General features: G+C 43.6%; 1 protein-coding gene across 1 annotated transcript; it reads right to left on the bottom strand.

Annotated features, from left to right (window-relative positions):
- Nucleotides 1-31446: 31446 nt before the first annotated feature.
- PAPOLG (poly(A) polymerase gamma) lies at nucleotides 31447-65684 on the bottom strand. Its single transcript, XM_015425490.1, has 22 exons — nucleotides 65668-65684; nucleotides 62536-62694; nucleotides 62301-62367; nucleotides 61555-61636; nucleotides 59935-60044; nucleotides 58528-58581; nucleotides 56312-56423; nucleotides 53768-53857; nucleotides 51956-52094; nucleotides 50501-50573; nucleotides 49376-49496; nucleotides 47173-47257; nucleotides 46443-46496; nucleotides 40328-40447; nucleotides 39667-39776; nucleotides 38108-38229; nucleotides 37841-38019; nucleotides 36837-36946; nucleotides 36579-36751; nucleotides 34303-34356; nucleotides 32679-32791; nucleotides 31447-31498 (listed from the first exon to the last, which is right to left on the bottom strand). The coding sequence occupies exons 1-21, from the start codon at nucleotides 65682-65684 to the stop codon at nucleotides 32693-32695; spliced, it is 2130 nt and encodes a 709-aa protein (XP_015280976.1). The 3' UTR covers nucleotides 31447-31498; nucleotides 32679-32692.
- Between the last annotated feature and the right edge of the window lie 6405 nt (nucleotides 65685-72089).

Here is a 72089-nt window from a genome sequence, read left to right as displayed (position 1 = left end):
TCCATTAGGTTCCGCTGACACTTGGTGACTCAAGAGCCTAAATGTTATAGTGGACCCAGCATTAATGCTGGAAAAGCAAGCTGATATAGCTGCAAAAAATGCTTTCTTACAACTCGCCTGGAAGAAGGATGCCTTACCTTGACATAGCCAATCTGGCCACCCAGATCCATGCTACGGTAACATCAGTACTAGAGTACTGTAATGCACTCTACATAGGTCTTCCCTCAAAAACAACTCAGAGACTCTAGCTGGTGCAAAACACTGCAGCTCAGTTATTATCAGGAGCTAGATGGTGCATGCATATTATTCCCATTCTTCATCAGCTGCCCATCAGATACCAGGTTCAGTTAAAGGTATTTGGTATCACAAAACCCTTATAGTCTCAGTCCTTCATATCTGGAGGACTGCCTCTCCCTCTATGCTTCACCACAACAGCTTTGCTAATCTGAACTGGACCTTCTGCAGGTGCCACCCTGCAAATGGGCAAAATTTCAACTGCTCATACATGTATATTCTCTGTTGTTGTCCCCAACTTATGGAATTGCCTGCCTGATGAGATCCAGAAAGCTCCCATTCTTTTTGCTTTCCACAAACTGGACCACCCTGCTGCCCCAGCAGTGTATGTGTGTGCCTTGGATCCTCCACATATACCCCCACATTGTAGGTTCTCTTCTCTCACTTCCTAAAATGCTGCCTGTTTTTGCTCTTCTACTTGCTGCTTCTGTGGACCTCTTCAAGGTCAGTAATTATCACCCTTCCCTAAAAATCTCTCCTCTTCCTCCCTGTTTTCTTAGTTCTTCTCTGTGTTTCTGTGCAAGTATGTGTTATAGTTTTATTTTCCTTTTAATAAAAACCTTTCTGGTTGAACATCTGCCTGGTTTATTTGAGAGTTCTCTGAAGGGGAAAATCCTGGTATATATAGGTGAACAATCCTGGTTACCCATCTCTCACACTGTCTCCTTTGCTAATTCCCCCAACTAATTAGGAGACTGCCTCTTTGGGTAACAGCTGTACTGTAATTAAATGGTTAAGAAAAATGCTTTGGTAAAGGGACAGGGATTGTGAATTATAGTACTGTGTATAGTACATACTGTATGTTGCTGTAAGTATGATCCTGCTGTGTAATTTTTGTATTGTTTAATGTGTCATGTTAATGCTTATGCTTTGTTTCAGAATTCTGTTTGTTTTCAGATTTCTGCAATCCAAATCCTACTGCATTGTTTATTGGACATCCCATCCTGTTGGTTGTTTTGACTTACACTGTGTAATCAGCCTTGAGACTCAGTGAGAAAGGCAGACTACAAATAACGTAAACAATATAAATAAACTAGCAAGAAGGCCCATTGCAGAAACAAATGCAACGGCCTCTAGACAGAGGGTTTGGGAGAGCGTCCCTGCCTGCAGCCGTGGCACACAGTCTTCCTGCAAGTAGTTATATGAAAGGTGTGTGTGTGGGGGAGACGGGCTGGCGACAGGGGTGCAGCGCTGAAAGAGAGAGCCCACGCCAGCCGGCCCTCCCGGAGGCCTCTCTGCAGCTTCAGAAGCCAGCTGGGGGGGGGGTGAAGACGGGCTGGCGAGGGGTGCTGCGCCACTGAAGAAGAGGCCCAATGCCACCCAGCCCTCCCAGAGGCCTCCCAGTGAGTTCAGGAGGCAGCCCATTGTGGGACGAAACACAACGGGCTGTAGACAGATGCCGATGCCCCGCCTCCTCCTCGTCCCCCGACCTCCTGGTGAAGGAGAGCAGTGAGTGAGGGAGTCTTGTTGGAGCCTGTGGTGTGAGCAAGCGGCCGCAGCGCCGCCATGATCCATTCTCGGGCCTGCAGGGAGAGGAAGCTGCCGCCACCACCTCCTGGCCGTGGCGGCTCCCTTGCTCCCACCTAGCCTCCGAGAAGGTGCTTAAGCGGCGGAGAGTGAGGCACAATGAGGGTGAGCTGCTGTGCATGGGTTCTGTGGGTGGGACCACAGGAACGCCATCAGCCATGCAGCCAGTGGAGAGAGGCCCCTGGTGAGTGACACATCAGGGAGTGAACTGATTCGAGAGTGTGCCGAGAGTCCACGACCAAAACAGAATTATATATAAGGAGAGATAGCTATTAAGGAGCAGCATAAACTTGTTCTTTTACCTTTTTTTGTATTTGTTATATGCATGTGTGTGTGCACACATGGAAGTCATGGCAACCTCTGGTGACTGACCCCTATTGGGAGCCTGCAGGATATTCAGAGAGGTGGCTGAATAAAGCCTGCCCCTGCCTCCCAAATGCTGGTATTCCAAGGAGGTCTCCCATCCAAGTACTTGCCAGAGTCGACCCTGCTTACACTGAAACACACTCTTTTTGTGTGTATTTGAGGTGCACAACCATGATGAACACTCCCGTTTCTCAGTTGGCATTGCCATACCCGATGGTGATAGAGAACAACTTCCCACAAACCCAAGGGCTTCCAGCCTCCTCGGGTACCGAAGGGCTTCAGTTGAACTCAAAATATTTATTTAAATAATTATTATTATTATTAGGGAGCCAGGGAGTTTTTCTCCATGATGGGTACCCAAAGCAGCTTATAATAATTCAAAAATAGAATAGAATATAAACAACCAAAATAACCAGTTAAATCTTGGGCCAGCTTATCCAAGCCCACACATGATACCCCACCCAGCCTGACCCAGGAGCCACCTCCAAATCTCCAGAACTGGCAACCCTAGCTGTGAGCCACAGTCTAAGACATAAGAGCCCTTACACCCCTGGCCACACCCAAGTGTTATACTTGGAAGAGGAAAGAAATACAAGGCTAGTTAAGAGGTCATGCAGCTGGCAGGGATGTCCATCCCATTCTTTGCCTCCCTGTTCAGACTCTCAGTCCTGTTGATGGCAGGGGGACTCACTGAACATAAGATCAAAGCCATGCTGTGAAGTGAGAAACCATCCACTGTCATGAAGGACAGATGAAGGTCTCTAGCAGACATGCAAACAGCAGTATTTGCAAAGGGTACATCTGTATATTGATTGTAGGGCTTTGCTTAATGACTACATGCAGGTCTGGTAATACTCTCTGGTCTAGCCCTTGTGCTTGTTTTGCTCTACTGCAAAGGCACCACAGTTTATTCATGCATATGCCCATTCATGCACATGCCCATACACAGAAACTAAAATAACATATTGAACTGTGGGAGTTCTGTTGTGCCCTTGGGAACAAACACTTTCTAATATACAATGACCTGCTGAGATTTCAATTTTTTTAAATTTTTTTTAAAAATATATTTATTGGGTTTTTATGCTTAGAAGACAAACGCACATATAAAACAATAACAAACATAAATCCTCACATCCATTAATTTCTCAGCACATCACATTGTCCAAATAATTTGATTATAGATAAATATATTGTCACTTCTCCCTATTCTAATGCAAAGATTTTTAATATATCTTACAGGTTCCTCATCAATTGTTCTAATTCAACATCTCTAGTTTTCTGCAATTACTCCATTTGACAAAATAACTTATTAATACATCATCCCCTAATTTTTCTGTTCTATTCCAAGAAAGATAAGAAGTGTTTGTTGGAACGCAATGTTCCCTCTAAGCTGTGGAGGAAGCCCATCAAAGCTGCTTGTAGCTCAACACCATGAGCTAGAAAGCATCCAGAAAGGCCATGGATCAGTGGTAGAATATATACTTTCCAGGCAGGCAGGCCCATGTTCAGTCCGTGATATGTTCCCCATTAAAGAATTCCAGGGCTAGGATACCCTGGACAGCAGCTACCACTGAGAGCAGACAATAAGCCAGATGGATCCAGGTGAGCAGCCATGTTGGTCTGAGGCAGTAGTACAAAATTAGAGTCCAGTGGCCCCTTTAAGACCAACAAAGGTTTATTCAAGCCAGATGGTGTGTGAGCCCTTTGCCCTTTCCTCTTTCATCATTCATGTTAGAATAGTTGGAGCCTAGCAAAAGAAGGCACTGGCAGCCTCCAGGATGTTCACTTCATGTGGGGATTCTAGGAGAGAATTACAGTATTTCTGCAGTATCTTACTCAAAATATGCAAGGAGCATACAAGCCTCTATCTTTTCCCTTTAGGGGCAATAAGCAAACGGGGAAAGAACTTGTTTCAAGGAGGTTGAACACTTCCTCCCTCTCATTGCTCACTTCAGCCACTTTCACAGGTGTATTTTAATTTTTAAAAAATCAGGGACAAACTATAGCCACTTAAGCATCACTGTAGAGTTTGACCTTCAGAACTAAGACTGAGTAGACTTAGGGTAATATTTGTTTTATTCAAGACAGAATTGCTTGCCAGAAAAGGAACAACTGTCACCTGATTAAAGACATTTTAATCGATCATACCAGGTTTAGCTGGTCAATTGATTAGGGTTCCCAAGTACTACCTATGATCCAGCGGGGGACACATGCTTCCCTGCCGGGAGGTTCTTGCTTGGAACACAGGCGCTGCACTATTCCGTCGCCCAGATGTGACGTAGGCACGTAGCCGGGCGACGCTCTAGAAATGGGGCTGGAAACTCGATGGTACTGTGTTTTCCCCGCGATACATCCCCCACTGAATTAAGGTAAGTACTTGGGAGCCCTGCAATTGATTAATTAACGGCCAGAGCTTGTCATGTATCAAACCAAACTATAATTCTGAATATATTTTAAAAAGATGAATGATGGTCACAGGTGTAACTGAAAGCATCATCACAGAAGAGGAATTCTTTCTTGGCTGTGTGAGGGAGGCCTTTCCAAGGCTGGGCCTACCATAAGCAGTCTTTGTAAGGTTTGTTAATTTGAACACCCTTCCCCCTCACCCACAAAAAACCCAAGCACTGTAGAAAGTATGAAAAAATAAAATCCTGGCCTAAAAATCACTATATCTAATTCTCAGCATGGTCCCATACTTAAATCAGGAGACTGGAGCCATGTATAGATTTTTCAGGTCTTCCTACAAATCTGGAAAAAGCCCAGGTTTGCAGAAAACTCTGAAATTAAATAAGTGGGAGATTAACTTCCCACAAATAATAGAAGCAGTACCTCTAATTTCTAACTTTAAGAAATTAATGTCCTCTCAGTGGCCATTGTGGGTGTTGCTAGGATCCTAGAACAGTTCTGCCAGCATTCAAGGCTTGGTTTCTGTCAGTAAAAGGGAAGGGAAGAGGGCGGGGTCCTTTCCATGGCTGTTTTGGCCTTTGAGGGTAGATGTATCAGGGCCAAGCCTGGCAGCAATAACTGGACAATACCATGTAGCTTACATGACTTACCCAGGACTGGCTGCTCATTACTGTTCAACAGCAGCCACAGTATGAAAGTCAGTGTGGTGTAATGTTAGAGATTCAGAGTAGGATGTGGGAGACCAGGTCTGAATCCAAACTCTACCATGGAAACTAACTGGGTGATCTTGGGCCAGTCACAGTCTCAGCCTAACCTACCTCAGAGGGTTGTTGTGAGGATCAAATAGAAGACAGGAGAATGATGTAAGCTGGTTTGGGTGCCCACTGTGGAGGAAGGTGGGTTATAAATGAAGTAAACACATACATTTAGCAGAAAATAAATGGCAGATAAAAGGTAGGCTGGGTGTGAAAGAGAAAAGGAAGCAAGGATAGATGAGGATATGGGGCCTGCTAGGAGGAGGAAAAGAGAAAATAGTGTGGGGAGGGAGATACAGGGGAAAGTAATTCCCCACTACACAATTGGGCCCAGCCCAGAATGGTAGCTGGCACTGTACAAATGCACCCAAGTTTTCCTGGGAAGAGGCTGCCTGGGGGAGGGAAAAAGGGAAAGATGAAGATAGAGGGGCTGACACAGGTGGGTTGGCGGAGAGGAAGGAAGAAAAGGGGAGAGGCTTTGGGGGATTTCAGGGAAGGAACAGAAGACAATGAGATGTCCCCCCCAAAGTCCTTGCATGTCCCCCACTTGTACAAGTCTAATAGTACAATATTGGATGATACTGGTGTACAGTGGTTTGGGCAATTAAGACATTTCCCATACATATTTCTACCATTACCAAACAGTAATTCTAAAATTTTTAATGGAGGGGGGACACTTGAAGACAAGGCCAGCATTGTCACTTGCTAGGCTGCCTTGGGATATAGACTCTTCTCTCAAAACCCCCATAAAACGGTAGATGCCTGTGTGGTGTGGCCTTTTGTTTATGCATGGTCTCCCCACCCCTATTATCTTTTTGCAGTCAAAAGGGGCTTCTAGGACAGGGAGAAATGCAGGGGGAGTCCTTCTGCTCACACTTTGTTAATCCAAAACTTCGGATTTCTGTATTGCACACAGAATGACAGCCACAGTAATAGAAATGGCTCCCCCCCAGCTTCACTGGTGAATTGTATCTGCAGAGAGTCAGAAATGTGACCATAGCTTGACATTTTCACACTTCTGTCTCTGACGTTTCCGTGACTGCAAATTCGTTCACAGCCCACAGTCTGCTCAAAGATCAGTTGTGATGTGGGAGGATCCTTCCTCATTTCATACGCTTGATCTGAAGAGGCAGAACAAAGAAGAAAAAGATGACGACGATGATGGGGCAAGGAGGAGGCAGAAAGGCAGGATGGACATTATCCTTTGCTCCCAAGGACAAGGTACACTGATCCTAAACCTGGCTCAAGTGAAATGTAGAACCTGGCTTTTGAGCCAGGGCTATAGCCTGGACATTTTGAGAGCCAGCCTACTTCTCAGTGATCATGAAGAAAGCTGGAACACACACTGCCAGCCATCTCTTTGGGCCTTCATTACCTGCTCACTGGAAATGCCCGGGCTCAGGTATGGATGTAACAAAACAGTACAGTTCAAGCAAGAACAGACCCAGTGCTGGTGACCGTATGCTTTACTGGTGTGAAAGTGTCACTGTAGGAGTCAAAAGGCAATCTCTCTCTATCAAATGTGAAAAATGAATTAGAGCAAGTAGTCAAACATAAACAGTTTGAGGAGCCCAACAGAAAGGCTGAGCAGAATGCTGACCAAGTAGCTCTATGTGTAAATAATAAAAGCAAAGCAACTTATTTATTTAGGCTTATATTCCTCCCTCCCCGCAAACGGGCTCAGAGCAGATGACAATAGGAGTTAAAATATTTCACAAACTGACAACAGAGGAGAACAAGTGGGACATGACATAGAAAAGTATTTAACTGAACAAGGAGTTGAACACCAAGAATACTTGACCAAAATAGAGACTGCAATGGAACCTTCCATATGGGAAGGCATAAAGAGATCAGGCAGAAAGATGGAGAAATGCTACAGAGGAAGGACTTAAATCTCCAGTCAAGAGTCAGAAATGGACATTCACAGAAGCACCTCCAGGAAGGAGGGTAGAATACAAATGGATTTTCTAAATGTAAATTCCGACACTGTTTTGCAAAACTGAGATTCTATGACAAAAAATTAATCTTGTGGACTTGCATAATAGACCTTGAGAAGGGGTGTTAGAATATTCAAGGTCTATGGTGCACCAGAAGAACATCCTGTAGGGGACAGCTGAAAGACTGCTAGTTAACTTAGCTAGATTAGGGACTTCCCATGATTTCAAAGTATGTCCTTCCTGTCTCTTGTCTCTTTGGAGACTTCTTGCTCCAACTGATCCCTCCCCCTTAGTTCCTGTCTCTCACAGCAGTTAGTCAGTTAGTTAAGCCTCTCTCCCTCTCCATTGTTCTGTCAGAGTTTATTTCTTCATTAATAAACAGAGCTATTTTCTTTAAACAGTTGGTGCTCCATTGCTCTGCATGTTTAAACTCTGCCAACAGCAAGAACATCACAGAACATGTTCTAGCCTAGCCTTCTTCCAGATGTACTACCAAGATATGAGGATTTTTTATAAGCATGTAAACCCTCCCCTCGTGCATTTTGAAAAGATAGGGAGGCAGGAGGGCTTAATCTAGAGCATACTACCATGTGCTATTTTTCAGTGCATGGTACTTAGCATTTTTCAACCCATTTTTTAATATTCAAATTCCTTCACCGTGATAATCACAGGCCTATATAAATTATTCAGATTCATCCTACTTTGCCAGTTCATCAACAGTTGGGAGTAGTCTTTTCACACCCATTTTACAACCAGGGGCAGTCTTAGCAATTCTGGGGGCCTGGGCAAATGTCCAGAATGGGGCCCCAGAAACCCTATGACCGTTCACCATTCCCCCCACCCCCCGGAGCCAAACAAGGGTCTGCGCTACCGAGCCAGCTGTCTGAGCCCTAGATGACATGGGGGTGGACAGCTGCTGCCATCAAGCTGGTTGCCCAATCCCTGGATGAGGCTGGGCTCCTCCTCCCCCTCTATTTGGGGAGTGGAGCCATAGGCGGTTGCCACCAGTGCAGGGCCCAGGACAACTGCCCCAGTCGGTCATTGGCTAAGACCACCCCAGTACAACACAATACATCTATTGTACCTTGTCCTGGGAAACTGGGCCTTCTTGTTTCTTTATAATACCTCTCCCTGTTCCTCTGCTGTTTGTAGGTCTGAATAGAAATTTGTCTGCCATTTGCCAACAGGGCTCTGCCTCATGAAAACTTATACCACAACAACCAGGGGTCATTTCGTAGAAAAAGAGCTAGGGGGACTCATTACCATAGCTCATTAGCATATGCCACACCCCCTGACATCACCGGAAGTGTGTCCTCCCCACAGCCGGCGGCGACCTCCAGCGGGCACCAGCAGGGAGCTCCAGGCCCCGCCCTCCCGCACCTCACCCGGGGGGATGGCGTCCCCCCGCGTCCCCCCCAAATGACCCCTGACAACAACTTTCAGGTGCCAAAAGACATTTTATTTTTTAGCAGCAGCAAACCAACACAGCTATCCTTCTGGAATACATTATTGTGTAGTCTAAGAACCTTCATCCTGATAGAGAGAGGGAAGGGGCGCTGAGGCAGAGAAGCCAGGGCTTGCCTAGTGGTCCCTGGCGTAGACATAGCACAGATGCAATTCAAACCAGAAGGACCCTGATTCACATCTCAGCCACTCTGCTACACAAGCTGCTGGGCTTGAGTTCCTCTTTGTGGTAACAAACAGGATGGGGTTACCTGCAAAGCTGGCCTGGCTGCACGCACAATTCTATGGGTTGCTTGGGGCAGCACAGTTTTAGAGAGGCCATGAAAGCAGGTTGTGATCTGAATGTTTTGCAGAGTCACACAGAACAAGGTAGATCAAGGTGGGCAGCCGTGTTGGTCTGAAGCAACAGAACAAAGTTAGAGTCCAGCGGCACCTTTAAGACCAACAAAGTTTTATTCAAGGTGTAAGCTTTCGTGTGCACACGTGCATCATCAGACAATGAAACGGAATTACAGATCATAGTTATATATATATATATATAATTCCCACGGTCCCCTCTGTGTGCGGATACATTTCCATGGATCTGGGTCACATGGAGGGTAAACAGATCTTCCAGCAAACTTGGGGCAGTCCCCATGTTTGCAGGAAAATCTAAAATGTTTTTAAAAGTATACAGGGATATTTAAATCCCTATAAAAGTAAAACGGTTTACTTTGCGCAAGCACAGTGAATGGACTTCTTGAGTCGCGGGAAAAGCCGCTGGAGCCACGAGGGAAGCTGCAACCACAATAGCTGTGCGCCCCGCTGCTGGGACAGGCCCCGCCAGGACCACCGGCAATGAAGACTTTATAGCTTCAACCAGCAGGTTTGTGCACTGACTGGACTGCTGAGTAAAGGCAGCCAGTGCTTCCAGCTGCAGCCAGGCTGGGGATGTTTGCTGTCCTGCAGCTGCAAAAGGAGAGAAACAGAAAAAAGTGGGGTTCTGTGAGAGGGGAGAGAGAGACAGAGAAAGAATAGGGAATTGTCTGTTGGGGGGAGAGAAAGAAAAGAATGGGAGATTGTCTGAGGGAGGGGGAGAGAAAGAGGAAGGGGAGATTGGGGGGTAGAGAAATAGTGGAGAGAAAGAGAGGGGCAGACTGAGGGGGTGGGGGGAAAAGGACATTGAGAAGGGCTGGGGTAAGAGGGGGTGAGACATACAAGGGGTGAGAGGAGAAGGGGGTAAGAAAGGATTGCTAGAGAATGCTCCCTCTAAGCTGTGGAGTCTCATGAGCAAAATTTCTACTTTCTGAACTACTGGCATTAAAGTTGTGAGCAAATGATTTGGCTGCTGCATAACTTAGTTTGCTCTGGAGCCCTCCTTCCTGAACTAAGACAAAAATATGTGAGCCGGAGGCTAAAAAATGTGAGCTAGCTCACACTAACTCAGCTTAGAGGGAACACTGGCAGGGAAGAAAGCTGACATAAAGGGGTGAGGACTGCCTGCAACGAAGACTATGGTAGGGCCACAATACATTATGCAACATTTTGTTGCGGGTACCCTCTTGCATATATAGATGTGTGTGTGTGTGTAGAGAGAGAGAGAGAGAGAGAGAGGCTTGTAAAATTAGCATGCAAAATAGTGAAGATGTTTTTAAACATCATTTTTCCCTCCAGCTGAACCCAAACAGATGATAACCAGAAACCAAACTTGTCATTTTTTTCTGTTAAACATCTTCACTATTTTGCATGTTAATTTAACAAGCCACCCTCTCTCTCTATATATATACAACTATGATCTGTAATTCCATTTCATTGTCTGACAAAGTATGCATGCACATGAAAACTCACAGCTTGAATAAAACTTTGTTGGTCTTAAAGGTGCCACTGGACTCTAACTTTGTTACATAGAACAAGGTGCAAGTCTGCAATGGAATAATCAGATGCTGGTTACTGGAAGGGTTGTGGATCCTCAGGTACATTTTTACATTGCTAGTGGGCTTGTCCAAAGATTTTTAAATTTTGGGAAACTATTAGTTCTGTGTTAGAGAAAATATTGGGTTGGTCTGTGCCCAATACTCCTGAACCTATATTACTTAATTATTGGCCCACTCAGACACTTGCAAAATCCAAAGCCAAACTGGCTTCTTTATTATTAATAGCTGCCAAAATTCTTTTGGCCCAACAGTGGAAATCAAATAAAATTCCAATGCTAAAACAATGGTGTCATGATTTGGGCTGTGCAACTAGAGGCCTAGTAGGCCCAGGGAGCCTGAGTAGCAGTGGGAGGAGGCCTGGCTTAAAACTCCCAGAAGTCCCTGAGAGGTTTTGGTGCCAATTTTAGCCAATCACAGAGAAAGAGTTGGTACAGAAAAAGAGCTGTTCTTTCTTCCAAGATGGCAGAGCCAGAAGGAAGGCTGCTGCAGGGAAGAGACCCTCATTTTGAGAGGAAGGGTGAGCAGATTTGAAACAGTGAGCTAGGGACAGTAAGTTTAGATGTGTTATGGCATTTTGTTTCTTTTCTTTTCACCCCTTACTGATATCGATCTTGCACCTTGTTTGTTTCCCATATTGGGCTGACCTCCTGTAAAAATAAGCTTTTTCCTTGTTGTTTACTCTGCCTGGTCCTCACACTTATTTCAGCCAAACAAGGGAGGTCTGAAGGTCTTGGGAAGGTGCGCTGGGCCTTCTCAAGGGATCCTAAAACCAGAGTGGTGGCAGCATCAGGTGACACCCCACCTGAGCCATGACATGGTGGCAGTGGTGGGATGGACTAATTTTGAACCCTGGTGAGGTAGAGTGCTATTTGGCCTTGGCAGAAAAAAAATTGTTTTTCTTTTGGCTTAAGGAAGCCCCATTTTCTGAAGGTGCTTGCAAGACCAAGTAAGGTGTGGTGAAAGGGATTTTGTTTATGTTCTAGCTGTCAGGTTGACTGGATAGTGAGGCTAGAGCTAGTGCATGTTCCTCCGATCTGGGAAGGAAAAACCAGAGGACACACCTGGTGCTAGATGCAAGACCTGAACGGGGGCTGCAGGTCTCATGTCATTGGAGGACACAACAGAGAAAGTAATGGCATCTCTGAGTGAAGAAACTTTACGTCTCCAGCTGCAACTTAAGTAGGCAGACCTTGAGTTAGAGAGAGCAAGGCTGCAGAAAGAGGAGAAGGAGACTGCAGCTAAGATGGAGATGGAAAGAGAAAATGGAGATGGAAAGAGTAAGGCTGCAGAAAGAGGAGAAAGAGACTGCAGCTAGAATGGAACTAGAGAAAATGAGGCTGGCACATGACCTTGAGATGGCTAAGCCTCCTACAGATGCCACAGTGAAAGAGGACCGTCGGAAGTACCCCTGGTTCAAGGAAGGGGAGAACATTGAGGCCTTCCTGCAGAATTTTGAAAAAGTCTGTATCGACTACAGGGTCCCCTCAGAGCTATACATGGAAAAGTTAAGACCGCAGTTGAGTGGTGTCCTAGCTTTAGTGTCTGGGCAGATGGAAGATGAAGAGAGAACAGATTACAAGCTGCTTAAGCAAAGAGTGTGAGAGAGGGTGGAGTTCACCAAGGAAGGGGCCCGGAAATGCTTCAGAGAGATTGGACTTGAAGGGAAGGAGTCCTACCCACAGTTAATACACAGACTGGGCCAAGCCTATGACTTGTGGGTGGAGGTAACTGATGCCAAGACTCTGGCTGACATCAAGACCCTGATGTGCATTGACTGGTTCCTGACTCTTGGGATATTGCTGTAATGGATAAAATTGCAATGCAACTAGTTATAGCTGAAACACCTACAAAGAAATTTGATTTTGTTGAAAAGTGGTTCCCTTTTTTTGAGTAAAAAGTAAAGGTAAAGGTTCCCTTGCTCGAAAGCCAGTCGAATCCGACTCTAGGATTGCGGTGCTCATCTCCGTTTCAAAGCTGAAGAGCCAGCACTGTCCAAAGGCATTTCCGTGGTCATGTGGCCGGCATGACTAAACACCAAGGCGCACGGAACGCTGTTACCTTCCCACCAAAGTGGTACCTATTTATCTACTTGCAATTTCTTGCTTTCGAACTGCTAGGTTGGCAGGAGCTGGAACTAGAAACGGGAGCTCACTCCGTCTTGCGGCACCCGGGTCTCAAACTGCTGAACTACTGACCTTCCACAGCCTGCAGTTCAGCGTCTTAACTACTTGAGATATTTGTGCTCTACCAAAAATATTTGTATTTTGTATTTTATTAATGTTATTACTAAAAATTGCAACCAATGTTATATTGCCAAGAAGGTACATGTCTATGTCTAATTTTTAAAGTTACGCTGTATCTATTTACTTTTTGTTGTTTGTAAAGTTAATAAGAGTTTATATCTAAAATAAAAATTCTAAGTTTAATAAGAACAAGGTGCCACCTCTCTCTGAACAGCCGACTGGAAGTCCTATTCACTCATTCCCTGCTTTTTGCTTTTGAATTTGACCTCAAGACTGGTTGGCTAGATGAGACTTTCCCCTCTCAAGGGAGAGGAGAGATTTGATTCAAGGGGCTGCAAGTTGCATACTCCTAGACTGCATTCAAAAACCGCAAACCAACCACAGTTTGTTAATGATATCCATGAACCTGACAAGTCCTTGTCCAGTCTCCCCCATATGTCTCAGCACAATTGAAGACAGACATCTTCAATCTAACTCCAATTTGTATCGACATCCAAAGTGACATTTCTTTCCCAGTAGCCATGATTCCTAAACAATAGTAAATGTTAAGAATAATGATTAATAAGACTGAAGTCAGCCTCAAGTTGAATAGACTACATTCTGACATCACAGAAGACTTCTGACTTCAGTCTCTGTATGCCACATATGGGGAGCAGGGAGGGAGAGACCATGATAGCCCAAATAGTAAATCAGGTTTGTCCCCACTACAAACAAACTTTGGTTTGTTCATGACACCTGAATTGTAAATTGTAAACCTTCCTTCTGCTCTTTGCCACTTTGGAGGAATGACAGAGGCCCCTGCCACACGGGGGGGGGGGGGGAAGAATGGTCGAAGTGCGGCTTTTTAGAGCCGCACCAAAAGAGACACGCGGCGGAGGGATCAGATAGATCCCCTGAGCCACCGTGCAGTTGCTCCCCGGCACGATCAGATGCCAGGGGGAAGCCACTGCAAGGAGAGCGAGGCAGCCGAACTGCGCATGTGTGCACGTGCGCAGTTCGGCCGGGAGCCTCGATTGCTCCTGCAGACGGGCGCACCGGCGATCTCATGGTCGCACTTGCTGTGCCATTCCAGGTTGGTGCTACCTTTTACTTGGGTTTTTTTGCAGCGGGTTTTAGGCTGGAAGGGATAGATTGGGGACAGGTGCACACCGATTCCCAGATGTTGCGGTGTGCTCACGCCCGTTTGCTGTGCTCCCGATCCGTCCCTCTTCTGGCCCAAAACCTCCCGTGTGACCGGGGCCAGAGTAAAGGAGAAGAGTTAATGGGGTTTTACTGAATTCTATATGAGCTTTTTTACTATATGCTGCCCTGCACTCCTTGCAGGAAGGGCAGAATTAAAAAATGCAAATAAATACACCCCATTCTGCCATCTCATTCTACTCATCTGCCTGTGGTTTAAATGTTGCACTGATTAAAGCAAAGGAACTCACTCATGTAGTATCTTCTACCTGGCCACTATCCATGCAAAGCAGCTATGCATTACAGTCAGGCCTAAGACAACAATGGTGAGGTCATGCAAAGCTATTGGTTGGGAGATAGGCTGCCAGGGTATCTTGCAGACTAACAGTACAGTTCTTCCTGATGGTACCCAGCTGGCTGGTTTCATGCCAGCAGAGCATCTAGGAAGGTACAGATAAAGCTGAGAAGGACCACCACTGGAGAAAGATTACATATTTAGGTGAATATTTAATCTTAGGCAAAAACTGGAGTATACGGAAAACTGTCTGGGAATGGACTATCATTAATAATCATTAATTTTAAAAGATCAGACAGTAGGCTTACCTCAAAAATGTGCTATGGAAGGATATATCCTAGAGGAACATCAATGAGGGTGTCTAGAGGCCTTTCTCAGGGATAATGCATGTTTGCACAAGTTACATTGATACATATCTTTTGCATCTCAGTTCTCAGCCTAAGCTTCTAAATCATTTAACAGAAGGTTAAAACCACACACATCAGGTAAAACACCATGTTGCCCACTGATAACCGTTTCCGGTGCCTGCCAAGTATTTTTAGGAAGTGGTTGAGGCCAGGCGGGGCTTTGATTGGAGATTTGATTGGTTGTGCAGATTTTTATTGCTTTGGCAGCTGCTACCACAAGGGCATAAGGATCTTCACCGTGTGACTGAAGGTAAGCTGTAGTAGCCGTTTGTGACAGGCTCTGCCTCCCATGGCATCCATTTTGTGGCTGCGCCCAGCATGCTGTGTCAGAATTCCGAAAGGGCCCCCAGGCTCAAAAAGGTTGGGGACCCCTGACATAAGACAATGAAATAAAGTGCAAAACACACACCATTAAAAGTTGGGCAGGGGAACCGACAAATTTATCCGTTAAAAACTTGAGAGAATAAAGCACTCTTCATCAAGCCTCAATCTGACAAAGACCTTATGTTCCCGGGAAGAAAATTCCACAATGGAGGTACCACCATAAACCCTTACTCCTGGTTGCTCCCCCCCCCCCACAACAACTAATCCCGGAAGGAAGAGGCATCCAAAACAGGTTCTCCAATATAGACCTCGAGATATGGAATGGATGATCCTTCAGATATCCCAGTCACAATCGAAACCAGAACCATGAATTGGGAACAGAAGTACATTGAAAGCCAGTGATGATATATTGCCTAAATGTGTCTCTTCCTTCTGGTTTCAGACATGTAATTTTTCCTTAGGAATATCTCATTAACCAACACACTCAGGGCCATACTTCATGATGCTAACAGTTCCATGGATTGGAGTTCCTGGTTTCCCCCCTTTAAATAGCAGGATTTTTTTCAGGGAATTGATTTGAATCAGGACCACGGCATGAAGAAGAGATTGGATTTATACCCTGCCCTTTACTTGGAGTCTCAGAGTGGCTTACAAACGCCTTTCCCTTCCCCTCCCCACAACAGAGACCCTGTGAGGTAGGTGGGGCTGAGAGAGCTCTTTCAAGAACTGCCCTTTCTTGTCAGAGAGCTCTTGTCAGAACTATGGCTTACCCAAGGTCATCCAGCAGCTGCAAGTGGGGGAGTGGGGAATCCAGTTCTCCCAGATTAGAGTCTGCACCAGGGGTCATTTCGTAGAAAAAGAGGTGCAGGAGCTCATTCACATAACTTATTAGTATAACATATATATTCCACACCCCCTGACATCACCGGAAGTGTGTCAGAAGGCAACACCCACCGCTCAGGGACTGGGGGGGGCTTTGCAGCTTATCTGGCTGCTTCTTGCTCTGACTGAGGGCTGCTGGGAGCAGGGGGTGGGGCTTGTTGCATGTGCCCGCCCCCTGGGCTCTTTACTGCCGGAGCTCCACTCCTGTGCGCTCCTGCAGGAAATGACCCCTGGTCTGCACACTTAACCGCTACAACAAACTGGGTGAAAGGGAGCATTGAAACTTCCCCCCTGCACCATTTTCCAGACCCAAGTGAATATTCTTATAAACTAGGACATGAACTTTGCATGTCAAATGCACAAATCCTCCTGCCTCAGAACGGGGGGGTGAGATCATGAAAAATATGCATTCAGCGAAAAGGTTACATTTTTTCCCTTCCACATATCTTCAAATGCATCCCAGACAGGCCTTTAGACCTTGCTACCTCCCCAACCCCCCCAAAAAAAGAACTGTTGCAGAACAATTTGGTAATTTCATTTTAACTTCAGTAGTGGAAAAGGATTTCCCAACATTTTAGCTCATTACAAAACTGGCTTGGTAGAACCTCTTGTGCTAAAGAAACGCCTACACCTTCTTCTAGATGTGAGGGATTTGCTATATTTAAACCCTCAAAAGATTGCTTTTCATAAATTTGCCCCAAACTGCCTTGGTAGAACCTCTTGTGCTAAAGAAACCCCTACACCTTCTTCTAGATGTGAGGGATTTGCTATATTTAAACCCTCAAATGATCGCTTTTCATAAATTTGCCCCAACACCTGTTTCCTGCACCACACAGATGCTGCCAGGTTGAACCGGATCATTTAGCCCAATATCTGTTTCTGCCTGTGGTTTGTACACATTTGTTTATTTATTAAAACAGGAGTTCCGATCCAGTAGTTTGCAGTGGTCTCTTGAGACAGTCTTGCATTGTTATCACCTGGGCAAACTTATGTCAGTGGTGATAAATGCCAGTTCAGCAAATGCCCAGAAGGGTACAGACTCCTCAAATTAGTCTGTCCTTGCCATCGCCTCCAGGTCTGCCCCAAAGGACTTCTTGTCAAACCAGCTTTGGGAGATCCATTGCTCGGATCTGGGTTTCTTGCTTTTTCTCCAGGGCTGAGTGCCCCTTACAAGTTATGCATATCAGTGCATTGACTCACTGATCCTTTCTCTTGAATTTTTTACTTGGTGTTTAGTTGCCTGAATCTGCTCCGGATCACAGGTCTGGTATTTATCTTTCTCCCTTGGGGGATCCTTACAGCACCTCTGACCTAAGCCACGTTAGAAGCACTGTTCCACCCTGCCTTCCCTCTTCTCCTGTTCCCCTCCTGTTCAGATTGGTTGACCCCCCCCCTCACTTTGTTGATTCATGTTATTTCTCTTCTCTGAACTTCATTTTTACCACAGCTCTGTATGGGTCTCTATGTTCTTTGACCCCTTGAAGTTTTGCAGTAGCATTTTGTCAGCCTGTCAAAGATCCCTGTTGTAGAATATAAGTCTAAATGCCAGTTCAGAGCAACCAAGATCTTGGGAAGGCTTTAATGGTATCATATTCTGGGAAGTTCTGGGCCTGGATCTTGGCGTTTTCTCATTTGTTTATTTATTTATTATTAAATTTATACCCCGCCCTCCCCACAAAGGGCTCAGGGCGGCTTACAGATTGTGCCAATAAATAGAATAAAACACAATAAAACAAGATCATTAACAAGTGCTCTAAGATGTTACACTAACCAAAAAGATGGTATTCGGCTGATGATGTTCAGATGATATTGTCTATATCCCGGAACAACCGTACTGGTCCACTGCACCGCTGCAGTATGATCTTCCAAGGCCATTCCGTTCCCATTTGTTTAAGGGATTGTTGGTGGCAGTGGCGGCTCCTAAGCAAAAGCCTGGTGGAAATGCTCCGTCTTGCAGGCCGTGCGGAACTGTGCCAAGTCCCGCAGGGCCCTGATCTCCTCTGGGAGCTCATTCCACCAGGTAGGAGCCGCCACCGAATAGGCCCTGGCCGCCACGAGCCGGGCCTCCCTGGGGCCTGGGGTCACCAGGCGGTGTTGTGCCCCAGACCGAAGTGCTCTTTGGGGTATGTACGAGGAAAGGTGGTCCCTTAGGTATGTCGGACCCTGGCCATTGAGGACTTTAAAGGTAAGAACCAGCACTTTGAAGCGAATCCGGAACACTATTGGCAGGGAACGTGCTCCAACTTGATTGCCCTCCTCTGTACTTTTTGCAGCTCTGCAATGTCCTTGAGACATTTTTAAAAGAAAGACCAAAAAAAAAAAGGTGACCACAGCCTTGCCCAAACTGCTGCACCTATCTGAAGTAGTCGTTGTGGTGTCAGCTGAAAGTTTTCATCATGTTGGAATCTTGGTCATCCCTGTTTGCACATGATGCTGAGCGTTTCAGAGTCAGATGTGAAATATAGATGTTATGTACCAGTGAGGCAAACAGCAGTTCCCCAGTGATTTTAGGTCAGGAAAAACAGCATTACATTTGCCCAATGGGCTGGGAATGCAGGTACCTATACGTTTTCTAGGGTACATACTCCTTTTGTACAGTTTCTATAGTATCTTAGCAATAGCCTTGCTTGCGACTCCAGCACCTAGGTGAAGGGCCGAGGTGAGCACCAGGATGAAAGTTCTGCTAAAACACACACATTATGTACTACTTTAATGTTTATTCCCTAGTTGAAATAACACATACAACTGTTTTCTTCAGAAAGAGTGGATTAAAATTGGCCACAACTTTATTGCTTACAGCTGTAGTAAGCCTTGGCACAGCATGGGGCAAGGACCCTACTCCTTGACTGATCTGCCCATCAGTCAATGCTCTATTGGTCGCCTTGGGATGGCAGGTTTCAGATCCCACTAGGGCGGAAGCCCAGAGGTGGTCTCCCCTGCCACTTGGGCGTGAGGGTAATTCCCCGGACATGCCCCTGGGCTGGGCATACCAGTCGCCCCTCACGCCAAGGCCCCTTAAGGGATCCCCACATTCAGGAAATGGGCATGCAGGCCGTTTTCCTGACAATGGATCCAGCCCCATGCTGACACCGCCAAGTTGCGACAAGAAAGCAAATATACAAAACCGCATGCAACCCCTATAAAATTACCTATCTAAAGGGCTGGGAGGGTGGGCCAAGCTGTCCAACAGATAAAGGTGGTGATCTGAGATGGCGTGGTGTCCAAAATAGCCAACAGGCGCCCCCGCCCACCAAGTCCCCTCCAAGCCAGCTCATAGGGTTAGCGCCCCATCCGGTGGGTTCCAGCTTCCTACGCTTGACTTGGACCTGCCCCTTCTGCCTGGCAAAGGAGGGGAGGGGACTCCATGGCTGGTCTCTGCTTTCACCCCTTCCTGCGGCGCCACAAACAGCTCTCAGGTGGTTCTAGGACCTGGCTTGCGAGTTATAGTGAATGGAAGAATACGTATAACCAACACTTAAGTTCTCTTTATCTGTGCTGTGTAATTCATGTACATATACAGTTGAACATGTGACTGAAACCACACATTTAACCAGGTCCCTGGTTTCATCCGGAAAGTGACTGCACACTGGCTTTCTTGCAAACAGATGTGTGCACATACAGGTAGGATGCACATATTTTCACTGTAAAGTGTGAACAGGGCTCTTACCTCCAGCCTTCTCGGATATTTCTTGCAAAGGCAAAGCGGTGGCACACTCTGGGAAAATTGTTTTACCTATGACAGTGTGATCCAAATAACACGTTTTGAGGAAGAGTGAACTTTGAGTTTCTTTGATTGAACACGCAGGGGGGCTGCAAGGCCAGGGTGGTGGTTAGAGCTTAGCATCTAGGACACCCAGGTTCAACCCCCCCGTCTGCCATGGAACCTTGCTGAGTGACCTTGGATCTAGTCACATACTCTCAGCCTAACCTACATCACGGGTTTGTTATGAGGATACAATGGAGCGGAGGAGAATGATGTAAGCCACTCTGGGGAGAGAGGCAGGGTATAAATAATGCAGGGACTGTGTGGATCCCCACTAAACCAGATTGCCATTTGACACCAGTTTAACCATAATCCACATGATTATCCATGGCCACTACCCTGGCTGGTAGTAAACAGGAAGGGTAGTTAACCCTATGCCACCGTAGTCCATTACCTGTGCTAGCTATAGTACCATAACGGAATGTGGCAGGGGGCAAGATTGGGACATGGGCAGCTGCAGTAGGTAGCCAAAAAGATGCAGTGGTAATGGCCAAGGAGAGACCAGTGAAATACAGAATGGCATTCCATACTGCTAAGAAGGGTTTAACATTGCCCTGCCATTGGCAACAGAGTTCTGTAAGGGCCTTTTTTGGTTACCATTACCATAAGCTAATCAATCTGGAAGAAAACTTGGTATTTAAAAAAAGAGAGAAATGACTAAAGATGTTCTTATGAATGCCACTAAAATGTGGTTTTGTGTTTTCCCCACATCCAAGTTCCCTTGATATTTTGCATCTGTCTGAGAATTCACCTTTATTGGCTTTGTTGAACTTTTAGCCTTAAAGACTTCCTGGAAGACCTCTTGAGACCATTACCACCCAACACAGAGGTTTGCACACTTTGGGTGCTACAGGGCTTGTTTCTCATCTCACTAGGCACTTTTGGCTGTGCAATTCTACGCCCCCCCCCCCATGAGCCCCAAAGTGCCTAGTGTAAAAGGAACTGAACTCTGCAGTGGAGGAGGCAAGGGTCTCAGATTCAGGCTCAGTGTCTGGTGCCAACTGGCTAAAGCGGTGAGCCTGTGCAGGGGTCATTTCGTAGAAAAACAGGTGCAAGGAGCTCATTAGCATAACTCATTAGCATAACTTATTTGCATATGCCACACCCCTGACATCACCGGAAGTGTGTCAGAAGGCAACACCCACCGCTCAGGCTCCACTGGACTGTTTTGGATTGCTAGCTATTGTTTTTGGGGGGGGATGCAGATCTATCCTCGCAGAGGAGGGAGAGCTTGTACCTGAATAAAACTTGGTCTTAAAGGTGCCACTGGACTGTTTTGGACCGGGGGGGTGGGGCTTTGCAGTTTATCTGGCTGGTTCTTACCCTGACTGAGGGCTGCTGGGAGCAGGGGCTGGGGTTTGTTGCATGTGCCCGCCCCCTGGGCTCTTTACTGCCAGAGCTCCGCTCCTGTGCGCTCCCTGCAGGAAATGACCCCTGAGCCTGTGTATGTGGGAGTAAGCCCCATTGAAGTAGACAAAAGTAAATATGAATAAGGCTGAGCTGCATATCCTATTGAAAGCATATGTTGCTGCTCAATAGGCTATTGGTTTCCCTATCAGTAGGGCTTATTTGAAATGTGGAGCTTTACAGAAGAAGGGAATAGTTAAAAGGAAGCTGAAAGGGAAACACAAGAGAGCCAAATCTCTGGAGGATTCTTGGAAGCTATTTAAAACCACACTAATTGAAGCCCAGACAGAATGCATTCCACAGGTTAGGAAAGGCACTGTCAAATCTAAATCTAAAAGAATGCCGGTGTGGTTTGTTTATTTATTATCAAATATATACCCCGCCCTCCTCGCAAAGCAGGGTCAGGTTAACAACACAAGTTAAAGAAGCTATGAAAAGTAAAGATGCTTCTTTTAAAAAGTGGAATGTCTGCCCCCATGAATTGAACAGGAGAGACTGCAGGCTCTGGCAAAAAAAAGCAGGAAACCAGCCAGAGAAGCAGCTAGGATTCTGGATGACAAAGGAATAAAGGGATTGCTAAAGGAAGAGCCTCAATTAATTTTCTGTTTCTGTGTTCCCTGTGGAACATGTACCCAAGCCACAGCCATTATTTTCAGGAAGGGAGTCTGAAGAACTGAGCCAAATTGAGGTGACCAGATCTAGACCTATTGGGGAAATGAGAAACTGATACATCTCCAATTCCCAATGGCATACATCTGAGAGTTCTTAGGGAACTCAAATGTGATATGTTTGATCTAGTAACCCATATATATATATAACCAATCACTAAATTCAGCTGCTGTACCAGAAGACTGGAGAGTAGCAAATGTGACACCAATTCTTAAAAAGGGATCCAGAGGGGAACCAGGAAATTACAGGCCAGTCGGCCTAAACTCTGTCCCAGGCAAGTTAGTAGAAACTGTAATCAAAGATAGAATTATTGGACACATAGAAGAACAAAGCCAGCTGAGGGGAAATCAGCATGGCTTCTTCAAAGGGAACTCCTACCTCACCAACATTTTGGAGTTCTTTGAGAAAGTGAAGTGTGTAGACAACAATGACCCAGTAGACATTATATGCTTGGAATTTCAAAAGGCTTTGACAAGGTACCTCACCAAAGACTCCTGAGTAAACTTAGCAGTCATGGGAGAAAAGGGTGGGCTAAATGACAGGAAGCAAAGAATAGGAATCAATGGACAATTCTCACAATGGAGGAAAGTAAGCAGTCCCACAAGGATTGGTATTTGGGTCTGTACTATTTAGTTTGTTCATATAGGATCTTAAATTAGGGGTGAGTAGTGTGGTGGCCAAGTTTGCAGACGACACCAAATTATTCAGTACAGTGAAAACCAAGGCTGACTATGAAGAGCTCTGAGAGGACCTCCACAACCTGGGTGACGTGGCAAATGAAGTTCAATGTTGGTAAGTGAACTTATTGTATTATTTTTGTTTTATCTGATTTTTTTGCGTTATTTTGTGTTCTTTTGAGTTTCCAGTTTTTATAATATGTAAATGTTGAATTTTTAAATAATTTATTTAAAAAATTCCCAGCTTCATGTATAGCCTCATGGGGCCTGAACTTGCTGAGACTGAGCGGAAAAAAGATCTTGGGGTTGTAGTGGATAGCTCAATAAAAGAATCAACCCAGTGTGCTACAGCAGTGAAAAAGGCAAACTCCCTATGCTGGGGATTATTAGGAAAGAGTTTGAACATAAAATGGCTGATCTTATAATGTCCCTGTACAGCTCTATGATATGGCTTCATTTAGAATACTACGTACAGTCCTGGTCACCATGTTTTTAAAACGACATTTCAGAGCTGGGAAAAGTAAAGAAGAAGGCAACCAAGACAATTGGGAAATTGGAACACCTTCCGTATGAGGAAAGGCTGAAGAGTGTGGAACTTTTCAGATTACAGAAAAAGATGCACCCCCCCGCTCAATCTCCCCGAGGAGGCGGCGGCTGCGGTGAGGCCGGTCCTCCCCCCCCGGCTCCAAGGCGGAGGCGGCGAGGCCGGTCCTTCCCCCCCTTTGCCGGGCTCGGCGGCGGCGAGGCCAGTCCTCCCCCCACCCGCCCGGCTCCAAGGAGGCAGCGGCGGCGGCGCGGTCAGCTACAGAGCCTTCCGTGCGCATGGAACACTCTTGCACTTTCGGGGGGATTTAAACATCCCCCCGAAATTTTTTTCCACTTTTAGCATTTTTGTGCACACGTGGGGACTGGCCCACGTGTGCACAAACCTCCCCTCCCCCCCAAGTGCCCCCGGAGCGCTGATTTAGCGATCCGCACTCCGGGGGCAACTTGGCTATTAGATATATAGATGCATGGGTTGGAGAGTGTTGACAAAGGGAACTTTTTCTCCTCCCAAAACACTAGAACTCGAAGGCATCAATGAAGCTGATGGGCAGTAGACTCAGGATGGACAAAAAGAAATGCTTTTTTACACAGAGAGTGATTAAGTTGTGGAAGTCACTTTCAGAGGATGTAGTGATGCCCACAGGAATAAACAACTTTAAAAGACAATTAGATAGATTCATGGAGGAGAGGTCTATCAATGGCTACTAGCTAAGGTGACTGATGGGAACCTGCACCTTCAGAATAGTAAAAAGCCTAGTAGCACCAAGAGAACGGTTTCTCTCGAAAGCTTATGCTACAATAAAGGTTGTTAGTCTTAAACGGGCTACTGGGCTTCTTACTATTTTGCTGCAACAGACTAACACGGCTAACTCCTCTGGATCTTCACATTCAGAGGCACTAAATCTCTAAATCCCAGAGCCAGGAGGCAACATTAGGGGAAGGCCTCGGCCTCCATATCCTGTTGCTGGCCATCCAGAGGAACGGGTTAGCCACTGTGTGATACTGGACTAGATGGCCCATTGATCTGATCCAGCAACGCTCTTATGTTATGTTCCCAGAGTGCATACATAAGAGATCAGGGATCAGTAAGACACTGAAGGACTTAACACAGTAGGCATACAAACTTATCTTGAGTTCACAAGCTGTACATTAACAATGGAAATACCCCTCTTATTTAAGATACAGTAGTACTGTGTTAAGAGACAATGATGTAAGAAGTTACTATTTAAAGGCATAGGTGGTAGGTACAGCTTTCATTTCCCCTGGCACACATGCACGTGTCTTTTGGCCTCTCAAAGTCACAATGGTACTGTTAACAAAGGGAAGCAACCCCACTGCAATGCAGAGCTTACAATGAAACCTATGTTTTATGCACAAGGATTAAGAAAATGAAATGCCTAGGAATAACTAATGATATGATTACAAATACAGAAACTAAAGACATTATATAATAAGACAAATAAAAAAGTGCATAAGGAAGTTGGATATTACAAGTTCATCTATTATGGTGTGCAGGGTACGTTTGACACTCCATTTGGGAATTGCCCTCCTGAAGCAACTGCTGAAATATTTTATCAGTTGACAGTCCCAAAACTAAGAGGAGCTTTTACTTTGGCAAGAATGAACACTCTTCCCTTGGAGGTTTTGGAGGGCAGATATAATAGAGTATCATACTGTAATAGAACATGCAGATGCTCATATGATAAAATTGAAACCATCAAACCGATGATTATAGAGTGCCCTACATTCAACAACTTGAGGGCTAATTTAGTCACCCCTTTACTTAAAAATATGGAATTGCTAAATGTGCAAGCCCAGGTGTCATGGCTACTATCCGATACAAATTATCATGGCACCCTCTCAGTGGCAAAATTCATAGGCTCAATAATCAAATATAAGAAATACTGAGTAAAGTCTTTTAAAATAATTTTTGGTTCTAACTTCTGCTTAAGGCGATAGCCGTATGAACAGTACTTGATAGATGTCACCACCCCTTAGACAGCAATCCCTTGTACGCTTATTTGGTAATGTACTCCAAATAACTGCAGAACTTGCTCCAAAATGCACTTGATAAGAGTTGGATTGCTATTTCTAGCCTTGAAAGATCTTTCTTTTACAAGTAATTCAAAAGCAAACTTGGTTCTAGGCATAGTGTTGGGCCTGGATTCAAAATTCTACCTTGGATTTACACGAATGTCTTGGGCACCAGTCCACTGTCTGCTGTCATCTCTATTACTCTTCCACCTATTGGTTATTCCTCCATTCTGCACACATGCAGCTTCCACAGCATCAAAAGGGCTCCTTGCCTCCAAGACTTTTGCATAGAAGTAAACATAGGATTCTGTCCCCCAAATACAGCAAGTTTGCAGATGGAGCCAGCATGGTGTAGTGGTTAAGACCAGTGGACTCTAATCTAGAAAACCGTGTTTGATTTCCCAGTCTTCCACTTGAAGCTTGCTGGGTGATCTTGGGGTCTAGTCACAGTTCTCTCAGAACTCAGCCCCACCTACCTCACAAGGTGAGGAAAGGAAGGTGACTATAAGCTGCTTTGAGACACCTTAGGGTAGAGAAAAGTGGGGTATTAAAACCAGGGGTCATTTCCTGCAGGAGCGCACAGGAGCGGAGCTCCGGCAGTAAAGAGCCCAGGGGGTGGGCACATGCAACAAGCCCCGCCCCCTGCTCCCAGCAGCCCCGGGCCTCGAGGAGCAAGAAGCAGATAGGTAAGTAAGTTGCAGTGGGTGTTGCCTTCTGACATACCTCCGGTGATGTCATGGGGTGTGGCATACGCAAATAAGTTATGCTAACGAGTTATGCTAATGAGCTCCTGCACCTCTTTTTCTACGAAATGACCCCTGATTAAAACCATCTCTTCTTCTACCACTAGACGTAGCTATTTCATTCTTAATCCTCCCTACAGAAGAAATACGCAGCATTCAATACTCTCAAACTAATTCCCGGTATTCTTTAAGGTAAGCCTTGAGTGTGAAACTGGGGACACCCAACTCATTGTTGTAGCATAAATAACCATTTTAAAATGAGGAGCATCAACTTTAAGAGTGATACATAATAAAGCTAGTAAAGGAACAGCCTTCTTCTAACTCCAAGCTGATAAGAAAATGCAGTAGCTGGCACAGAAAGGATTGAAGAACATTTGTTTGCAATGTACCTATACTGGGAGAAGTCCCCCCCCCAAAAAAAAATTGATGGAACAGAAACAGGCAAAGAAGAAAATTGGTTGGTGAACCAACCCAATCCAATAAATTTTCCTTAAGAACATTTATCAGAAAAGATATACATGAAGGCAGCCCACAAACATACATCGGAGAGAAAATCCCACCCCCTGCTAGCTCCCCATTTCTTCCCATCCATCTGATCATACTTCCTTCCTCCCAGCCTTCTTCTTGCATGCTTCCCTACCTTTAAAAATTCTCAGATCCCAAGGAAAGGAGATACAATGGTGGATATACTTTCAAATTGCTTCTAGATTAACAAAGGATATCTTCACTAAGAGAGGAGTTATCCATGAACTGATTTTGAAAAGATTGTCTCACAATCTAAAGACCATTTATTAGGGCGAATTTACAAGTTATTGCTTCAATACGATTTTGAAGAAAAGGTTAAACTTTGCATGATTAAATGGATCCAAAATTTTGAAGAGGAAATACAGTTTCAATATTGGGAAAATCTATGGACTAAAGGTAATAGATTTATAGCCAGTCAAGCACTAAGGAAAAACTGGTACAAGATGTTTTACCAATGTTATGTCACTCCAATAGATATTGCAAAGATGGATAAGAATTACAAAGAGACTTGCTGGAAATGTAAAAAAGAAGATGGCACCTTTTATCATATGTGGTAGACTTCCATCAAAACCAGAAGATACTGGAAAAATATACATGAAGAAATTCAATCCATTTTAAAAACCAAATTCCTGATGAAACCAGAGACTATGTTACCAGGACTCTTACCAGACAACATAGACAGAACCTCACAAGACCTATTTAAATATATGTTAACAGCTGCCAGAGTAATATTTGCAATGAAATGGAAGACAGAAGACTGTCCTACAATAGAGATCTGGAAAGAAAAACTGAGTATGCAACATTGGCAAAACTAACCAATTATATAAACAAAAGACCACTGAAAGAATTTCAGCAGAAATGGCAAGCTTCATACTATGGAAAGAACATCTTTTTTAGTTCTGGAGTGACCTGAATATCATATTAAAGGTGATGAAGATACTGATTATAAGGTTTTTACAATGATTTAATTTTAGTATAGAAACCTGTTCAGTTGTTAAAGATATAATTTCCTCTATCATTAATAGATTATCATTAACCTTAGGAAAGCTTTTGTCTATTCTTTAAAGACAATCTATCCCAAATTTCATAATTCTGTAATATTAAAGTTTTATTGTTTGCTCTTTTATTTGAAATATGTAATACATTTGGTAATATATCTGATTTTACTTGTTGTATGTAGCAATTCAGAATACTTTACAAATTTGGTGAATCTATATTTCTCCCCTACCCCTTTTTCCCTTCTATATTCCACCCTTTTAAGAGAAAATAATAAAAATTCATTTATATTTTAAAAAATCCTCAGATCTCCACCCCACACCTGCACATGATCAGGCACAACATCTTACTTGAGAGAGGGTCAGTTTTCAAATTCTTCTGCAAATCTGGGAGTTCCCGTTTGTAGAAATACTGGCCCAATTTGGTGGATTTTTTGATCCACATGGAAGCCAAGCTGGAAGTCAGACACACAATTTAAAGCTTTTTGGAAATATTGGCCATGCAGGCCAGAATCCTTTCCCTGAAAAATTATAAGACTGAAAAAAATCAGGAGTACTTTAACAATCCAAAGTATCTGAAGAACCACCTCCACCTGCCTGTCCCCTGAGATCAGGCAAGGTCACACTGCTACTGCAATGCATATGCCTTGAGACATGTTGGGTGGGATCTATGTAAAGTCCTCTGACAGCCATTAGGAGAACTTGCAAATGGTCTCTCCTCCCCCAGGTAGGATCTACTTTTGGCTCCCTCTTTACAGGCTGACATCAGCTGCAGGCTTCTTTAATTCTGCAATTTTTAAAATTAGAATCTTCCTGCTGGTTTTAAATTGTGGGCTTAATTTTTAGTGTTTTAGAATTTTACTGTCAACAGTGATGTTTATTATTTCTGTTTCTTGTTGTGAACTGCTTCAGGCATATTCTTATGGGAAAGGTAGCATAAAAACATTCTAATACAGACATGTTTTTACTGTCCTGCCACAGGAACTGTCACTGATAATTCTTGGTCCTACCTCTCCATTATAGGCTGTGCATCCCCTGATTAGATTGAGAGCTCTGTCCAAAGATCAGGCCAGAAAAGGCTGAACTTCTGCATCATCTCCATTCTCTAGACAGCTTTCCAAGGGCTAAGCAGCTCATAAAAGAGTCAAACTCCAGATTTTAGAATAAAGCTGGCTCCCTACAGCAAAAAACCCTTTTGAGTTTGGAGCAGGTATATTCAGACACTAGATAAGCAAGACAAATAGCCATAACATGGCAGTGAATTCTCTGGTCAGAAGCTGAGCACAGTTTCTTCTTTTTCATTTAAGGAAACTGTGAACCAGTTCCCCACCACCATCATCACACTTGGAATAAAATTTAATATGCCCACCAGGAGCCAGAAAAATTGTTTTGCATGACAAGCTCTGCCTGATAGTCTGTATTTGTCCATTTGTGATGCAGACAATTGTCTATGAAGTTCTAGTCCCCTGCTGCCAACTGAAGAGTGCACACCAAGGAACCACAGATACTAGTAAATGTTTAGCATAACGCTTACACCCATTTCAGAACCTGCATGTGTTTCAGGAACCTGCCATCAGTTACAGTTCGGTAGCCTATATATACTAGACAGCAGGGCTCTTTTTGTAGATAAAGCCCAGCAGGAACTCATTAGCATAATAAGCCACACCCAACAGCAGAAACTCATTAGCATATTAGGCCACACCCATGACAGCACAGCTCATTGGCATATTAGGCCACACCCCCATGTTACCAGAAGTGTGCTCATCCAGCCACACCCACCTTTTGCTTCTTATTCTGCTTACCTTGTTTGTTGTCAAAACCCAGGGCTTTTTTGTAGCAGGAACTCCTTTGCATGTTAGGCCACACACCCCTAATGTAGCCAGTCCTAATGAGTTTCTGCTGTTGGGTGTGGCCTATTATGCTAATTAGTTCCTGCTAGGTGTGGCCAACTCGGGAGCCAGCCGGAACTCCGTTCCTGCCCAAAAATAGCCCTGCTAGACAGAACACATTAAAGTAGTAATTACTTTTATGAGTACCAACAGCTTCTAAGGTGGGCTAGTATTATAAACATATTACTGTAGGTTCCCAAAAATACAGCTTGAAACTAGGAATTTCTTCTTATAAAGCCAAATAACTGAGCTTTGATGAAGGGGGAGCTAAAGGTGCAGGTGTGTGCAGGGGAAGGAAGAGGAGAGGTAGACAGGAAAAGATGCTGAAGCTTTCATTCTCTCACCTAGGGGAAACGGTGCGTGCATCTCCCTCACATGCAAAAGAAAGGAGTGAAGCTGCAGCAGCAGTTTTAAGGGGAAGGATAAGAAGTTATTAGAGCTGCACTAGAGTGACCTGCCCACCCCACATTAAAAAGGTCTTACAAAAACAAGTATACTGTAATGCACCCAAGCAAATTTTGTTTCAACTTTTAAGTATCCATACTTATCTATGGCCACCAGCATGCCTGGAGTCCGTATTTCCTTTCCTTCCAGAAACCTTTCTGTACTGAGAAAGAGCTTTGCAATAGTTCACAACCACATGAACAAAACAGCCAATAGACATTTTTAAGCTTCTTTGAAAATATGACTTTTTTCAATACATACAAAAATACTTTAAATACATTTTTTTTTACAAAATACATTTCAGCTATTACTATGGGACACTATATAATCCAGAATTTTGTAAACTGTGTTTGTTCCCAACATTTCTAGCAGCCATTGTAGCAGAGTTTTCTTCTCCACAATCCCTTTTTCAGAACACTGTGATGATTTTGAACTGAGCAATTAGTTAAGTTACCCAAAATTCTACAGAACCCCAAATCCTCCCTAGCTTACAGGTAACAGGAAAAAAAAGTGGGCTGGGAGTAGATCAAGAGCTTATGTAGTATGGGCAAGGTATGGAGCATTATTTTGAGGGTTTTATTTTTTTAAAGCAGATGACACAGAAGCCTGGCTTATGGACTTCGAATCTTTACAGCTCCAAATTTCAAATGACATCAGTCTGCACTTCAGTATTGTGGTGAATTTTTAGTGTCAGGTTGAGTTTTCAGTTATGAAACCAGGAGTATAATCCAGCCAAAATTAAAGCATTTTGAGTCCTATCATATTCATATTCCACTGAAGTCAACGGAACTTAAAAGTGCTTAACTGGGGCTAAATTGCACTCTATTTCATGGGCCTCCATGGGAGGCAGCTTTTATGAGACATTTAGACAGTGCAGAAATGTTAAGTGCCATGCTCTGTAACAGAATTGCCTTTGGAAAGAAATACACTCAACACAAATACACAGATCCGTATAATTCATAAATTGTTCCACTTAAGTTTACTAGCAACCAACAGATGAAGACCATCTACAAACATCAGTTTGCAGACCAGTCTCCTGTCTGATAAATTGTGGATTCCCTGATCACAGCAATGGAACATATTTATGAAGGAGATTCATGGTGATGTTAGAAATTCAAAGTCCTTGTGATGGACATGAGATACCAGATGCATGGTGGGAGTTTTGTGCTTCCCAGACGTATGCTGGGTCCTCTTCTGCTTGTGACTGGTGTACAGGAAGCAACTTGCAGCCCTCACTCCATGACATTTTCCTTTCTTCAAACCACCCCATGGAGCCACTACTGACTTTCAAGAAATCAGATTATTTACAGGGCTACATGGTTTTATTGTGAAAATTACAACAGAGGCTCCATAGGCAGGGTGAGGATGTAAAGATGGTACCGGGGTGGGTAATGAAACTTCTTCTCCCTGTGCACCAATCACAGCTGGAAGGGGTCGGCACACATGAGGAGGCACAAAGCTCCCCTTACACATCTGATAGAGTCCACGTGGACAAGAGGGCTTTGTAACGTGTCAGCCTCTGGGTCCTCCCACTGAAGTGAGTGGGATTACTGCAGAGCAAAGCAGTCTGCGTTTCCAACGCCCTTTAAGGAAAATAAGCACAATACAATTTTTTTTGGAATTTTTCTGTAACAAAATAAGTTCTACTCAAGACAAACAATTCAAATACAAGACTTAAAATAAAGCTGTGCATCTGCACAGTGAAGATGAAGTTGACTCAGTCCAAGAGAACAAGGTTAGAGGCACACTCAAAGGCTATGGTGTGTTGTGGAGAGTGGCCCGGAGATTCTGCAACAGACACGACAGCTCAAGACCTGCAGGGAAAGATGTTTACAGAAAATTAATACTCTTTTTAAAAGGATAGGAATAGCTAAGCTTATGCTGTGACAGCCACTAGCACCCACAAGACCTTAACACAAAGAAGGGCTCCTGACCTACCTACCCCTAGTATTCCTACACTGACTCACAGTACCTCTACAAGGTCTCAAGCAAACACTTCCCCAACACTGCTACCCAAGATCCTGGGAACTGAATGTGCAGGACGTTTTGTAGACAACACATTTGCTCCATTACTGAGCTATAAATCTTTATGGACGATACTTGGCAAAGGCATATAATTGGAGATTGAACCAAGGATCTGATACAGTCAGAACGAAATCAGCAAGTCCAGCACTGTTTTAGACAGAAGTCTTTCTCAACCCTGCATATCTTGTACCGTTTTTACATACATGGCTTTGTAATTTGCTGCAGCAATTCTCTCCATGTGAAGCTGCCCTATACTAATCAGACCACTGAGAACATAAGAGAAGCCATGCTGGATCAGGCCAATGGTCATCTAGTCCAACACTGTGTCACACAGTGCCCAAAACCCAGATGCCAACAGGAGGTCCATCAGCGGGGCCAGAACTCCAGAAGCCCTCCCACTGCCTGCCCCCCAGAATACAGAGCATCACTGCCCCCCACACCGTGTTCCATTTGTCCATCAAGGTCAGTATTGTCTACTCTGAGTGGCAGTGGCTCTCTAGTGTCTTATGTAGAGGTCTGTAACATCATCTAGTACTAGATTTATTTATTTATTACTGGAGATGCTGGGGATTGAACCTTGGGGCTTTCTTCATGCCGTGCAGCCACTACGCTGCTGAGCCATGACTCTACCTAGTCACACACTAAAGATGAGTATGGCTATAGTAATTTAATCCTATGTAGGTCTATGAGATAAAGGTCTTTGCCATGGCTGTCACGCAAAGCATATTTATTTAGACATTTATACCCCACTTAACTCCCCAAACTGCTGTAACATTGTTCTTCCTGCCTCATTTTACAGCAAGCATCCATGGCAGAGTGGGAATTCAAACCCAGGTCTTTCAGATCCTAGTTAGGCACTTCAATCACTACACCACATTTGCTCTCATTGCAATAATTTGATCCCAGGCAAGTATATGAAATAGAGCACTTTCTCATTGCTGTTACATGCTTCAGTACTATGATTGTTACCTGGAGAGGCATAGCTACCGATTAAGAGTCAGTCTGATGGAGTTTTTAATTACACGAACACTACTTGCAGGAACCGGAGAAGATGAATCTGGCAATTCTTTACTGGAAAGTCGCTGTAGAAGGCAAATGCAAGTGTTAAACCAAACATCCTGGAATTTAATTTAACAGCCGATCAAAATAGCTGTAAGCTCAGTAAGATATTTTCTTCTTTTTTTGGATTTATAGGCCACCTCTCTAGAGACCTGTCAATGTGGCCAAAAGTAGAAACACTAAAATAAGATTTTAAAAAACCATCAAAAGCCAGCAATAAAATTATTTATGGCCTATGAAGTAGACATTCGGGTAGTTTAAAGGAGTGCTCATAAAATGTTAAGTCATAAAAATACTACGCAGGCCACAAAACCATAACTACAAAAGACAAACTAGAATTTCAATTAAAATATCTGAGCAGCGAAAAATCCTTTGAGCCGATGCCTAAATGACATTAGGGCAGGCGAGCTTCAAGTGGGAAGGTATTTCAAAGGTGAGGCACCAACACTAATTCTACCAGCTTAACCTCTGCAGGTGGGAGCACAGGCAGCAGGTCCTTAACTGGCCGGCTGAACGATACGGAATAGACCTGTAATATCCAGCTGTTAGGTGTCATCAACATATTTGTGGCTGAAATCCCAAGGCAATCACTCCTCAATGATCTTGTGTAGATGTTAAAAAGGATAGGGGCCAAGATGAGTCCCAGTGGGACCCCACAGTATAAATGCCAGGGAGCTGAGCAGCAGCAGTTCCCAGCACCACTTTCTGTAATTACACAGCCACATAATGGCAGCCTCATTAAAGTACAATGGCCCCACTCCCAACCCAGCCGGTGGCTCCAGAAATGGGGCTACATAATCTGTCTCCTCCAAGACTGCTTGAAGCTGTGTAGCCACCACCTGTTTGAGGCCCTTGACCCAAAATAAAGTCCTGGCCATCAGATCATTCAGATATGCCTTCTTGGGGAAGGGTGTCTCATGACCCGCTTCTTTCCAAATGGCCAGGACTACACTCTCTCTCTCAGAGAAGCATTTGTCACTTCCTAGACCCACATGACCAACCTGCCCAGCTAAACAGAACTAGCCACAAATGGCAATTGCCAAGCTTCAGTCTGGCGGGCTTCACACTTCTAAACAGCTTGTTTGCTCTATCAGGTCTCGCCAACTGAAAGCCATTCATACAGCACCGCTCCAATTGCCTCCCAAGACCAAACCATCCCAACCATGGCATTTGAGTCACAAGCAGTTTTATCTGCAAGACACATCCCATAAGAGCCTGTACATTTTCCGGGTTGACATCCTCAGCCCCCTGACAATACAAAAAAGCTTTGACAGAAAACATTGTGCTGATACACTGGTAATGGAGAAATCAGCAAAAAGTCCCTCCACAATACCTAGATATTGGTTTCTTGACACCTACAGGATATGGAGCTGATATAGTTTGTATACAAATCTATTTATGCAAATTTTACTGGAAACATTTGGTTCTACATTAACAGTCAAGCAAGATACCTTTTTAGGCTCCAGGAGCGACTGTTTTTTAAACACATCTCAATCTTTGAAAGAAAAAGGATAAATATAGGTTCAGACAGTACCTGCGATCTCAATGTGTCAGAAGGCAGAACAGGAGTAGAGTCTTCATGACTACACTGAAAAGAAAAAAATACAGACAAAAAGATTCTACTACGCAATTCAATGCAAGGAAAAATGAACACTTTAATGGAACAGCTGAATTACTGTCTGAAATGAACAGCTTTACAAGTGAAAGGATGAGGCGATTTGTTTTTTGCTACCTTTTTAAAGCCTTGAAACATAATCCTATACACACCCATTTTGAAGACATTCTTATGTCTAATGGTAAAAGGTAAAGGTAAAGGTTCCCTTGCTCAAAAGCCAGTCGAGTCCGACTCTAGGGTTGCGGTGCTCATCTCCGTTTCAAAGCCGAAGAGCCAGCGCTGTCCAAAGACGTTTCCGTGGCTGGCATGACTAAACACCAAGGCGCACGGAACGCTGTTACCTTCCCACCAAAGTGGTACCTATTTATCTACTTGCAATTTCTTGCTTTCGAACTGCTAAGTTGGCAGGAGCTGGAACTAGAGATGGGAGCTCACGTCGTCATGCGGCACAGTCGGGTCTCGAACTGCTGAGCTACTGACCTTCCACAGCCCGCAGTTCAGCATCTTAACCACTTGAGCCACCGCAGCTCTTTAGTCTAATGGTATGTAGGGCCAAACTAGACACCAGATTTTTCATAAGTTGCCCACAGAACATGTGCAGCCCCACAATGGGAAAGACACCCCTCTGGGCTACCTGGGATTGGGAAAACAGCACGGGGTGGATGCTGAAGACCCTCTTTTACCCATGCCACGGTCCCAACCAGGATCAGGGACCAGGGGTGTCTGATATATTAATATCCAGCATCTGCCATTTGAGTGAGGGCAATGACAGTCAGGTCAGGGGAACCCAGACCCAACTAAAAAAACCCCCTAACACTTTGCCCCTTTTCTCCAAGTCAGTCTGTTACAGGAACATAACTGTAAAGTGTCTGCAAGTTCAAAGCATTTGGGGACTTGCAGGAGGAGAGGAGGAGAAAAACGTCTGAGGCTCTTTGGAGTAGTGTTGCCTTCTCGTTTCTGCATCTCAACTCCACAGGAATTAGACAAAAGGTGGTCTTTCAAGGGAGACAAGAAACTGATTTGATTCTTTGAGAGTTTACTCCGGGGAGTGTGTGCGTTAGGCGGTTGGTCATTAAAATTAGCTAAGGAGCCTGCAGCCAAAAGGGTGATGCCTAACCCCCACCACAGATGCACTGCTACAATTCAACACTGTACAAAATCCACAATTACAGGCAATTAACCAGATCAAGTTCAGTCTTGCTGGATATTTATTTAGCAGAGTGAATGAAGCGCAGAGGAATAAGCATCACAGACACATGTGTGTTTAGTGTCTAAGAAAAAGTTTACGACAAAATTATGAAAAGGGTTACATGGAAAGAAAATCGTAACAGCCTAACTCACTCATCTTTCTAGTTCTGCTCCATCTTTGTTTCCTCACTGTGTGTGTGTGACCCTAAGGAAGGAACAGAATCCCCCAAAGCTCCACTCCTTGCGTATGTGCAGAATAGCATGTACTATCTCCAATCTATGGATTATCCAATAGTCAATCTTAAAGTCACCTCATTAAGAATAAAACCTCCCCCCTTCCGGTGGGAATATTCTACCTGACACCTAACTGGCTTTATGCTAAACTTGTTTATCAGTTTACAGAAAGCTTAAACCTTTCATGACTGAAGGGATGACATTTGTAAAACCTGATCACCACTTGGGGTCAGGAAGGAATTTTCCTCCAGGCCAGATTGGCCCAGGGATCCTGGAGGCTTTTTGCCTTCCTCTGGGCATAGGGCAGGGGGTCACTGGGGGACTGGGGGGGGGTCATGAATTTCCTGCGTTGGACTAGATGACCCTCCAGGTCCCTTCTAGTACTATGTTTCTAAAAGGCCCGAATAGTTACAAAAAGAAGGCAGCCCAATATTAAGCAATTTTATTCAACAGCAAAAACTTACTCTGCTTAAGGTTGCAATCCAGGGACTGATACAGTATGTAACTTTAAACCCTGAAAGATAGCCTATGCACCCCTCAGTCCTGCTGACTTTAGATATTGAGATTATCTCTGGTCCATCTAACTCTGTACATTTATTGGGCTGAACAGCAGTGGCTTTTCAGATGTCTTTCTCTAGCACCTTCCACCTATTTAATAAATATATGTGATAAATAAAATAAATAATCACCTAATCTCCTAATGCCCGCTTTCAGCTGGGACTGCCATGAAGCAAAACAAGCACCAGCACTTCTGAGTGCCAAGAACTCCTTACCTTTCCTCCATCTTTCAGCTTTTTAAAGCATTCTTTTGAACAAGGCGAATGGCTTCTCTTGTGAGTAGAGATGGGTGCAATTACTGGAGGAACAGTGTTTTGCCTGGCAACTGTGGAGGTGCTGCAGGCACTTGGAGGCGGAGTTACTTCCATCGCCACTGCAGAGTCCAGCCCTGCCAAAAGTAAACAAAAGCCATACTGAGACTCACTTATGCACTTGCAAAAGAAAACCCTCACTTTTTTTTTTCAAATACGTACGTGAACCAATCATTGGAATGGAGGCCCCTGGTACAGGATGCAAAGGCTGAGTGACCCTTGATGGTTTCTCTTGACTTGTGAAGATGGTGGTTCTTTGAAGAGCAGCATTCCTGTTAAAGACAAGGATCATGGAATTATAGCCTGCACCACAGGACTTATGACATGATACTTAACATAAAATGCTTACTAAAACCAGATCAAAGGTTTATTGTCTACTCTAACAGTGGAGATCCAGGGTCTCAAGGCAGGGGTCTTTTAGCTCATTGACTACCTGATCTTTTTAACCGGGACCTTCTGCATGTAATGCTTTGTCACTTGCATAAGAAACTGCCTGAAAGCCAGCAGTTTCCAACTTGATTCAGGCAAGATTCTTTCCCCAACATCTTCTACTCATCTCAAGTTCACAACTCTGCTGCCAGGGACTGAATATGGAACTTTGGACATACAAAAGCATGTACTCAGCCCTGTGAATATACAGCCATCCAACACCCTTGTCCCAGGCAGGACTAGTCTAGGATACGAACCCAGGACCTTTCACACACATCATGTTAGCCACAGGCCAGACTCCTTGGGCCTAAGCCCTACTCTTATGCTACCTCAGCATCATTTCAACAATACAGAGAATCCACATTCCAGTGTGATACTAGTATAAAAAGTAAACATGTAATAAGCTTCACTCAGGCAGCTCTCCAGCCTACCAATGTGGGATGGAGACAAAGCAAGATGGTGACCACACCATTCCTGTAACAAGCACTGTGCTCGACACATGTGCTGGGGAGAGGGAGCAGACGGAAAAGTATCAGAGTGGACCCAACTCCGGACATTATCCAACAGAGGAGTAGCTGAGCACTGCAATGACTTAATGAGCAGTGAGACTTCCAACATGGCAACCAATATTTCTAATATGTCAGCCTTCAAGGTACAAGACCAGTGATTCCCAACATGGGAAACTCCTCAACCCTGCTCCAAAAGGTTTTACTGTGACTCTCATGCAGCCTGCCCACCTTCCAGTTTCTTTCAAAGTAGAAGTACTGCAGAGTTCCGCCACCCGGCTGAACAGTGGAGTGGCTCTGTATTGCGTTCCAACATCTACGTTCCTGTAACCGTCCAAGCAGCCTTCGTCCACAGATGCCCTTTTCAACACAAGCCGACAAGTGTTCTGACCAATATCTGGCATACTCTGCTGGGAAAAGTTTGGCTTAGCACTCTGTTGCCACGTCTGAACTTTTAAAGTGTTCAATGAAACAGGTAAGTCAGGAGTTTGATTATACCTTTTTCCTCCTTTGCAAGACATCTGTAGGCAAGTAATAATGAAGCTGTTTCTTCTTCACATGAGTAGCTTCAATTTTCATACCTTCTTTCAACATGCTGATGTTATTTGCCTGCCTGTAAACTAAATGTCAACGGAATTGAGAGCATGTCTGCAACTCAAGTGAAAGACACACTGCAATACAAAGTTTGAGTCCAGTGGTGCCTTTAAGACCAACAAAGCTTTATTCATGGTACAAACGTTCGTGGGAAATACAGTCAGCTCTTCTGCTGCAGCTGGAGCGAGACATAGCTACTCAGTTCTGTCCTGTGCTAAAGCTCAATACTATACTCAACACCTGTGCATTAGCACCAAAGCTTTAGTTTTCAAAGAGTTCCAATGGCCCTTAGCATAATGCACACTTAGTTCAGTTCGTAGCCTACCTTTCTCACTGGTGCCATTTCTATATGGTTTACCCATTCCACATTCATTGCTGTTGGGAAGTGAGGTTTTTTTCACGCTTCCCCACAGCATCATGGAGCATCCGCGCATCTCCCAGATTCCCGCAGCTCTGCTCAGAAAGAGCACGGTAAAGCCTGGATGGCTGCTGTGTGGGTGGGAAAATTCAGGTTTCCCTATCCGCATGGCAGGAATTTCCCCCTAACCATGTAGTCACCATTTCCACACCCACCAACAGGGGGGCTTTTTTTCTTTTTTGAAGCACTAGAATATTGTTATGCTATTGTGACAATATGTAGAACGGGTTCTCTGAATTCTCAGCTTTCATTTTAAACAAATCAGTTTCTACCCCATTTCCTTGCAGAGGTAAGGATGAAAGGAACATCTTTGAAACAGAACAGGCCAGGGACTTTTTAAAAAAATGAAAGCTGGCAATTCAGAGGACCCACGACACCCATCGTTACAATGGCACAGCAATATATTCTAGTGATGATTTTCTAAGAAAAAAATACAAAAGCCCCAGTGACCCAGGAAGGGGAGCACTGCTGGAGCAAGGAAGCCCTGTTGCTGCTGCACTTTATCTGCAGCCACACCAGAAAAGGGGAAACCACACAAGCCCATCCCAATGTGGAAACCACCTGAGACTCAGGGCAAATTACAGTGTAGAACAATACAATCAAATAGCACAAGACATCTAATGCAAGAGGAGTAGGAATACAAAATTATAAATCATGCAAGAAAGTATCAGACATGTCAAGCAATGCAGAAAATGGAATTGCAACAATAGAAAACAATGCAGTAAGAGCAAGGTATTACATATGATACTTCTTCCCTATCCTATGTTGTAAACCTCACAGAATAGGGTGAGCACTGGAAGAAGACTGCTATTATACGAGGGATAGACTACTCCCCCTTCCACTGGAATCTGGACCTTTAATCCTGGTTTTATGTATGCACAGGTAAGGACAGAGACTGCACAGCCATATGCCTCAGTCCTGGCCCACCGAGTTAGCATAGGCACTAATTTATATGTAGGCCCTGTTTAAACACATATAGACAGAGCTTCTCTTCAGTGGAGAATCTTATATGCTGTTCAGAACAGGATCTAGAAAAAGGATTTACCTGTATCTGTGAATGACTGGATATCATAGGTTAAGTCAATATTCACACCCTCTGCATTCTCCGCTTTCTTAAAAATTATTCCAAGGAACCACATGGATACATAGCTGCTCCTGAAATGACAGCATGTAAACTGGCAGTGACTGGTTTAGACAATGCCGCCATTATAGTTATAAGGGTTAAGTTTACTGCAAGTTAGCTTTAGTACTGCTTATGTACAATGATGGTCTCTTTGACAGATCTCTGGAGGTTATTACATTATGTGGGAAGTATACTTCATGAAGGCAACACAGGGGTTGCAATCCCATGTTCCCGCTCACCTAACACAACTGGGGACTACTTGCACTGGAGAATCAGAAGGAGATGCTTAACCTCCTCTCCCCGAAACACACAAATGCCTCCCTGTAAAATGCTACTTCCCTTTACGATCTTTCTCCTTCCTGGGCTCTGACACTGGAAGAGGCCTGGCAACAATGGGGCGGCACAGCAGGGGACATTTTCGGGAAAACTAGCAGATTCAAGGAAGATTAAGCATCCTACCCTCAGCTAATCCTCCTCTTCAATGGAGTTACAACACCAAACACACATTTCCCAATATGAAATTCTGCCCCATTCATTGAGGCATGCCTCACGGTGAAAGAAACCCACAAAACTTTTAACTCACTCTTTGTATTGTTCTCTGGTCCCAGGGAAGGACTGTGGATTTACATGTGCAATTGTTATAAATTCATTCCGCTCCAAGTTCCCAACAAGCACACGGATTTTAGATTCCACTAGGCCAACCCTATGAAATAAAATGTTCAATATTTTGCTGAAAGGTGGCCGGATACTCCTAACAACCAGTTGAAATGTGACACCATGTGGCCCAAGTGAGTAGTAACATGCTAAATGTAACAGACATTATAAGTTTAAGATTTACACTGAGTACATCTGCTTTGCTAGTTGGTCCATAGTTCTTGATTTTTTATCCCAGTTTCATAAGCCCAGAATCTAACAATTCATCTCAACTAACTGAAATGTTTTAATAATTTAAGTATGTAGAGTAATCTTAATAAGAATTCTTGCAGAAGTCTAAATAATTGTTCTGGTTACATGTATCTCCAATAAAAGTTCAGCTCAATACCAGGTATCAACTGTTCTCCACATTTGGCTGGTTAGAGTAAGAGGCAGACATTTTCAACTACAGAATTTGAAGACAAAAAAGTATAAGGGCAATGTTTTTAAGAGTCACCAATACCAAACTTTTTGGGGGGCAGAAAAACACAGCTTCTTGCCATCCCCCAACCAGAGACAGAACTTTCCATGAAGAATCCTTTCACGGTGGATTGATGGAATCCAGGACAGGTTCTAGGATAAGAGATGTTTTCTGCACAAACAGGTCTCCTCGCTCCTACATCTGTATTCCTCTGCTGCTTTCTTTCGTTTCCGCAGAGGTACGTGCAGTCGGAGGGGCAGAAACACAGTTTGATTCCTCTTGTGGCACAGCAAGGGAATTCCTGGAAACAGGGAAGTCTGATGCTGTGCTGCAAGAGATGACAAACTGTATTTCTGCACCTTGGACTGCAAATACCTCTGCAGAAATGAGTGAAAGAGGCGGAGGAATACAAATGCAGGAATGGGGAGACATGTTTGTGTGGAAAACATCCCAGTCCGATAGGTAATGGCTTTGTGAATCTTGAGGACGCTTAACTGCCTAGGTTTGGGGGGGGGGGAGACGGAGCACACTCTCAAACCATGGAATGGAAGTCCTGGCCACTAGGAAACTGAGACCCTAACAGGTAAGGCTGCAGCTTCATAAGACTTAAATAGGAACAATACAGAATATCTGTTCTTGAGAAAACAGTCCCCATTCTTTGGTAACATGACAGCTGTCACCAGTTCAATCACAAGTGCATCCACTAGAGCAGGGGTGTCAAACATGTGGCCCGGGGGCCAGATCAAGCCCCGGAGGGCTTCTGTCAGGCCCACAGTAGAACTGGCTGTCTTCTGCTGCTTCTTCCAGTTCTGCTGCTGCTGCGTCATCATAGGTTTGCAGCTTACAGATACACACCTGAACAGCATACTCAAGATTGCAACAGCACAGACATTTTGATGCAATAATTCAGTGCAAGAGGTATCAGTAATCAGCCACTGTTAAATAAACAAAATATTGCAAAAGTGCTAATGTTTTAAGCAAGTTTTTATTTTAAGTTAAAAAAAAACACCTTTGTGTTTGTGTCCTTTATAAAGTTTATGTCTCCGCTATCTGGCATTACATTTTATGACACACATGGCCTGACCCATTTATGTCATTTATGTCAGGTCCAGCCCTCATAACAAATGACTTTGACACCCCTGCACTAGAGGCACCTGAAGGAATCAGCGGGCTTCTTTCTTAGTGGTTCCCAAGATAATTTTTCAGATACAGGAGAGGCCAGCTCACCTTTGACAATCTCAGGCAACTGAGAGGACTCTTGTAACCCCTAGGGGAGGGTGGCTACCTAGGTCCTAATTAAGGGCTACTAGGGTCTTAAAGCACTTCAGCCCCGCATAGGGAAAAGCTCTAGAGGAAAGTACAACTCATTCCCTGATTGCTCTACATCTTCACACAGTACGGAAGAAATCTTCCCCGCCAACCAGAACAATAAATAGTCTCAACAAGTCTCTGTTAAAACAGAAGCAGGAGAGGATGGAGGCTGGCTGCTGAAGGAAGAGCTGAGTTCTGAGGAGGCCTGGTTTGCTTCTGCTTGTGTGGACGGGTGTGGGGGGGAGAGAGAAAAGAGACAGTGTGTATGCAGGGGAGGGGAGAGCTGAGACTTTTTGGAAGGTGGGGGGAGATATCAGAGGCAGAGGGAGACGATAAGGCCCTATAGCTACAATGCATTGTAGTTTTTAGTGGTTTTTCCTTGATCCACTTGCTAAAGTCTAAAGTAGAATGTACTGTTACTTAAGGAAACTATGCCAAAGGAGATGCATTAGTTGTAAGGGGCCCTCTGGCGGTCAAACAGAAAAATACTCCCTCCCCTTTGATTAGTTAGTTGGTTGACAAAAAGACTGGCTCTGGCATCATGCCAGGAGCCAGACAAGCCTGGGAAATCTCAGCCACTACTGCAGTGGAGTGTACCTGATACCCCCAAGATCACTGTGGGGGAACTTGTTAGGAAGTGGAAAGCAGCATCTGAAACAGTCTGCAGCACCTCTCTCTCTCTGTACCAGGACTCCTCCTACCTGCCTGGCTGTCATTAGTTTCAGATGTGGCATGTGGCTCCTGCCTGAAATGTTCCCAAATGGCCGTCTCCGTTTGTAGCTCAAGGAGAGGGAAGTTGGCCATCCTTCCCGTTCACGCCACTGGCAAACCACTACCCGCATGGTGGACAGCTAGGCTAAAGGATCTTTTGAGAAGTCAGTTGGCCAAAGTTCTGGGTACTGGACCCCTCCGCCCAGGACACTCAATTTAACTAGGATGACTGGACCTTATAAGCCATTAAGGACATAGGAGAAGCCAAATGTTGGATCAGGCCATTGGCCCATCTAGTCCAACACTCTGTCAACACAGTGGCCAAAAATACCAGGTGCCATCAGGAGGTCCAGCAGTGGGGCCAGTGGGGAGGGGGGGGGAGAGGGGGTCTTCCTCTACAAACTGTAGGTCCTAAATTCCTTTCCTGAAGAAAATATTTTTTAGAGAGTTCAAAGACCAAGTAAAGGTGGGGGAAGAAATAAGATAAGAGGCTCTGAAAGGGAGAGAAGAGGACCTGACTTCAGAGCAGGCAGGACTAGAATGGAGGTATCGATCCCATCATTAGCTGTTTAAAGAATTGCCCGATTCAAATGGTTTCAGAGGGCAGCCATGCTGGTCTGCAGTAGAACAGCTACATTTGAGCCCAGTAGCACCTTAGAGATCAACAAGGTTTTCAAAGTACGAGCTTTTGAGAGTCAAAGCTTATAACCTGAAAATCTGGGGGTGGTGGTGGTATTTTTTTAGCCTTTTGTGTGTGTCTGCGCCTATACCCAAAAGTCATGGAAACCTCTGTTGACTCCTACTGGGGCATGGAGGATGTTCGGAGAAGTGGTTTGACAGCCTGCCTCGGCCTCCCGGCCCTGGCATTCTTTGGACGCCTCCCATCCAAATACTTGCCAGGGTCGGCCCTGCTTAGCTTTCGAGATCCGGCTTGCCTGCTACCCCGAAAATCTTGTCGGTCTCGAAGGTGCTATCGGACTAGAACCTAGCACTGACTTAAATCGTCCTGTCTACGAAGCTTGTGGGAAGCGCAGCTCATCCTACACAGCCTCCTCCATTACCAGAGAAAGGGGACAGCAACATTTCTGTGGACACCACTCAGAAAGGGACAGTACTGAACCTTCTCTAATTTCTTCCATCATACATGTCCAGTCTCTCCAACGATGTAACAGATTTCTCTTTAGGGCAGAAAGCTTGAGAGCACAGAACAACTCAATTTAGGGAAGACTACTGGGAGAGAACGGCAGGCAAAAGACTGGTACACTCATGCACACCCTGGGAACCACCTGCCAGTATGACCTGGCCACAGACACCGCTCCCTATACACCCTATCATCTTCAGTGCTGAGGAGAGGAGACAGATAATACATTTTATTAGCACAGTGAAAGTGCCAACCCAGTGTGCTGCAGTGGTAAAAAAAAGGCAAACTCTATGTTATGGATTATTAGGAAAGGGACTGAGAATAAAATGGCTGATATTGTAATGCCCTTATATAGATCTATGGTGCGGCCTCATTTGGAATACTGTCTACAGTTCTGGTCACCAGATCTCCAAAAGGACGTTGCAGAGCTGGAAAAACTACAGAGGAGGGCAACCAAGTTGATTAGGGGCTTGGAGCACTTTCCCTATGAAGAAACGCTGAAGAGTCAGGGACTTTTCAGTTTAGAAAAGGGGATTAGGTAGATTCATGGAGGATAAGTCTATCAATGGCTACTAGCCATGGTGACTAAGGGGAACCCTCCACATTCAGAGGCTCTGATCCTCTGAATCCCAAAGCCAGGAGACAACATCAGGGGAAGGCCTCGGCCTCTATGCCCTGTTGTTGGCTATCCAGAGGAACTGGTTGGCTAATATGTGAGACAGGGTGCTGGACTAGATGGACCATTGGTCCAGCAGGGCTCTTCTTATGCTCTTTTTCATAGAAACAGATTCAGTCTCAAGACTTCCAGCTACTTATCCTTGTATGAAATGCTTTCAGCACAATTGCCCAGGATGCTACCAACTGCTGCGATTTTGGCATTGCTGCACACTGTGATGGCATTTATTCATACTGAGAAACTTTTATCCCTGCACATCAATGGGATTACAATCAATGGGATTACAATCAACTTCAAAGCTCATGTGCCTGGGCTATTTAGGAGAGTTTGATGTTTATCAAGTAAGTCACAAAAGAACTACATCTTCACTCTGGGACTTGACAGCCCAGTTGCAGGAAGACTGCAAACTTTTCAGTTCTTTATGCATTTAGCACACAGAGTATGCAAGAAATGAATAGTGTAAAACATTCACACAATAATATTAATAAACATAATGAATAGTGTAAAACATTCACACACAACAATAATAATTCACACACAAAAACATTCACACAATAATCACACTATTGATCTCCCATTGAGTAGACACTGTATCATGGCTCCAGTTGTTCCTCCCAGAACTGAATTCTGTGATCCTACATGAGTGCCCGACCCAAATCCCCTCCCCCAGGATACTATAAATTCAAGCAGGCTAATCTCCCTACTTTTGTCTCCCCCTGCCCCCTCCACCCCCTTTAATCAACTCAAAACTCTAAGAGTAATAAACATGTTTTTTAAAAAATCAGGCTGCTTCGGCAGAGGATTGCTGGTCTTGCTTTTTAAATGTAAAAGCCAACACCTCCCTGCACACCCAGGGAATCTCTCCAGGGCGCAGAAACATTTTCTGTGGGTGGTCTCTCCCTTCCTGTTTCCTGCTTCCTAACAGGCACTACCATGAAGTTTGTAATTAAAAGTAACAAGCTGTGGGTCCTATGAAGAATCAAAGGAAGAGAGAATGATTTGGAAATCCCATCCTCTTCTGAGACCTCATTTGCATGCATTTATGTTTATCCCACTTCCCCCACCCCCGGTCTGGACGCAAAGCAACTTTTAGAACATTGTTCTCATTTTCCAACAACAGCTCTGTGAGGAAGGCAAGGCAGAGAAGTTTTGATGGGCCCAAGGTCACCCAGGGCAGAAGTAGGAATTCGAACCCAGGTCACCCAGGGTCTGCTGGTGGCTCTCCCCTGCCTCCATGTGCTCTCAGGAGATTATGGAGGCCAATTTCCTCCCCATCACCACCTTTTTCGTTTAACTGCACAACTGCTTCCAACATTCAATATTCCCCAGGCATCATCTGATGATGGGAAAGGATTCAGAAGGTTATAACTCTGTTTAGGATTGCAACAAGGGTAACATTTTCTGCATTATCTATTAAATCACCATTTTAGGTTCAGACTAGTGTTCCCTCTAAGCTGAGTTAGTGTGAGCTAGTTCACAGTTTTTTAGCCTCTGGCTCACATGTTTTTGTCTTAGCTAAGGATGGCTCCAGAGCAAACTAATTTATGCAGTAGCCAAATCACCTGCTCACAACTTTAATGCCAGTAGCTAAGTAGAATTTTTGCTCACAGGACTCCACAACTTAGAAGGAGCATTGGTTCAGACTCATCTTTTCTGTGGGTGGCCTATTTTGCTGCTTTTGTGATTGTTAAGGGGGCCCAGCCAGTTTATTATTAGATATATAGTGATAATTGGTAGAGACTCACCATTCCAAATGGTGCTCTTCAGTCGAAGAACTGGCCATCAATACAATGTAATGCCTGGAAAGAATGTAGATTGCCAATATCCAATCAGTTTTGACAGCTGAAAGTACAATATCTTTCCAAAAGCTAGCCAAACTTCTCTTTTTGTCTTAAGCCCTTCCTTCACACATGTGTCTTCCATGTCTTTCCTAGTCTCACTGCCAACTACTTTGGAAATGCTTTATGGATCTGCCTCTCTTGTTTCTGGCCCTGTTCAATGATTACAGAAGTCATGGTGCAGATGCTGCATTACTTCTGTAGTTATACTTGAGGTAATTAACCTTGAAAGCTTTGGAATACGAGCAACATTTGCTGGACACCTGGAAAGAATACATTTTAGAAACTTAGAAGCTAATTTGTCGTTAAGAGGCCATGCATTAATTCTTTGATCACCAGAGACATCCTGGGAAAATGGTAAACGGTAGATTCTCTTGTTTAGAGAAGAGAAACAATTAAGTTCTCCTTCCTGCTTTTTGTCACAGAGCAAACCATCAACCCATCACAAACCTACAGCTGTTAGCAAAGCAGGATAATTCCAGGTCTGATTTCTTCATGTGACAGGTAATTTTCATACAGAACAAGTTTGTGTCAGAATCCCTACTAGAGGCAACAGGACGGAGGACGGGGATGATGACGATTAGCGTTTTCCTGCAGTCAACACAGAGATTTTGGAAGCCAAGGCAGTCTTACATACTTGTATTTCTGGAAAAAGTTTGGTGGTTCAAGCAGCTTTGACCACTCCTGTTTTCCTTGGAGAATTTCATCTGTAACCATAAGACCTGTTGAAATATAAAGCCACCATGTAAGTTCTTTGCTTTAATCTTCCACAGAAGGTCTGAATAGGGTATTCTCTTACTCCTTGGACGATGACAAAAAACTGGCTTAAATCAAAGAGTAGAAAAGAGGCAAAACAATTACTTTGTGCAACTCTGAACACCAGGATGAGAACCAAAAACAACTAGGTGCTTCAGACATTCGAGAATTACTTGATTTATATACAGCTTTGATGTAGAGGCCAAATGAAGTCACACTTCATTTGGCCTCTATAGCACTCCCATCCAGTGTTTCCCCCACCTCTTTTCACTCACCCAGTTGGCCACTGTCTCTCCCCATTCCTGGTTATGTCTAGTACAGAGGTCAATGCAGTGTGTTAGAGGCATGCCGTACTAGAGGTGTGGACTTTTCTGCTGCACGGAGCTCTATTTCTCCCTGCTCATTTTTCTACCTCCTCTAGATTGTTACTTCTTTCTAGTGCATACTTTCTTCTCTGGTCTGTACTTTCAATTGGCTTTTTAATAACTTCTCTCCAGGATGTATAGCAGAGAGAACGCTCCTGCCATAGATGGAGCCAGTTCACTGCAGCTCCATTCCTGTGCTTGTACATGGCAGCAGTTTCCTCACCCCCTAGTTCACTGGGTGAACAGAAGGAAGCCAGAATCACTTTCTATCCGGATGAGCAGGATAGAGGTATCCTTTGCGGCCTCCAGTACTTCATCTGTCACCAGTCTGCGGCCATGCCACAGGCAAACGCCGTAGGCATCACCATGTTGGTGTTGGCCCTCAGGTGAGGACCAAAGGTGAAAACCAAGTACAAAATGAATGGACAAATTCATGCTAACCAAAGGAACCCATGCTTACATATTGCATGGCTGCAAAACCTGGAGATAATAGTTTCTAACATAATATGAAGTGATTCAAAATAAGGAGCAAAAAAGTGGATCACAGAAAAATAAACAAGGACCAGGGATCTTTTGGGGCCGGAGCGCTGCTCCAGCAGCCCAGGAGCCTCCGGGGGGGGGGGGCTTGATGGGGGGCAGGGGGGCTTGATGGGGGTGGGAGAGCCTCCCTTCCTCCCTCCTCCATCTCTTTGCCATTTTCCCCTCCTTTCCTTTTCTTTCCCTCCTTTTATTTCTCTTACCCTTCTCTTCCTTCCTTCCTCTTTTCCTCCTTTCCTTCTCTCTTTCTTTCATCCCCACCTTTCCTTCTCTCCTTTCCCTCCTTCTTTCCTTCTTTCTTTCCCTCCTTTCCTTCTCTCTATTATCTCTCTTTCCTTCCCTCTTTCCTCCTTCTGTGGCCCAACTCTAGTGAGAAGGGGTTTAAACTTTAAACCCCTTCTCTCTTTGTTCCCCCCCCCCGCAGGCCAGCTGGGGAAGGGAAGGGGAGGCTTTTGAAGATGCCTCCCCCCCTTTGCTTCCCCTTCTGACATCTCTTCCAGTGATGTCAGGGGGCGTGGCATATGCTAATAGCCTAGTAGCTCATTAGCATACCATATGCTAATGAGCTTCTGCAGCTTTTTTCTACAAAAAGACCCCTGAAAGGACTAAATACTACAAGCTGTTCTATTTAGCAAGGCTTGTATGCGTCTTTCAATGAGACTTTTTCACATTATTGTTAATAGTTGTACACACATATTTCTATTAGGGTTAGTGTAACCGACTGAACAATCAATTGATTGAATGATTATTTGCTGAATGATTTATTTAAAGAATATCTAGGTAACACAAGCTTAACTTATTTTAGAGAGAAACAAAGCCCAATAGATTTAAGTCTAAAAGCTATTCTCTTTAGTTTATTCTTAATGTTGAAAAACCTAAAAAAAGGAGCCAGGAAATACTGCAAGTTACGATACCAACCAACAATTGTTAGTGAATTGAAGTCAAAACTTGGCTTGGGATCTGCTCTGAGACGGCAAAGGAGCAGATGTGGTATAAAAACATTACTAAATGAAGGTTTTATACACAGCTAGAATAAAATAGAAAAATAATCTTTAAGAGATGAGCATTAAGAAGTCTTTGTTTCTGAGTCTTGCCAGGATACATTCATGGTTTCTGGCCTGCCATCTATAAGCAGACAGCATATTTAAGGAGGGGATTCTGGGGCAGACTGACAGGAGTTACCTTGTTTGAATTCTTCTACCATGACCGCTCGGGTTGAAGTTGATACATTATATGTTGAGTTCTGCTGTGGATAGGCTGGAGTGATGATGGGCATGAGATGATTCCTGTCAGATGGATTTACCTGTGGCATTTGAACAGATGCACTTAAGGGAGAGATGATAATGCAGTTAACTTTAACTACATGAACTGGACGTATTCTCCATTTTCTAATCCCATCTCAGCTATGTATTTGCTGGCTGACTTCTGGCCACACGCACAAGCACTCATCCACGTTTGTAACAGGGGGATAGCACAGGCCTCCTTTACAAGGCTGGCAGAAAAGTTACCAAGAGCATGCATGCAACAACTTCAGAAATGCAGTCGAGATACCTTGAAGGCTGACATATTATGGCATAAAGCTTTAGTTCCCAGCATTTGATATGGGTTTGAGACCACAAAAACCTATGCCACCATAAAAATGTCAACTTTCAAGGAACCACTAGACCAGTGAGTCTCAATGCAGTGTCCACGGGCTTCACAGTGCCCCACCAATGTCTTTCCTGGCATGCACTAGCTTCATCCCCCAAGTGTTTTCCCCTAAAGCAAAGAAACAGCCCTGGCTTTCCTCTACCTTAATGAAACAGCAGGTACGTCAGGAGACTCTGGAGGCATCACCTTTGGATTTACATGGAATATGCATTTAGAAATACCTGGCTATGCCAGTAAAGATCTATGAATGAAATAACCTGGCTCATCTCAGGAGATGCCTGGCTTGCTTGCGGGAGTGCCCCCCATGGTGGCCATTGTGTGATTGTGCCCCTTACCTCTTAAAACTCTAAGTGTAATCATTAATAAATATTAAGCTTATGGCACATGAAGATACACCCTGCCCCCCCCAACCCAGTCCCTGTTCCCCAGAAGACAGTCCACCCAACATCTGAGGCAGAGAAAGGTTATGCAGCTGGTATATACCATCATACAGACCTCAAATGTGCTTATTAATTTTATCAGAAGGAGAGGACAACTTTGTTAAAGGGAACAGAAGATCTCCCTTCACCTCAAAGAATGCACTAGCCTCACGCAGCCCTGCCATCATGGCTTCTGAGGAGGGCAGGATTGTTACAAAACCCTACATGGTGTACGTACCCTGGGGTCCCAGATTGGCAAGTTGAGGTTACTCTCTTCAGGGTGTTTCAGCAAGACAGGATTTGGCCATTCCCTGCAACAGGAACCCCAGCAACAACAGTTCAGGTATGTGTACACACACACTGGAATACTAGTATTCCACACTCCAGTATAAATTCAAAATTGGGTTTCAAAGTCACACTGTAAGGACTGAATGCAATTGCATGACATCAGGACACTTAATCTACCCAAGTAACAAAGTTCCATGTTCTAGTAAGTGGTGGACTCTCACAATTTTGGAAAGTGACCTCTGTCACAGCACCAAGGAGAGGGGCCTAGAGAACACACTCATTTCCTGATAAGCAAGAAAGAAAAGGAAAACCAACTGGAATTTTTAATCTCAGGGAGACATCTTTTGCAGCATTGAATGCAGAACACTATTTTAGGACTGGCATATCAAATTAAAGAAGATCTGGTCAAATACTGGTCAGGTACTGCCTTCACTACACAAAGATAATTTAATCAACAGTTCTGAAACTACGCTAGTAGTTACATGAACAAGTCCAAGTTCAAGTAGTTACATGAACAAGAATGAACCAGTTTAAGGTTCCTATAAATGTTAATATTTACTGACAATTCCTCAGTTTTGTTTTTAATTCTGGGACACCAGGGTAGGAGTACAGTTTCAAAACACAATTATTCATGGCTGGAAATGCCTGCAGTGGTGTCAGATGGCCAGTAGAAGACGCATGGCTACACTGCCAGGTTTGCCCCTATCTGCTGCAGTGCTGAAGCACCAGGTGCCCTCATTGTGGTCTTGCTAACAAAAAATGCCATAAATGCACTCTTGGCTTTGCGGAATGTTTGAAAATGATCAAATGGGCAGTCAACTGGCCAACATGCAACTTACAAATGTTTATAACATTTACCTAAAAGCCAGATCCCTGACCCAGACAGCACAGGCTGGCCTGATCTCGTCAGATCTCAGAACCTAAGCAGGGTCGGCCCTGGTTAGTATTTGGATGTCAGACAACCAAGTCCAGAATGGCTATGCAGAGGTAGGCAATGGCAGAAACCATCTCTGTTCATCTCTTGCCTTAAACCCTAAGGGTTTAAGTCAACTGTGACTTGACAGCACTTTCTACCACCAAAGGAACCAAAAGGTTAACCAGGAACCATATATGGTTAACCACCCACAAGCTAAAACTGCAAACACCAGGGTCAGGAATATCTGATTGAAACAGACCCTCAAGGCAACGCATCTGGATCATAATAATGAGGCACAAGTACATCAACCAGCTACCCAGGATGGATTTCAAGGGCATCACTTTGCAAAGTGTGCAATTTCATGGTTACTTTGCTAGTCATAACTTAGTAGTAATGCTTTGTTAGCCGCGGACCTAAGCACAGTTCTGCCCGCATTATAATCTCATTTACGTATGATCTATGAATCACACAGGCCCATCAAATACTTACCACTTGGAAAAAATTAGGAAGAATTTGTGAACTAGTGTGGATGCTAAAGCATTTGGGTACAGCTGGCATACCCTTGCCACCAACATAGCCCAAGAAACACCACCAAGAAATCCCAGCATGTTGGAATAAATTCCACGTCCTAGAACAGACAAGGCAGCATTAACGTTTGCCCCTTTGTATTTCAAGTCCCTTCCACCTTTCCCACCCTCCAGAGCAGGACAATTTGAGAGAATATACTTCAGCATTTTCATTGTTAAAAAGTGCAACTCAGATTTACACTTTTGAGGATCCCCCCCCCCCAATCAGTTTGAAATGGAGCGTGAAGCTCACAGCATGGCAAAGAAAGGCCTAACTACCATTTATCTTTGGAACTATTGAAGAAATCCACATCCAGGCTTGGATGGAATCTCAAGTTTTGCTTTGGAAATTGCTCCCCCATGTGGCAGCTGTTTCACATTCATCTGCAAGACACTAGTAAGTTTCCCCTTGCGCACCTGCAAAGGCCTGAAGAAATGCATCTCTGTAATACTTAAGCATTTGAATACAAGTCCAAGGCAAACATCCACAAAGGCTCCACAATGCCAACATGAACCAAACATCCCTCAAAGGAAGCAAGAGGTATACCCAACAAACCAAATTGGGAGGAAGTTTTTCTATGAGAGCTTTTCAGCAACTTCTGGCTCTTTGCATGTGTGGAACTTCTTTCAGGAACAGCTTGCGAGATATGATCTGGATGTTGCTGTGCCATGAATTAAATCGCTTAACATATCTGCTAATCATAAAATGTATACAGGAATTTATAGGAAAATACTGGTGGCAGCCAAAGCTTTATTTGCCTGACTTACCATCGATTACACAATAGCACAAAAAACTGTGCGACTTTTTTGTTATGGAGAAGATTTTGGACCAGCTTAAATCTACGGACAACCCCTTCTATCAGTCCACATTTCTTGAACAATGGCTACCTTTTTTGGAATATATGTCCAGCAGATCCGATCCAGAAAGAACTATCCCATCTAACTACTGTTTTTTGACACTGTTTTAATTAAATTACTGTCACATTATATGAACCGTAGCAACTATACGGTATATGGATATCTGAAACTAAAATGTTCTAACCATTCAATTAGTTACATCAACCCATCTTACAGTTTGCCTACTACAAAGGTTTACTAGATTTGTTATAGTGTTACACATATCTATAACGTTGCTACAGAATTGCACAGTTGAATATGTATGTGTTAAAGTTGTTTTAAAAGTTTTTTAAAATTAAAATGTATACCGAAGTGGACAGGCAAATCTCCCTGCAGAGAGCATTTTAGGGTTTTGGCATAACTACTGAGAAATCCCATGAGACCAGAGGTATAAAATTTAAGAGCCATATGAAAAAGAAGCCTTCTACCCAACCAGCAATCAGGCAGTGTGCTGGTCACTAGAACCAACTTTTTGAGGTGTCAGTGGCTACAGGGCATCTGGATTTTTACATCCCTGTTATTAGAAAGGACTGAGTTCTTATGGATTTGGAGCAAAAAGGGAAAGGAGGAATTACTGTGTGCTAAATGTGGGTACCCCGTTGCTTTGCCCCTAGACCTCCAATTCAGGAAGCCCATATATACCTTTGCAGAAGTTTCTCTGCAATTATTACACACATTTAAAGAACAATCCTCATAATTTGCAGCATCATCACTATTCTGCAGATTCTGAAGGAACATGCCTATGTTACAAGCTCACTCGGTTTAGCCTAAAGAGTAATTTCAAGGACTATTAAACTCAGAGGCTGGGACCACAAGATTTGATGTATTAAGTACTTACGTTTTGCCCACAGTTTAATTGCTCTTAGCGTCAGCCTGAAGTTCTCCTTGTTTGGTACTAAATGAAGTATTTCATCTGTAACTCTGCAACCTGCCAGCAAACATAAAAGCCTTCATGTTAAAGCAAAAAGTTAAGGCATCAGCTATGCTACACTATGCAATGCAACAAGCCTGTAGCACGTGAAAATAAACACATTGTAGAATAAGGGTTAATTTTGCATGCATACATCATCCTATAAGAATGATCTTAAGGGAAAGCACTAGTTACTTACCCCTTAGCATGGATAAAATCCAGAGAACCGCATAACTAGTTGCACACTCCCAAGGTGGTTACAGACTTATGTTTCTACATGGCGAACTCCTGCAGTTTTAGAAGCAATTTAATATGCCATGTGGCTCTGCTATTCAAAACTCCCATCAACACTTAGCATTTGCATATTGCTTTCCAGTCTTCAAACCACTTTACACATATTGTCCTGTTTTAATCCTCACAACAAGCCTGTAAGGTATAGCAGTATTTGTACCATATCGCAGATGGGAAAATGAGGCCGAATATGGCTTGCCTACTGAGAAAGGGGCAAAGATAATATTCAACGTAGACATTTCCTCATTTGCAGCTTTTCTCCTGCTAGCCCTTTGAAGTGTAGATTGCTACTCTTAGGGAAGTTCCTTCCTTCCCTGCTTGACACCTCTCTCACAGACACTGCTAGACTCTCCATCTTGGCACCATGAGAGCAGGACACACGTCTTGCATCTCTGGACATCCAACTAGTTAATAATAATAATAATAATAATAATAATAATAATAATAATAATAATAATAATAATAATGCTTTTGATTTATTGATAGCTCTTTTCCACATACTTGCGGGCTCAGAGCAATTTACAGTTACTCTTGAGACAGTTGGACTAACAATATTTGTGGGGATAGGGAGGACAAACATACAGCATTAATTACACACACATTGCAGCTAGCCGGGCTTCATCTGCGGGCTGGCTGGGTCAGTCGTGTTCCTACGGCATCTTGTCGGCTGGTTGATGACGTCTGGCTTCTTGATGTTGTGCAGCCACACACTGCCACCGCGTGGCCGACTCACTCCACTGCAGGGAAGCCGACACAGCTCTTTCGTCTTTCCGGTTGCCGCGCCTCAGAAGTTGCCTCGGCAGCTAACACCTTCCCAAACGGAGGGGTGTGCCCACCCCCTTACGGGTGGTCCCCAATTTATCTACTCGCCGAAGCTTTTGAATCGCTGGTTAGACGATGAGCTAGGGCAAGGCTTGGTTGCTCACACCAGCACGGGGCTAGAACTGCCAAAGCATGGCAGTTCAGATGTTATTGCTAAGCAGGGAAAAATCCCCTGCGCCACCGCTAGATTAGATATGCTATCTCTCATCTTTTTGGGGGGATTTATATCCCACCCTCGCCAAAGGCTCAGGGCGGCTAACAACGAGACACACGTGCCAGAATTAAAACAGATAAAACAGTCTAAAACCATAAAACAATACAGTATAACAACAAAGTGTCAGTGCAGGATGGGGTAGAACTTCCTCAAATGGTATTGGTCCCACAACTTGTCAGCACCCTCTCCTTCCAGGGTCACCTCGCACCCAGATGGAACCACATATTAGTGGTAGTGGTGCGATGCTGCAAACATATCGGTGGTGGAATTGAAGTGGCGGCGGCTCCTACTCAAAAGCCTGGTGGAAGAGCTCCGTCTTACAGGCCCTGTGGAACTGAGAAAGGTCCCGCAGGGCCCGGATCTCCTCCGGGAGCTCCTTCCACCAGATAGGAGCCGCCACCGAAAATGCCCTGGCTCTAGTAACAGCAAATTTAATATCCCTGGGGCCTGGAATTTCCAGGAGATGTTGACTCCCCGATTCTTTCCTATCGAGAGACTGGAGTTCATTTAATAAACACCTTTTTAGTTTGAATCTGAAGACGTCTCCATGTATGGAATCTTTTATTTTCATGCTTGCACAAACATGCAGCCTCAGCTAACCACATGGCTGGCGCTGGGCTCACAGCCTGATATAATCTGCTAAATTACATGAATACGTTGGAGTAATTTCCCAACAGGATGGAGATGCAGGAACCACGTCCTGCCCTCATGGTGCCAAGATGTAATGTGGAGAGAAGGCGTCATGCCAGAAGGAAGGAAGATTCCTTGAGAGTAGCACTCTACACATCAAAAGGAGAGCATCAGGGCAGTAGAAGGGAAGGGATGATCCTGGCCTCTCTCTCTGACTCTCTGCAGTCTAAGAGACAGCACGAAGTCCTTCACTTCCAACACACAGCTCAGTAAACCCAAAACACTTGAGAGCACTAAAAATGAAGCGTTATTACTCAGATCAAGAATTACTTAACTGTAGCACAGACCTAATTAAAAAATCTCATACAACGATAAGACCAAATCCTTCGTAACTTCGTAACTAAACAAATCTGTGTTACTTAGTAGGACACATATATCATTTCTAACTATTTCAGTAACCTGAGAAGCAGTGTTCACCAACCACACTTAATCCTTTGGAAAAGCAGAGGGTTTACCATTTAAGCTCCGAATACATCTTATGTCGAGGTTCCTCAAACGCGAGTCATCTCGAAGGTCCAGGTTATCAGAAATGGACTGCAGCGCAAGCCTTGCGAAAACAAGGTCAATCTAAAGTGGAAGTCAAGAAAGCATCTTCTCAGTAACGATCCTTAAAGCCAGGGGTCATTTCCTGCAGGAGCGCACAGGAGCAGAGCTCCGGCAGTAAAGAGCCCAGGGGGTGGGCACATGCAACAAGCCCCACCCCCTTCTCCCAACAGCCCTCAGTCAGAGCAAGAAGCAGCCAGGTGAATTGCAGAGCCCCCCCTGTCCCCCCGGTCCAAAACAGTCCAGTGGCACCTTTAAGACCAAGTTTTATTTAGGTACAAGCTCTCCCTCTCCTGTGAGGACAGATCTGCACGTCGTCCCCCCATAGCTAGCAATCCAAAACAGTCCAGTGGCACCTTTAAGACCAAGTTTTATTCAGGTACAAGCTCTCCCTCCTCTGCGAGGACAGATCTGCACTCCCCCCCCCCAATAGCTAGCAATCCAAAACAGTCCAGTGGAGCCTGAGCGGTAGGTGTTGCCTTCTGACACACTTCCGGTGATGTTGGTGTGTGTATGGCATATGCTAATAAGTTATGCTAATGAGCTCCTGCACCTCTTTTTCTACAAAATGACCCCTGCTTAAAGCTGTTAGACCTTACTGTCAAAGAGCGGGCCGACTGTAGCACTAAACTTGCTAGTCCCATCCCAGCTAGGTATCCCCTTTGGATCATCAGGTTAATGAAATGAAGAGCTCTGTTGAGACATCCAACAGAGAAGTCCATTCCCAGCACAGGTCATTAGCTACAGCAATCAATATAGTTACAGTTCAAAATTCAAGTCAAAGGCATCTAGCTAAAACCATTCAAGCCCCTGTGCAGCTCAGACAGACTTGCTCTACAGCCTTGGACTAATAAGGGACATAATACTGGTTGAAATAACTAGATTTAAGATTCAAAAAAAGCTTTTTTCAGCAGTGGTTTAATGGCTTCCTTTGAATTCATAGGGCCCAATAGCCCCACCTTCAAAGCGTTCAGTTTTAGTCCTAGATGAACAGCAGAGATGTGAGGCCTGGGAGAAAGCTGGGTACGCAATGAACCTCCTATAAAAAAGCTTCTCTTTTGGAATAAGAAAAAAACCCTCTTACAAATCATTCTATTGATTTCAAATGTACAACGTAAGAACTCTGAGGACTTCCTCAAGTTTTCCAATGGAAATATTTAAGGACTATACAATATTTTCAAATTTTGTTTCATTTTGGACACAATATATACTATAATGTGTTTAATGATCATACATTATTAAAGAGTTATGGTTTCAGTGCTATAAAGTTTAGTTTAATATCTAAACACACTGGCAAGTCCTACCCACTGTGACTAAGGCAGTCTTTCTGTCCAAGTAATATACTTTCTTTAGTTTACTAAAGTCTTAGTCCCTTATTAGTTTTGCTCGTTTTCTACCTTCAATATTTATTTTTCCTTACCTCTCACTTGGCAAAAATTAAAAATTTGTTTGCTATATTAACATAGTGTCAGCTATGCTGCCATGGCTGGTGGTAGTGGTGGTAGTGACTGATGTAGTATTTGTTATGTTGGAATGTTAACTTCGCTTTTCCTCGCTGAATCTTATCTCATAGCCTTGGTACCTCTCTCCTGATGCTTCGATGGGAATGTGAACCCATTAGTTTAGGCGTGCTGTAGCTAATGCCCTGATTGGCTCGACCTGGTCAGGGGACCCCACTTCGAATCCCGTACATCCAACTCTCTCCCACCTTTAGGATTAGTTCTGACACTACATATATGCACAGAAGACTTGCCTTTACTGTACTCAATAAACCTGAACCTTTCTGAAGGAACATTGTTGAGAACTGATTGCTGCGAGACTCTGACACATAGGGTGCAACAGTTTGCAACTCTTTCTTAAGTATTAGGTAAACCTGTAATTTTCTTAGAGAAAATGAAGATGTTTATACTTTCAAATTCCATTAATATGCCAAATAGTACAAGCTTATATGCTAAGTTATAAATTATGCACTATGTTGGTCTAGCAGTAAAGATGTTTAGGTTTGACAGGAAAAGCACTGCATATATTTCAATTTTTCAGCAACAGTTTTTCTGTGAATTTCTGGAAATCTTACACACCCCAAAGACACCCATATATTTTGCTTGTTCAATAGAGATTAAGTATTTACCTCAATACCATCAAATTCAAACTTGATTACTGGTACATATGCATCTTCTACTGCCTGTAAGGAGAGGGAGAGTGGTATTTAATGTAAATTTTACTTCAGATTAATTTGAGAATCACGATGAACTAGGAAGCTGAAGTTTCACTGTGAGAAATACAAGATTCCAGTATATCTCTTAAGCAAGCTAGCCACATACATTTGGGGCATGTCCGCTATTTACATTCAAGATGTAAAGTAATTTAATTTGTGATGCATACACACACAGGCAATTCAGTGTCCTCCGAATACTGGGCAAGATAATCGAAACCCCCAGACTGAAGTCAGACACATGAAGCTGCCTTGTATCAAGTCAGACCCTTGGTTTATCAAGTCACTATGGCCTCCGTTGATGAGCGCAAGTGAACAAAAATACTGCGAAGTGTATATATATCTACTCAAAATTCTTGTAAGCATCAATATGCAAAAATACAAAATAACCACTTTATCAAGTTTTCATGTTGTCACGGGTGATGGACGAAATTCTCCGGAGTGTCATTCGTTTCGTGAGAACTTCTTCTTACATCGACATGCTTTTAGTTGTCTTCATCAGTTCATAGACATTCCATACTGGATTCAACAAAATTCACAGAAGGAAATAGTGTTCATTCTCCCACTCTTCAGAGCATAATACTACCAACGGGCCCTTTTGACCACCTGAAAAGGCTATGCTGATGATCACGGGACATGGTTTTACAAAAGCCATATGGGACAGGGACTACAGTAAGGAAGGGAACTAGGGAAGATGGAGCTAGCATGCTGTAGTGGTGAGAATGTCAGACTAGGATCTGGGAGACCCAGGTTTGAATCCCCACTCTGTCATGGAAGGTGGCTGGGTGATCTTGGGCCAGTCACCCACTCTCAGCCTAACCTACCTCACAGGGATGTGAGAGGGTAAAATGGACGAGAGGAAAATTTCGTAAGCTGCCCTAGATCTCTGGCAGAAAGTAATAAATAATAAATGACGTACATAAAGAATAAAAAAAGAAGCTGGCTGGATCCAACGCACCAGTACGCCCTGGGCCTCCTTGGCCTTTCCACATCAAAGGTATGCCACTTATAACCAGGGCTCTGTGTTGCCTCTTAATACAGTCAGTTTACACATATGACAATCCAACAGCACCTTAAATACCAAGTTTACTTCAGCATAACCTTTTGACAGTTAAGAGTTCACTTCCTCAGATGAAGTGAGCTCTGACTCATGAAAGCTGATGCTGGAATAAATCATGTTAGACTGCTGCAGCACATACAGTGGTACCTTAAAGACTATGATGGCTACCCCTCTGAAGAAATAACCAACACAACAGACACATATCCCCAACCCCACCCCCATTATACACACATGAACTGTCCCAGGGGAAATAAGATACTTACTCTCAAGTTTCGGATACCATCTTGTTGCTTTAGCTTGTCAAAGAACGACTGGAAGAAGTCTGACCTTTCCACGTGTCTAGGGGCAACACAGAGAGCATCTATATCAGCACCTACAAATACATACACAATTGGCACCAGTTAGTAGCGCAAGACTAGTCATTTCAAAACAAATCAACAAAGGCAGTGTGAAGACGTAATTGCAATGGCAGCAGGTCTGGTTTGGGATCAGTGGTATATAAAAAAATTAATGTATGCATTTGTATTTTATGGCATTTTAATCTATGTACGCCGCCTTGAGCCTGCATGTGCAGGCAAGGCAGGATAGAAATCTAAAATAATAAATAAAAATAGTGGCTTACTTTTCTGTACTAGCCCCATTATTAGGCAGTAAAAAGTCTGGTCCTGCTAGCATTTTAGGTGATTTTTCAAAATGGAAACGAGCTGGACTGTTACGATTCATTGACATATGTGAACAGGGGATAATGTAGCCATGGGGATACTTTGCAACAATAAGTAAGAGGATCTGCTTGCACAAGATTGCATTAAACCATTAACAACCATGGAGAAATGGTTATATAGTCCACCAAAACAAAAGGGACCACTGTGGAAAATATACAATCTATTACAAGAAAATGAAAATCCCAGACATTATTACAGAAAAAGTTGGGAAGTTGAACTTAAAAAGGAGCTAACACCTAAGATGTGGTTATACATCTTTAAAAACATTTCTTGGATATCAAAGCCAATTGAGATCAGAGAAAACTACCTAAAAGCGATGTACAGGTGGTGCTATACACTAAAAATGGTTAGCAAAAATATTTCAATATGTTTGAGGTCTAAGCTGGAGGTGTGGGAAACATATTAGGACTGCAGAATTGTAAAAGGGTTTTGGAAAATTGTACAGAAAGGGATAGGTCTAGTATTAAAGAAAAACTTCTGTCTTACACCAATAATGTGTCTGCTGGGCTAAAATTTGGAAAAGCCACCCTTAAAAAACTGCATCTGATGAAGAGAGTTGTGTCTCTTGAAAGTTTATGCTACAAGTTTATTAGTCTTAAAAGGTGCTACTGGGCTTTTTACTATTTTGCAGCAACAGACTAGCATGGCTAACTCCTCTGGATCTATGACCAAAAACTGTGGTACGCAATATTGCAGTTTCTGGTAACAGCAAGAACACTGAAAGCGAAGAACTGGATGTTTACCAAATTATGAAATCTGATTTGAGAAAATGGTTTGTTATGATCATGGAGAAAACAATGTTAGAACAAGACGGAAAGAAAAATAAAGTTTTGGAATTATTTGCTCAGCGCCAGTCTATGTTCATAAGTTTCTGGAATAAAAAATTTCTTATGGAGTCCACAAAGGAGGAAGTACTGAATACAATGAAATGTTTGGATTGGTAAGATGTGGAAACATATTTAAATAAATATAGGACATAATGAAATGAAAGTAGAATAATTTTGTTTGGAATTATGTATAAAACTATACTTTTATAAAATTAGCAAGGCAAATTTAACATATTTTGTAGGACGAAGAAGGTTGCACACTTGTAATAAGTTGCGTACGGTTTGTTTTTGTATATTTATAATAAAAAACCGAGACTGGTTACAAGCAGCATACCTTTGGTGTGGACGCCAAGCCGATAGGAACCAAATGTAAATATTTTGCCCCCAGAACTTGATGTGACTGAAGACAGGAGGTTCTGTAATACAGCAGCAAACATTGTTTATCTTGGAAATCCTGGCCAATAAGCTTGAGTATTGAAGTGATGAGAACAATTCGGTATTTCTGGTCCTTAGCAAAACCAGCCCCACTTACTGTAATATTACATCAAGTGCATTTCTATATTGCAAACAGAGGCACATGGACCGTCCAATCTACTGTACAACCATGAACATAAATATTTGTGCTGCTATCAAGGGACAGGAAGCAGCTAGCATTACACTGGACTCTGGCTTCTTGTGAAGAACAAGGAGATTTCTGCAGTGTAAGGGGGTAGAAAACAGTCTTTGGCTGACCAATCTGCATCATCTTAATAGTACTTACAAAAGCAACCTGTCCTTAACACATCAATGCTTACATTTGTAGTTACTTTCATACATGTGCCCTTTTGGAGCCCATTTTGTAAAAAAACCAGAAAGAAACCATTGTTGATGGATGCCCATGCCACAAAAAGGATAGCCCAGACAAGCCCAATTTCATCAGACTTCAACCTTTTTAACTACTCCTATGGCAGCCATCCTGAGATAATATCCTCTACTTTCTCTCTCAGAACTCCAAAAGCATGCACTGACACAAAAAAGTTGAGGACTCCTGAAATAGGCCAACTTTTTAAAAATGGACTATTACTTTGACAGAACTCTTACCTTCTTTTCACCGACTTCCACAATCCACTCTTTGGCCAAGTTACTTAATTTCCTGAGAATAACTAACCTGCAATAGATAGGAGAGGGGAGAAAATGTTTTAAGAACTATTTTACAAAGTTGTGATTTTAAAAAGCCATTTACCCCACCAATACAAATTTCATTATTACTGTTACAGTCCTGGTTATTTGAAGCTTTCTGGTTTGGTTCAACTATATGACATATGTCTGTCATTACCTTCTATTTAGCTCTTCCTCATCTTCAAATACACCAGACGGCTCCATGACCTCAATCAGCTTTTGTGTATAGATGTAATCTATTTCTCTTGGAGGTGCCAGGCTAATTGGAGAGGTGATTCCGTAGTGCCTTCGGGGCTGGTTCTCCACCACAGAACTGCTGTATAAGGAAATTACATTAAACATGGGTGAGAACAGAAGTTTTCCCTGCACCTCACTAGCTGCATATTGAGGAAACAATTCACCCGTTACAAGCCACATGCAACTAAACAAAAGCTATTAATGCAATCACAATTAACATCAGTGCTTTGAAGTGGAATGCTACTGGAGGAGTGAACACACAATCTACTTTCCTATTGTAAGGCATTCAATGTTTCCAAATAAGGTCAATATAATCTTTACTTAATTTATACCCCAGTGGGGACCCAAAGCAGCTTACAACAACCCAGTGAGGTAGGTTAGGCTAAGAGTGTGTAAGCTTCCATGTCAGAGTGGAGATTCAAATTTGGGCTACCCTGATCCTAGCCCAGCACTCTAACCACACTTTCCTCCATATGAACTTCCCTGAACATTCCAATCCTCATTTCACGCATTGGTCTGGACACTAAACCATTCTCTTGACTGATGTCACTCAGAAAAACAAGTTTGTGTTCAGTGGTACCTTTAATTTTTTAATATTTATAGCCCACCCTTCTCGTAAGCGGGCTCAGGGTGGGTAACAACATTTCAACAATACAATAAGTATAATTAAAAATTTAAAACACAGTAGTGGGAAGGTAACAGCATTCCATGCGCCTCGGCATTTAGTCATGTCGGCCACATGACCACGGAGAAGTCTTCGGACAATGCTGGCTCTTCGGCTTGGAAGTGGAGATGAGCACCGCAACCCTAGAGTCGGATTCGACTGGCTTTCGAGCAAGGGAAACCTTTACTTAGTATACATTAAAATGGTGCCATGGCCCAAGAATAGAATTAGCTGGTTTTGAGAGATTCCCTGGCCGGTTGATAACGAATGAGTGATAGCCAGCTGTTAATAAATGGATGACAGAGACCTCAGGGAGGCCATAAATGGGTGCCCACTGCCTCAGCCAAAGGCCTGTGGAATTGAAGAAGATCCTGCAGAGTCCTGATTTAAGACCAATGAAGTTTTATTCAAGGTATAAGTTTGAATATGGGAAGTGTGCTTGCACACAAAAGCTTATACCTTGTATAAAACTTTGTTGGTCTTGACGGTGCCACTAGAATCAAACTTTGTTCAAATTGAAGACTACATTGTTTCAGCTGGCTTTCACGTTAGGTTAACCTTTTCATTCTTATTGACAAACTGTAGCAGTACCTTTTTGTCTAGTTTTGTGGTTATCAGTTTTTTACATGACTTAAGGACATAACATGTTCCCAACAACTGCCTTGGGAGCTCACACACCTCTTCTAATGGGCAGAAATTTGGAGAGGAAGCAGGAATTCTTAATCTCTTCTTTCTTTCTCCACTTTAACAGTGCTTTTCTTGTTCAGTTCTTGCAAGACACCTACATACATGCAAGGTGGTATGATGGGAACACGAAGCAAAGGAAACAGCATGGACATAAGAACATCTCTCAGGTTTTTAAGGGCTGTGAAGCGAAAAGCATTCCTAATTCTTCCACTGCAGGAGGAAGAGGGTACTGTTCCATGGTAGAGCACCTGCTTTACAGGAGAAAGGTTCATTTCCCAGCTATTCCCAGCTTAAAAGGATCAGGTAATACTTGAAGAGAACAGCCCCTGCCTGAGACACTGATGAAATGCTGCCAGTCAGAGTAGACAATACTGACAGACCAATAGACTGACTCAGTCTCATATGTGCCCTCACACTATTTCTCAGCCATCAAGGCACCTTTGAAGTGAAACTGAGGGAAAGCATAGAAAAGGTTTAGGCAACAGCCATGTGAAACCCAAAAATGGAAGCTAACACCATAGTGAACACGGCATGTTGACATCTAACTAGAATCAGCACCCAGCCCTCTCAAAGTTTAAAAAAGCCCATAGATGAAAGAGGTTAGATAGAATTAAACAGCAAACCATCAGAATCTTATGTCTTTAAAATATTTTTACTCCACTGTCTTAGTTTTAAAAACACTCCTGAGGCAGTTTGCAAAAATTCACGCACTAATGGAGACTGCAAATCCAAGCCTTTGGAGGCAGCATGATTTTTTTTTTTAAAGAAAAGCAACTGCATTAAAAATTAGAATACAACACACTTTTTTCCTTTAAATAAACATAGAAAGTTCTCTTACATTTGAGCAGCAGCAAACAACCACCACCACCTATTGGACTCCAAATTTAGATACTGTTAGTTTTTATTTTCCCTATCTGTTGATACCATTTTCCTCTACAAAGAAGGCCCCTTAAACATGGGTGAGTGCCAGGGTGGTAGTGAAGCAACATTACTGCTGAATAACAACCAATAAAACTAACATTGCAAACTGGCAAAAACAAGCATGCCAAATCTGCAAGAAAAATAATCTGGTGGGATGATAGTCCTACTGAAACAAACTGGTCACATTAATTCCAAATCCAAACAGGCAGGTAGGTACTTTTAACACCACCAGAAACCTCAGTGGTAAGCTCTCTGGAGTAGACCCTGGGGGTTCAGTTACCATGCACATGTGGAGTCAAGAACTAGAGGAACACCACCTGGCTGGCCTTTAGAGACCAGCCCCACTGCCAAAATAAGACTGCCCCTCAGACAAGGATGATTCTTGGAGACCACCTCAACTCAATTCTCCAGGGAATGGACGAGGGCTGTATCATTGACAGAGCAACAACAGCAGACAGGAGAAACAGCAACGCGAACTAACAGAAACAGTAACAAGCAATTGTTGCTCATAAAGACATAATTAGGAGCAAAGGGCGGCGCGGGGGGGGGAGGGGGCTGCATAAAAGCTCGCCCGCCCAGCTCTCCTCCCAGCACTGAGAAAAATTCAAGCTGTTTTTATCCAGGGATCCCCAAAGAGTTAACAAGTGTCCCACGCTAGGGGGAAAAAATTGCAAGAGGAGAACGAGCTCGAATTCATTCTCGCCAGATCAATGCCCCGTGCTCCAGGAAAAGAAGACCCTCCTCCGCACTTTGACGTCTGCTTCCTCCCCCGTGCCTTACCCGCACGTCTCCTTCATTGCCGCCACCACAACAAGCACGAGCTCTGCACGCATCTAATGCTTCCAATGCGCACGCACTGTTTGCACTGAGCCCGACCCACTTCCCTCCGCTCACTATATAGGGATAGCGGAAGCCGTAGTCACAGAGGCAGCGGCGCCCCCTGCTGATCCATAATGGCAAAGTCCTACCACGCTCCCTCCCTCACTTAAAACAATTGCGAATGGAGGCACAAAATTTGCGCGGGACGGTTAGGCACGACGCTGTGGCTCAGATCTCATTTACCCTCTTTTTGTAGGTTAGTGTGAGAAAATAATTTAAAAAAAACAATAAAATCGCGAGGGAGAAAGTTTCTACGGCACTGCTGCAAACAAATATATGCAACCTGCATTTAAAAAAAATCCAAACAGGAATGTTTGCGTAATACAAAAATTAGGACAAAAACCGTGATTGATATTGATCTCCAGCCTTCAGAGAGAAGTTCCCCTGGGAAAAAAAGGCAGCTTTGGAGGGTGGCTTCTGTGACATTGTATACCACGCTGAAGTACCTCCCCAAACTTCACCCTCCCTGGTGCTATGGATGCCAGCCCCCAGGTGGGTCCTGGCCCTGGGAACCCCCCAGAATTACAGCTTATCTCCATACTACAGAGATCAGTTCCCCTGGAGAAAATTGATGCTTTGGAGGGTGGACTCTATGGCATTGTACTCCAACCCCACTGAGGACTCTATCCTCCCCAGGCTCCATCCCAGGCCCGTAGCCAGGATTTTTCCGTTCGGGGGGCCTGTAAAAAAGTTGGGGGGCACTAAAATGAAAAAAAAAAAAACAACCTCAGGTAGGCTGGCCGGCCCCTGCCCCAGCTGGTGGTTCCCACATGGAAGGAAGGGTGCGCCAGGATCTAGCTGGACAAAGCAGTTCTCCCATTTCCTTCTCCCGCTATGACCACCGCACCCCCCCCCCATTGAAGGGAAAAAGGTAAAAGTCGGATCTACATGGATCCTCATGAATTCATATGATTTTTACATTGAAACGAAATAAAACTACCATCATATTGCGGGCCATGTGTTAATCTATAGGGGGCACCACAAAAATCAGGCATCCACAGATTCGTAGCACCACAACAGTGCAAACACATGATTCCAAAGCATGGATCCTCATGAATTCATATGATTTTTACGCTGAAACAAAATAAAACCACCATCATACTGCAGACCATGTCTTAGACTATAGGCAGCACTCCAAAAATCATGCCCCCACGAATACGTGGCACCACAAAACTGCAAAAACATGGTTCCAAAGCACGGATCCTCATGGATCCTCAGGGTTTTTCAACTGGGTCACTCCAAACACACCATCAAATCACATAACACGTCCACAGCTTGCACCACAAAAATCACAGATCCACGGCTTCGTGGTGACATCATTCTGCAAAAACATGATTCTGAAGCACGGCTCCTCATGCATTGAGTCACCCTAACATCACCATCAAATAATATGCCTTGTCCATGGCCACAGAATGCAGCACAGAAATCACATGTCCACGGCTTCGTGGCAAATACCATGCTACCAGAACATGGTTCTGGAGTATGGATCCTTACAACCACCATATTCTCACCTTTCCCTGGTTCCTTCTCTCCTTTACATCCACCAACCACCCAACTTTTTCTATCCCCCCCCATCTTCTGCTATATTTGAAAGTGGATTATTTAGTGGGTGTGATCACAGCCCAAAGCAGCTTACATCATTCTAGTCTGACACTACCCTGGCCCTCTACAAGAGTTGTCAACTAATCTCATTCTGAAATTAAATTTCTAGAGGGCCTGGGAAGACAGCTGAATCTTGAAGTATTACTTACAATTCCATCAAGCTGCCAACCTTTAGCAGAGTTTGAACAGGGCATCCCCAGGAGGCAAAAAAAAAAGTGTGGGGAGAAACACTGGTAGGGTTGCCAGGTGCCCCCTGGCCACTGGTGGGGGATTAGTGGGCAAGGCTTGCCAGACCCAGGTTGGGAAACTCCTGGAGATTTGGGGATGGAGCCTGGGGAGGACAGGGACCTCAGTGGGGTACAATGCCACAGAGCCCACCCTCCAAGGCATCCATTTTCTCCAGGGGAACCGATCTCTGTTGCCTGGAGATGAGCTGTAACTCCAGGGGATCCCCAGGTCCCACCTGGTTGGCAACTCCAGGTTAGGAAATTCCTTAAGATTTGGAGGATGTGATGTCATAGAACCCCTCAAAAGCAGTCATTTTCTTCAGAGGAACTGATATCTGTCATCTGGGGATCAGTTGTAATTCCAGGAGATCTCCAGGCCCCTTCTGGAGGTTGGTAATCCTAAAGAATAACAATTCATCCGGACTAGGAAATGTGGAGTATCCCTGGTAAATAAGAATAGAAACATGTGGTTTTATTTGGTGTGAGACAGTAACTTTTCGAACTGATAGAAAAAAGGAGGGGTGGGAAATGTCATTACCCCCCAAAAAAATGTTAATTAATGAAAAACAAATACCAATATTTGACCATTTCATATAAACAAATACAGGCAGTTTTCAGGAAAAACAAACAAATCAATACTGATAATACTGACATGTTTCCAACAGCAATCTTCTTCTAGTGACTGTTTCATAAATAAAAAAATGCCTAAGGATTAAGCCTTATATTGTGATCCTCAACAGATATAACTAAAAATATTTCAGATTCATCTTTGTGGTTTCTGTGCAGTCCCACATGGGGCCATGCATGAACTGGCCAGCTGTGAGGTGAAGATTCCAAAAGCTTTCTAGCACTTTCCAAAGCACTTGGAGTGCTCTCCCTTTCCTTCAGTGCTTGCCAGCATTTCCCACCCAAACCAGCACATGATGGAGGCGAGGACAGCGCTCCTCCCTCAATCCTTCTTTCACTACTGTAGGGGATACCCAGGGTTCAAACGATTGTCTATTGATTATTGCTAGCATTCCAGGACTCTTTGGGTGGGGGGAAAGAAATTCTTTGGGATTCTCCTGGTAGAGTTGGTGAACTGTTTAAACCACTAAACACCATTAAATCAAATTTAATTGACAAGGGGAGGTTTTTTTCCTAACCGGGAGTGTTTGAGTTTTAATGAACAGATGTTCTTGCATCAGCCTTCTTAATTAGGATGAATTCTCAGAGTCCAAGATTTATGAGAGCCTCTCTACTTCAAAGGCTGAGCTCAGGAGATCATTTCAGCTTCTGATTTTTTAGTAATTCTAAACGAGTTTGGAATACTCTATCATATTAATATTGAACTATTAGAATCTATAAGCAATATTTCTATATACTTGCCTTTTGTACATTATTATTCTAAATAAAAAGTTTCTGTTGGTTTGTATAGACACTTACATGAACTGGACTGGTGTAAAAGCACCACAGTAATTAATTGTCAGTTAAGAGACTGATGTTCCATCCTTTACTTCAAAGGAACTAGAGACTAATTGGTCAAGATGTTTTTATACACTTAAAACTAACCTGGCAAGTTAAAGGATGTCAAAATTAATAGGGTTAAATAAAGTTCAATTGTATTTTCCATGAAAAATAAGCTTAAGTTTTAAGGGTGCTTTTATCATTGTTAAAAGGTAAATATCTCTGAATGTTTAAAGCTGAGAATGAAAGCTTATGGATAAAATGTTTTTGTATGTTTATTGAAAAAAGAGAAAAATAGTTAAGTGTTAAGGAATTGTGTTTGAAATTATCAAGCAGAAAGTTGGGAGATGTTCCAAAAGGTTTAAGAAAACAAAGTAATCAATCATGCACACCTATTCATTAAGAAGTTCAGGTGGGTCTTAAGTCATAGACACTAGAAGTCAATTAAAAAAGAAATACAACTGTATTATAAAAGGGTGACTCCTGCTAGTTAAAGTAAAATAACATATCTTGACGATATAAGGAAGTTTAAATGTTTAAATATTTTGTAAAAATATTCTGATGGACCAAAGTAAAGACTTATAGATAGATTCAATGCATCTGCAAGAGCTTTATGCCATAGTCTACTTTAAAACACTAAAATAATTCATGTAAAGGGTTTAATTCTTTAGAATGTCATTGTAATGATATATGTTTTCATATTTTGTATACCTTTTAGTGAAATAAGTTTATAAAATGCTTTAAGAATATTGTTATACTTTTATATGCATGTATTAATGTGAAAGAACCATTTTTATAATGAAAACATCTAAGTTTGTACTAAAAATGAACTCAGCCTGAGAGTTCATTCAAAGGTGAAAGGAGTCTAGGAAAACAACCAAAAGAAATATAAATCAACATAATGAGCAGTGCACCTGCATTGTAGGAGTTGAGATGCGGCCAAGTAACAGCCTGTGTGTCAAATATGTGATTGATGTGACCAGACAAAGAAATCTGAACTCTGAGCATGTCTAAATTATGTCAGTGATGATGTAAAGTGAGGAGGAGCAAGAAGCGTATATAAGCAAGCTCCTGGCTGTAACACATTGAACATCTATGAGCTGTTAGGTGTTTCTTTATTCAAATAAATTCTTTTGTTACTCTTTACTGCCTGGATGATTGTTTTAACTGTGTGGTTTATTGGCTAGCCACACAAGTCAAAGAACCTTAGTGCCCTCGGGGCATTGGCATCACTACCATGGAGGTTGGATCATTTCCATACCTTTCAACTAGTTTTTACCTTAGAGTTTGTCCTGGAGATAAGTTCTTTGATACTTTCCTGGACAATATGGCACTTTTTAAAAAGTGTTTAGAGTGCAGCACCAAAATGGCCCAATTGGATGACCCTGAGTTGGTGGGAGACCCCCCAATGTAGGGACCTGTAATGTTTGCCATCAAAGGCCTGCCAAGAGAGGGCCTTGTGTTTAAAAGCTTTTATCTGGGAAATAGCATTCAGAGCACCAGACCAACAATCTACAAAGAAAATCTCGGATCCAGAGAAAAGGGCCCATACTCCTTCCTTGGGGTCAGAGGCCTGCCTCAATTCCAAGCACCACCTAAGAAGGCAAAGTCCAAGCACAAAGGCAAGGACTCACCCACTGGATGCTGTCTAAGGTCGGCTCCATCCATCTGGCACCAGTTCTTACATTCTATTAGGGCTGCCAGCCTCCAGGTGGGGCCTGGAGATCTCCGGCTTTTACAACTGATCTCCAGCTGACAGAGATCAGCTCCCCTGGAGAAAATGGCTGCTTTGAAGGGTAGACTCTATGTCATTGTACCATGCTGAGGTCCCTCCCCAAACCCCACCCTCTCCCAGATCCACCCCCAAAGTCTCCAGGTATTTTCCAACCCAGACCTGGCAACCCTACATTCTAGCCACCATCAAGAGTGGAAGATAGTCCACCATCTTCTGATGATGAGGTAGTAGAGATGTTGGCTCCTTCACCTTCAAAGGTTTCTCAGGTGCAGCTTCTGCAGAGCCCAATATAAAAATAAGTTTTGATTTATAAAAAAGATGGGGGGAAGAGGCCTATTTTGGATCTCAGGTATCTGAATAAGTTTTTTAAGATTTCCAGGTTTTTGTATAGTTACATTGGATGAAGTTCTTTCCCTCTTAGAAGAAGACACTTGATTTGTGATCACTGATCTAAAGGATGGTAATTTCCACTATCGATTCATAAGAACTGCAGAAAGTATCTGTATTTTCACAGAGGTGAGGTGCATTACCAATATTCTGTTCTTCCTTTCAGTTTAGCTACACCCCCAAAGGTTTTTACTAAATGTATGATTGTGGTGGTAGCCCACCTGCATCTACAAGGGTGAACAGTGTATCCTTAATTAGACGTCTGGCTTTCGGCAGTCCCTTCTACATCAGCCTTGTCTGATCATATTAATCTAACTTTGTCCACTCTAAACTCTTTGGGCCTCATAGTTAATGAACAAAAATCTGAGTTTATCCCCACACAGTATTTATTGGAGCCTGGTTAGATTCTGTTGCTGAACGTGCTTTCCTTCCTAAGGATAAAGTATTATTCAGGCCATGGTGGCAAAATAATTCACCAAGTCTATTCAAAGGTTTTTGGGGTTAATGTCATCAAATACAGCAGTTGTTCCCTTTGCCCGCCTGCCTATGAGATTTTTACAGAATTGGTTTCTTTGCAGATTTAATGCTCAACAAGACTCCCAGAGGAAGAAATTCTCTATCCTCAGATCTGTCTGAAGACCCCTCTCCTATGTGGCTTGTGAGTTCGGTACCCAGCCTTATGAGATAGAGGTATTCACAGATGCTTCCCTATTGGGTTGCGGGGCACATTGTGGTATTCACTATATAAGGAGGCAGTGGTCTTTATCAGAGGCTAAGTCATATGTTAATATCTTGGAATTAAGGACTATATGATATGCTTTCATCTCTTTTGTAATTCTGGGGCATAGCAAATGTGTCCTGATAGCAACCGACAATACCACCACCAAGTTCTATGTCAACAAACAGGGGGATGGGATCCTTGCCCT

The sequence above is a fragment of the Gekko japonicus genome, unplaced genomic scaffold, assembly GCF_001447785.1.
Source record: "Gekko japonicus isolate JY-2015 unplaced genomic scaffold, Gekko_japonicus_V1.1 scaffold480, whole genome shotgun sequence".
NCBI lineage: Eukaryota > Metazoa > Chordata > Lepidosauria > Squamata > Gekkonidae > Gekko > Gekko japonicus.
Note: the sequence above shows the minus strand (reverse complement) of the source record. Positions and strands in the feature narration are given on the sequence as shown.

Excerpts from the sequence above, each read along its gene's own strand:
- PAPOLG (XM_015425490.1), bottom strand. Across the intron at positions 60,045-61,554 it reads GCTTGGCGTCCACACCAAAG|GTGCTGATATAGATGCTCTC; the intron begins GTATGCTGCTTG and ends ATGTATTTGTAG. Across the intron at positions 52,095-53,767 it reads AATTAAACTGTGGGCAAAAC|GACGTGGAATTTATTCCAAC; the intron begins GTAAGTACTTAA and ends TGTCTGTTCTAG.